Source organism: Ailuropoda melanoleuca, chromosome 5 (assembly GCF_002007445.2).
Source record: "Ailuropoda melanoleuca isolate Jingjing chromosome 5, ASM200744v2, whole genome shotgun sequence".
Lineage (NCBI taxonomy): Eukaryota > Metazoa > Chordata > Mammalia > Carnivora > Ursidae > Ailuropoda > Ailuropoda melanoleuca.
In genome coordinates this window covers 38,662,986-38,733,593 of record NC_048222.1, presented here as the reverse complement: position 1 = coordinate 38,733,593, position 70,608 = coordinate 38,662,986, and the positions used below count along the sequence as shown (strand labels likewise).

General features: G+C 45.0%; 3 protein-coding genes and 1 long non-coding RNA gene across 8 annotated transcripts in view; 3 read left to right on the top strand and 1 right to left on the bottom strand.

Annotated features, from left to right (window-relative positions):
- PAQR5 (progestin and adipoQ receptor family member 5) overlaps positions 1-12,421 on the top strand; it is a 41,053-nt gene extending 28,632 nt beyond the window's left edge. The window contains exons 5-7 of one of the 2 annotated variants that reach the window (XM_002920635.4): positions 4,038-4,134; positions 5,938-6,079; positions 9,193-12,421. In XM_002920635.4, coding sequence (XP_002920681.1) covers positions 4,038-4,134; positions 5,938-6,079; positions 9,193-9,434 — 481 coding nt within the window. In that variant the 3' untranslated portion in view covers positions 9,435-12,421. Of the gene's footprint in view, positions 1-4,037; positions 4,135-5,937; positions 6,080-6,345; positions 7,791-9,192 lie in introns of those variants that run through there. The other variant, XM_034660761.1, reaches the window with a different exon arrangement.
- Positions 12,422-17,369: 4,948 nt separating this feature from the next.
- KIF23 (kinesin family member 23) lies at positions 17,370-45,564 on the top strand. Of its 4 annotated transcripts, XM_034660759.1 has the most exons (25): positions 17,387-17,574; positions 19,011-19,080; positions 20,178-20,306; positions 23,784-23,889; positions 24,273-24,409; positions 24,618-24,727; positions 25,168-25,338; positions 26,611-26,652; positions 27,374-27,486; positions 27,639-27,760; positions 29,026-29,128; positions 33,109-33,188; positions 33,274-33,393; positions 33,615-33,741; positions 34,072-34,230; positions 35,172-35,329; positions 35,994-36,167; positions 36,459-36,638; positions 36,927-37,238; positions 40,209-40,439; positions 41,308-41,390; positions 41,572-41,650; positions 42,259-42,329; positions 43,096-44,223; positions 45,179-45,564. In XM_034660759.1, the coding sequence occupies exons 1-24, from the start codon at positions 17,564-17,566 to the stop codon at positions 43,109-43,111; spliced, it is 2,904 nt and encodes a 967-aa protein (XP_034516650.1). In that variant the 5' UTR covers positions 17,387-17,563; the 3' UTR covers positions 43,112-44,223; positions 45,179-45,564. The 4 variants fall into 4 exon arrangements, with proteins under 4 accessions (XP_034516649.1, XP_034516648.1, XP_034516647.1 ...); XM_034660758.1 differs by lacking the exon at positions 36,927-37,238 and having other exon boundaries at positions 17,370-17,574; positions 45,179-45,563; XM_034660757.1 differs by lacking the exon at positions 26,611-26,652 and having other exon boundaries at positions 17,370-17,574; positions 45,179-45,562.
- On the bottom strand, positions 40,916-58,434 carry LOC117802342. Its single transcript, XR_004625557.1, has 3 exons — positions 58,038-58,434; positions 44,030-44,138; positions 40,916-42,701 (listed from the first exon to the last, which is right to left on the bottom strand). It is a non-coding gene; the product is annotated as an uncharacterized LOC117802342 (long non-coding RNA).
- Positions 58,435-58,599: 165 nt separating this feature from the next.
- RPLP1 (ribosomal protein lateral stalk subunit P1) lies at positions 58,600-61,285 on the top strand. The gene is given in 4 exon segments (NM_001304844.1): positions 58,600-58,768; positions 59,714-59,788; positions 60,861-60,978; positions 61,200-61,285. Coding segments are annotated over 4 exon segments (345 nt in total). The 5' UTR covers positions 58,600-58,696; the 3' UTR covers positions 61,280-61,285.
- The last annotated feature ends 9,323 nt before the right edge of the window (positions 61,286-70,608 follow it).

Genomic DNA, 70,608 nt, shown 5'->3' with positions numbered 1-70,608 from the left:
GGCCAGAGGCAGAGTGGGATGTCCCATCTGAAGGCCCTTTGGGGTTCCTTCTCACCTGGTCCTCTTCTTTTCCCTGGTTTCATCCCCTTCTTCATCTTCGGGGTCTGAGGAGTGAGAAAGCTAGCTCCTGCACCCGAGTGACTTGGCCCCCGTTCGCTTCAGGAGATCCAGGTGGAGAGGAGGGCCAGGGCTCCCTGGGGTCCCAGATTTCACAGACTTCTGGCTTCACCTTAAACAAGGGCAGCTGAGAAGATGTCTTTGGGCGTTCTACCATGCCAGGGCTTCAGAGTCTTCTCCAAGATTTCTCTCCTGGCCTTCCTCCTCCCCCAAGCCCATGCTGCCTTGGCCCTGGGCTCCAGCAGTCCACGGTGTGGCCAGGAGTGGCAGAGAACCGTCATCTCCTTCCCTGAGCAAGAAGCAGACCACAGACCTCCGGAGTGGTTTTGAGTTACTCACCTGCCTACCAGAATATCACGGTCTCAATGGCGTTCATTCCTTTGTGGTATCTGTCCTTGAGGAAAATCTCCCCATAGAGTCCTGAGGACTCCCCTGAATCTAGTTCAAATGAATGTTCCAGAAACCTGCTTGCTGCTTCTGTAGCATTTGAGAAGGGAGAAGAGAGAATGCAGGACCTCTCTGTGGCTCTCAGAGCAAGATGGGGTGACGGAGACCTGGCCTGCCCCTCTGGCCGGACACCCGAAAGCCTAGGAGGGCGTCCTCACTCCCTTAGGGACATCAGTCACCCGGAGTTTGCTGTCCATCACAAGTCACCGCAGGCACTTTATTTGCCTCGTTTATCCGAGGTGTCCAAACGTTGTTTTGTTTTGACAAATAGTTGCCCAGGGCAATGCCCTGCGGTCAGTGCTGTGAGGGAGAGAGGAGACTTTTCATCCCTGGTGGAAAGTGCGCTGCACTGTGAGAGCCCTGCCGTGGCGGTGGCCGTTTAGAGTGGCCCGGAGCAGACCCGGGAGAGGGCTCGGAGGTCAGAGCTGGAGACAGGAGTCAGTGGTTCTCAGACACCTCCAGAGGTCGGAGGGCTCAGGCAGATGACAAAGTGCTACTAGGCCCAGGGGCCAGCATGTGGAAACGTCTGCATTCGCGATGTCACCCATGCTGTGGAACAGCCGTCATCACACGTGTGCGCGCGCACACACGCACACGTGCACACGCGCCCTCTGCAATAGAATGTTTCCAACGCCTACTGGTTTCAAGCCCTGGTTCCAGAATTTGCTGGCAAATCCCGCCGGCTTTGTTGCAACAAGATTTATCAGGTTTTAGAACAGACTGATACAGCATAGACCCTCTCCTGGTGGAGGCTTCTGCCAAAAATCTGGTGTTTCCTGCCAACCTGGTTCTAGGCAGAGGAGGGCTGACTTCCTTTAAACTGGTCTCTCCACTCTGTGCTGCAGGGACTGTCTTACCAGGTGGGGCTTTGGAGACTTGGGGGCATCTCCCAGAATCTCTGGCTGGGGCGACACCCTGTGGCTAACTGTGGAATTGCACCTTGGTCGTGGGAGCCCCCCCCCCCTCTGTGGCTGTTGGCCCTTCTGCCTTTTATTCTCTGTTGCTGTCTCTCTTCTGTTCTGCTTTTTCTTCTTTTTTTCCCTGTAGACTCGGCTTTGCAGATGGAGAGGCTGGTTCGTTTGCCCCTGGGGAAGCACTTTATCAGGCCGGGCGAAATGTTGTCTCAAGTCACAGGAAATCCATGGTTTGGGGGATGGCCCTCGCCAGCCAGAGCCAGCTTTCTTCCTGTGTAAGTGGTCACAGAAAGAGCGTGCTTTCCTAGTGAGCCTCTTCGAACCCAGGAAGGACAGACGGTGACCGTGCATGGGGAAGGAGGGAGTGGGCTTGCGGTTGGACTGGGTTGGACAGGGTAGGCTGTGAAGGCTGTTGAGACAGGCTCTGGTTGTGGGGGGGCAGGGGGAGTGTGTCCCATTTGCTCCCTGGGGCAGAGGGAGTATAGGCAAGGATCAAGGCTGGGTAGTGGTCTGAGGCCTGCTCAGCCTGCTGGAGGGATGGGGGTGTGATACTTGGAAGCCGGGCCTCGCTGGGTGTAAATCCTAGCTTCGCCTCTTATCAGTTCATCTGACTTTAGGCGAGTCACCCAGAACCTGTCTGTTCCCTCCTGTTCCTGTTTTCTGGCACAGCATAGCTGTAAGGTGGGGAAGGGAAGAGAATGAATCCCACTACACATCTTTTATTAAAAGCTGCCATTTAGCCAGCGTTCCTCTGTGACATGAGTAAGCCCCTTGCAAGTATGGTTTCATCAAATCCTTGCAACAAGCCCATGAGGGGGTACAGTTGTTGTCCCTGTGTTACATGCAAGGATTTTGAGGTGCACAGAGGTTATATAACCTGTTGGGGTCACGTGATCACAAAGGGCAGAGGCAGGGTTCGAACCCAGGCCATCCAGGCCAGACGCTGCATGTGAATCATGGCCCGGTGCCGCCCCACCTCTCCCAGGGTTGGTGGTTTACTCCAAGGCTGGGGGTCTTGTTTGGGGGGATGATACATTGAGGTCCCTTATTTCTCTTCCTCCTTTTCCTTCAGCTTCTCTTCCTTCTCTGCTCCATGACTGCCATGTGCTTCTCTGACTTAGGATGGGGTCAGGAAAGGAGAGACATGCAGACATAGGCTTGAGGGAAGTTGGTGCTTATCTCTGGAGGCTGGGGGCCTCCTCGGGGCCCACAGTGGCTGCCTCTTACTCTGGGGCAGGGAACCTCCTGCTTGGCTGCCCCGAGGGCTAAGCTTAACACACCGGCCTGGGAGACGGGAGTGTCCCCTGACTGCTCAGGAGGCGGACGAGGAAGTCTCTGCCATGTCCCACGCCACAGGACATGGGGGACAGAGGGGTTTGCAGTCAGGTGACTGCACCGGCTATGGGAACAGGGGCCAAGAGCCCAGGCTGGATGGAGCAGCAGACCGTGTTTGGTGGGGGAAAGGGCACGCTCTGGGCTGGGACAGGGAGTCTGGGGAACAGGGGCGGGAGCGGTGGTGGGACACAGACTCCATCCCTGCTGGAGCGCGTGCTGAGGGCAGGACCGTCAGGGAGGGCTGAGAGGGCCCAGGGGCCTCCCTTGTCTGACCGACGGCCCCGGAACAGCCACCCCACCAGCCCTGGCGCCCTGACTCTGCACACCACCTTTGTGGGGACCCCTGTGGGCACCGAGGGGGGACCTAGCTCTCCACAGTACACTGTGGTATTGGAGGGGGGACCTGGGCAGCCCAGCCTGGGGCCCGAGCACTCCTTCCCTGAGCCCCAGTGCAGGGCTGTGGTTTTGTGTGGAGATTCTCTCTGCTCCTCCAGTGTCCTCCCGGTGTCCAGCCTGCCGTCTGTGCTGCCCCACTCCCCACACCCTAGGCTGCAGGCCTGAGCCAGCTGAGGCCCTGTCTCGCTCTGTCGGGAGGCCCCACTGTCTCCGCCACAGTCAGCACCGCTCATTTTAACGTTGGCTTCATCTTTGGACTGGAGGCGGGTTGATGAAGAGGAGGGGGAGAGGCCACATTTACTCAGTTTCCCCAGGCCAGTATCCCTGGGTGTAGTAGGGATTCCAGAAAGTTCTCCCAAGTCATGAAACACTCCCCTGACCCGAGGCCTTCTGCACGGCGATCACCTGGGCAGTTCCGACTAGGCAGACATCTCATCCTGGAGCGCGTGCCGGGCGGCCACCCACATCCCACACGTCTCCCTGTCCTGTTGTTACTGGACTTCGAAAAGGCTCTTAGGCAGTTAGATAACTTGCCTCTTGAAGGGCCTTTCCAGCCGGGTACCTCCTCCCTGGCTTCGTTGGACACCATTGCTTCTTATGATGCGGCCCCAGGAGACGGTTTCCCCTGAGGCCTTTCCACATGCGGCCGTCGGGGCGGGAGAAACGGAAGAGGCCGTTGGAGAAGTGCTGGCCTCAGGAAGAGGCTGCACAAAATACTTGCCTTCTGTTGATGACTTGCCCTCAGTTACTGTAATGTGCATGCCTGCGTGTCATTTACTGAAACTGTTTTCATTCCAGTTTCTTCCCCCTTTTCCTTTCCTGATTTAGGTTTCTCGAAGTCCAGAAGCCCGGGCTCTGTAAGATGCTTCGCGTCCTCGCCTTTGCTTATCCCTACACCTGGGACTCCCTCCCCATCTTCTACAGGGTAAGGGCCCGGCTCCGTCTTTTCTCTGCCTGTTGGCAACACCAGGGAATCTGTTGCTTCCTGAGCTCCTGGGGGTCAGAGCACCAGGCTGGGAGTCAAGACCTTTCTTAATAGCACGTGCAGAGTAGTTAGAAGTCTTGACAAACCACAGGGGCTGCTTCAATGGCCAGCATTGACTGGCGGCTCAGAAGTAATCATGGAGGGCTGGGTGGAGGAGGCAGCCTGGGGTTCAGTGGAGGGACCAGGAGAACGGGCTCTGTAGCCAGATTTCTAATATGTACTCATGGCAAGACCTTGGGCAAATTATGTACCGTCTCTCTGCCTTCATTTCCCTCATCTGTAAAATGGGCATGGGAGTAACACCTCGGTCCATCAGGCGGTGGTTAAGATTACATGAGAGAACATGTAAAATGCTAGCTGGTGGCAAGTGTCCAATAAACCCATTAGTATGTATTCTCATCAGTTAACCTACCAGTAGCAAAGGAAAAAGGATGAATGAGGGTCTTAGGGACAGATGGGGATTAGTGAGAGAACACGAAGGAAGAGGGTGTAGGAGGGACACCAGAAGGGGGAGAGTCCAGGTACTAGCAAATCAGACGGACCTGAGTTCAAATCCCAGTCCCACTGCTTACTGGCTGTGTGACCTTAGGCAATGCACATAACCTCTCTGAGCCTCAGTTTCCTCATCTGTAAATGAGGCTAACAACTCCTCCTGCACAAGGGGGTGGCCAGGGTTCATCTAATCCTCACATGGCCTGCCTCCAGTGATTGAAGTTCCCCTCCCAGGGGCAGCCTGAGGCTTGTGCCTGAGGCAAGGATGGAAGGGGAGGGCCAGAGCTGGCTCCACCTGTGTGGGCCTGGGGGCGATGCCGTCCTTCCCGGAGGACACAGAACACACATAGGAAACCAGAGCAGAGAAGAAGCCGGTCCGCCCACCACCAAATCATGTGGTTATTAATAACCAGAGGTCTGGGGATTACGGACACTGTGCGTTCCTGGCGCGTGGCTGGAGCAGATGGTGGGCAGTGGGGAGGGGAGGTCTCAGCCTGAATGGTGGTGCTGATGAGAACGTAAGTTCTGGAATCAGCTTGCCTGGGATTCAGGTCCTGGCTTCACCGCTCATTAGTGGTTTGCACGTCACCCCCTGGCCTGGCTTCTTCATCTGCAAAATGGGAATCGGCTGGAGTCCGCCTCGTGGTAATTGTTGAGGCGAGGCTCTGATGAAACCACGCAGGAAGGGGGCAGGCCCGGCGCCCCAGGTTAGGGGCTGCAGCTGTCGCTATTCATAATGATAACACAAAAGCGATGCTTAACTCTCAAACAGCATAATGGCCGTAATTAATACATTCTGGTGACTCAGAAGGCCTTCCAGGGATTTCTGGGCCTTAAAGCCTTAATTAGGAACATGAAACCTGGTGATGCGCTGGAAAGAAGTGAGTTCAAGGGTGAATAGACCACTTTTTACTATACTTCCGTTTGACCCCAGACAGCAGAGTGGCAATAGATCTAACAGGATTTTTTTTCCCTTCACTTCTTGCCTTTTCTTTTCTAACTAAATAACCCAGAAGGCTTTATGAGCATTTGGAGGATTGAAAGACCGTGACCGTTGCCCTGGGTCTCAGGTGACCACAGCCAGGATGGGAATTCTGTCCACACAGGCCCTGAGAGCTCCCTTTCCCAGCCACAGCCCGAGGAGGTGAGGGCCTCAGCCAATGGCGTCCACACATGTGCAGAGACGTCTTCAGGCGATGAGAAGGGAGCGGGCCTCCCCCCAAGACCTGATGTTTCTCTAACTGCCTGCAGCTGTTCCTGCACCCCGGGGAGAGTGCGCAGAACGAAGCCATCTTGAGCCACCAGAAGCACATGGCCATGACCATCCTGGCCTCTTTCTTCTACTCCGCACACCTGCCAGAGCGCCTGGCACCTGGACGCTTCGACTACATCGGTGAGTGTGCAGGGGCCCTGTTGCCTGGTGTCCTCCAACCCAGAGAGGGGCTCCCCTGCCCCCGACACCAGTGTGTGCAGGGTGAAGGGGAAGCAGGGCCAGGGAGAGAAGCAAATCAGGCCAGGATGTATGCAGCCGGCAGATAGCCGGCGAGGGTGGGGGAGGATGGAGAGCAGGTGACTCTCAGATTCTTAAGCATTCCTATGGCTTATGGGGCCCGGGGAGCGCCATTATTACCCAGAACGTGAAATCCCATTAATAAACAGACATTGAGGACAGCCCCGGAGAGGAACGGGACAGGCAGAGTGCAGTTGGCTCTGAGGCGACCAGATGGCAGGGACCATGCTCAGGAGGGGAGAGTGTCTGTCTTGTTCAGGTGGGTGCAGTGGGGCCGGGGGGCTTGGTAGAGCAGTGGTTCTCAAGTCTGGCCCCCGGACCATCAGTTTCACCATCATTTGGCAACGTGCGGATTCTCAGGCCCCACCCCAGACATCCCGCACCAGAAGCCTGGGGCCCAGCCCTCACAAAGGCTGTGTGGCTCTCCATGGGAAACTGAGCTCACTACAGTGACAGAAGTGATGTGGTGGGGGAGGGGCCGTCTGAGCCTCGGGACCCCCACCTTCTGGGAGAGCGCCTTCCCTCCCTGTCTAGGGAAGTGGGGTGAGGCACCCTTGGGCCACTTCTGGTGAGGCCGATGAGTCCCGGGGACTAGCGCTCCTTAGATAAGCTATCGTGGGCCTCCGAGGGTCCGTCCCTGTCCTTAAATGGTGGGCAGGGACCTTGGTTCTCCCCAGGCCCATTTTGCCCAGTGATTTTCCATCTCCTCCCACCTGAGACGTGGCCAGATTTGCTTTGTTGACTGATTAGAGCTTCATCTCCCTCGCTTACTCTCTCCTACCAGGAGGGATTGCAAAGACCAAAATGCTTGGAGGGCAGGTTCCCCAAAAAAGGAGGGAGACCGGAGGGCCAGGGAACTGGAACCTGCCTGCAGGGGCCACGGCCAACCCCCAGCCCCGCCTAGATGAAGCAGGGGAGGCTGTAAATGAAATCTGGGGGCCCAGGAAGAGCAGCCCTAGGCCCTGTTTGGCCAACTCCCTGGTTTCTTAATAACGTTTCATTCATTCACCCTTAGTCCCATCCTCTTGGGCCTCAGGGTGCTGAGCAGAAAGACACCCCTGTGACGGGACATTCGCCAGACAGTTGTTAATGACCGATCAATAACAAGGGGTTATTTGGAAGATTCTCTGTCCTGCATTAATGCAGTCTGCCAGACGTGGGCCTCCCTCTCCAACGCAGGCCAACTTGCCGACTGGTGAGCGCTGGTCCAGAGGAAGCTCGGCCACATTCCTGTCGGGCTGGGGTGCTGAAATTGCTTTGCTTGCTGCAGTCACATTTCAGATGCAGCTCTTGCCCATGGCGTTTTCTGTCCTTTTTATCTCCTGCTCTGATGGAGACAGGTCTGAGCCTCGGTGAGCTCAGCTGCTCCCCTCTCTGTGCTCGGATATGTGGCCTTGGAGAGCCGGGCTCTCTGCTGGACAAGAAGCCACTTTGCTCCTCCCAAATGGATTTGGCCGTCCTACACAGCATAGCCGGAGCGAGGCAGGGGCGGCTCAGCCAGGCGCACCTTCTTCCCCGGGGACGCAGCCTGAGGGGGCCATGCAGCTGAGGGGGCTGTCTCCCCCACACTCCCATTCCCTACTCTGCTTCTGCTCCGGAGGACAGGTGCCCAGGCTGCTCCCTTCCCGGGACACGGTTATTGAATACTTACTCTAGGATGAGTCCTGGGGGTATAACCTATCTTTCCGTCTCTCGCTCTCTTTTTTACTGAAAGCATCCTGTTTTAACTCTTGTGTTGTGCTCGGGTGCTATAGGACTTCCATGACAAAGGTCACAGACTGGGGGGCTGACACAGCAGAAATGTACTTTCTCATGATTTTGGAGGCCGGGAGGCTGAGACCAAGGCGGGGGCGGGGTTGGGCTCTCCTGAGGCCTCTCTCCCTGGCTTGCAAACAGCCCTCTTCTCTGTTGCCTCTCACGTGGTCTTTCTTCTGTGTACGTGCCTGCCCAGGCCCTCACCTCCTCTTCTTAGAGGACCCACAGTCACTGTGGGTCCAATTTAGTGACCTCATTTTAACGTTGATTGTTTTTTTAAAAGATCGTTATCTCCAAATACAGTCATAATGCGAGGTACCAGGGGCTGGGAACTCAACCTTTGGAACTGGAGAGAGGGAGACACAAGTCAGTCCAGACACATGCAGTCTGTGCTGTCTTCTCATCTTCGGGTTTCTGAGGGTTGTCCCACACACAGTCCTTGTCCCTGGGCAATGGACTGATTTTCTCACCACTACCAACTCAGCTGGTCCCTGCCCACGCCCACCCCTGCCCCCTCTGCCGGCTTCTCCCCTCTGTGCCCGCAGAGCTGGCCAGCCGGGGTCCTACAGGTCATGGGGAGGAAGAGCTCTCGGTCATGTCCGGGATTAACCGGCAGTAGGGTGAGGACCACCTCGTAAGTGGCCAACAGAAAGTCTGGCTTGCTTCTCTGTTGGCCCCAAAGTCAGAATCGGAGCTGATGAGTGCTGGCCCTGAAGAGGTGAACTTTGGCAGGACGTGATTCCAGACCTCTTCACATGAAACGCAGGACTGGGTGGATAAGGTGTTTGGAGCGTGGACTTGGTTTGCGTGGATGGCTTTTTTAATTTTTCTTCACACCACATTTAAAAAATAAATTCATGGAGGCAAACTTTACATACCAAACAATTCCCTAATTTCAAGTATATAATTCAGCGAATCTTTGGGTGGACTTACCAGGTTGTACAACCATCCCCGTGAATGAGTTTTAGAACATGTTCATTGCCCCAGTACGATCCCTCATGCCCGGGTACTGTTAGTCCCGATTCCTGCCCCCGTCTGAAGCAACCACTAATCCACCTTGTGTCTGTGGATCTGCCTTTTCTGGACGTTTGATAAGGATGGAACCTGACACTCTGTGGTCCCTTGCGCCTGGCCTCTTTCCCCCAGCATAACGTGTCTGGCCTGCAGGCCCCGGTATACTATCAACAGTCCATCCCTTTTTTTATTGCTGATCTTGGTGGCCTTTTCTGTGTTTGCCATAGGTCACAGTCACCAGCTGTTCCATGTGTGTGTGATCCTGGCCACTCACATGCAGATGGAAGCCATACTTCTGGACAAGACCCTGAGGAAGGAATGGCTCCTGGCCCACTCCAGGCCCCTGTCTTTCCCTCAGATAGTTGCGGCCATACTCCTGTGCCTCGTCTTCAGCCTCAGCAACATAATTTATTTCTCAGCTGCTCTGTATCGGATTCCTGAGCCAGAATCACATAAAAAAGAAACATGATTCAGACCATAAGCTTTTCGTGCCAGGTGTCAGCCTTAAGCTACAACATTCTGACCGCCAGAAGCCAGCGGTCGGGTACCAGTATCCAAAGGTCTAAAGTATTCACAATGGCTGATGTCTTGGCATTTTTGAGTGGGTTCATGTCAATAAGGTATTGAACTGGGGAAATTTCTCTAGCTGTGCACTGATTCTATATTATGATTTTGAAAGGGGAAGATGGGTTCATGTAAGTCCTTGTTAGGGCAGATTCTTAATATTTCATTAAGTTTTAAATTTATTTACAATGGGTTTTTCAATTCTATTTAAACAGTTCGATTAAGCATACCGCCCTTGTAGCTTGACTATTAAACAGCTGAATTACCCTTTGCAAATGGAACTTGCTTCATTTGATGAGTTCCACATAGCACGGCCTCTGCCCAGAGGTCCGCAGTGGGAGGAGAATGAACCAGAAAGATCAGTGTAAGGAACCTGGGTAAGAGGAAGTTGGGTCTGTGGGAGCTCTGGGGACAGGGCAGGTGCTCCAGAATGAAGAGACCTGGTTTGGGGAGGGGTCTTCTTCCTTTTCCCACCTAGCGAAGGGAATGAATAGAATGAGTCCTCTTTTCCATAAGTCTGTTGTGCCTCAATGTGCCAATTCCCCTGTCATGTGGATCTGGATCTTCTGAAAAGTCTACATGGCTGGGTGTCCATGTTCTGTTGTTTTTGTTTTCTGTTTTCTTGTTGCCAGTTTGATGCTGTACAGGATTGTGTAGTACACAATGTGTTATGTGTGGGAGCTGGCCGACTTAGGCCCAGTTGGCTGTGTTCGTCTGTCACCTTTTAAACCAATGGCATCGCTATACCTGGGGATGTTATACATTTGATGTCGTGTCGGCATCTCAGATATACTGCAAATGTTAGGGTTCGTGTGCAGAGGTGCCGAGACCTTGCTAAAGGGTTGGTCAACTGTGGTGATTCTTAAGCTTTCCCGTCAATCAGAAACACCTGGTGGGGTTGTGACAAATGCAGATTTCCAGGCAAAATCAGAAGATTCTGCACTCGTAGTTTAAAATGTAGGTCTTTTTGTGGAGATTTGCCCTAAATCGGAGCAAGTCCCCAGGTGATTCTAATGCAGAAGGGCCCCAGGCCAAACTTGAACACATGCTCTCCTCGAGAATTCCAGAAGGCACTGGGCCTATCAGCATTGCTGCGATTGACCTAATTTTCAGCGACTTAGCATCTAAGGATGTCTCCCCTGCTTTCTCCTCTGCATGAGATAGAGCGTTTTCTCATCTTTTGCATTGGTAGTTAAAATTTAGTATTTCATGGTGTTTTTGGAGTACAGAAAATGCTGATACAAAACAGTTTTTAACAGAGGCCCTTCAACCCCTGATCTGCACTTGCACATGACTTAGGGGGCTGCCCATCACAAAGCAGGATCTTCTCTGCTGACTCAGGAACACCCCCATATCTTCGAATACTGCCTCTGTGGTTAACTGGCCTGGAAACTCGAATGGCCTTGTGAATAGCTCATCGTCCAATCCTCTAAGGACAAGTAAAAATTTATATTGGATGAGAGTGGTCAAGAAATATGATTTCATTAGTTTTATTATCTGTTTACTTCCTCTGGGGAATGTAGACTGATAAAATTATATGGGCTGATAAATTTTTGGTACATTAAATGCCAGCTGCATGACGAAATTTGGTTTTTGACAACAATCTGACATTGTTAGTGGAATTTTGCCCCAGCAGGGTCTGTGGGCTTCCATTTCATCTTGCTGTAACTGCAGTTTTATGCTGAGAAGTGCAAAGTTTAAATACCCTTTTCTAGCAATGCCAAAGACATGAAGCTTTTTAATATCTCCTGTTTAGAGAGAGTAAAATAATGTTCTTTGTTTAGCTCAGAAAGAGCTGGAAGATAGTAGCTGATTCATGTGAAGGACCTTTAGATTATTTAATTTTTGGTTATGTGGCTTTTTCATCATACTTCATGATGGAAAAGAAATGTTAAATCCACAAAGTAGGAGCTGTGTTTCAGTATGTTTTTAGATGTTTGGTAAACTTTGTCCCATGATATACTTTTGGACAGTGTTACAAGTTAAAATTTGAGAAGAGTTTCCAACGTACTGACTTGGAAACCTCTAGATATGGAGAATGGGTTCACATATATTAATTACCATTAGGTATTAAGAGTGATGGCAGTAGAGTTTTGCTTAAGCCATCCCAGAAAGTTAAAAAGTCTGGCATTGGGTGAGCTGAAGACTTCGCTGAGAAGATGTCTCTTCACGTAGCGGCTCTCAGGGTTTTTCGAGTGTCTCCGTTCGCCCGGAGATACGCCATACTCCCATTGGTAGCGACTGCTCCCCATGGCACTGCCTCGGAAGGGGTTGCGTGCGGGGTGACAGACTCCCAATGGGATGTCCTTGTTCTTCCTCCCCCTGCTTGAGAAGCACTGTTCCAAAATTTCCCTGATGCCACAGTTGTGATAAAACTTGAATTTGTTTGAATGAGGCCATGTAGTCAACTTCACCTTCCTCCACTCATCTTAAGAGCTTCACTTGCCACTGCTCAGTTTTTAGAGAGAAACGAATTTGTCAGTGTGGATTAAAATGAGAAGCGGGAGGTTTTAGAAATCATTTGAGTACAAGGTGGTCTAAATATTTGGTCTGCTGGAGTCTTTCTCAAAGTGCTTGATGTGGAACCCAGTTCTAAGGAAGGCAAGGTGGAGGAGAATGGTGTGGTCACGTGTGTTGGAGAGACACTTCCTTTGGCTCTATTGTGTCCCAAATTTGTTTTGGCTATGGCACTGTATGAAACACCTGTTAGCACTGTATGAAAACACTTTATAACATATTAGTTGAATGCCAGCCTCTGATTTTCTAGCCAAAAGCCATCACAGACGAAAAGGCAAAGACCCATTTCCAAACTCAGTTATAGCACTTAAAGCAATGTCTGGTTTTTGTAAACTGTGTGGGCAAAAGAAAATAAAATTTATTTATTACAATAAAGGCCTATTTCCTACTTGATTTGGTTATGTTTCACCTGTCACACAGCAACGTGTTCATTCATTGTAAGAAAGAGATTCCTGTGTGTGTGTATTGCTAAATCATTCTGTGAATATTTATTTTGTGCCTGATATATATAGAACGAATGCTGTTTTAGGGGCTGGGGACAAGAGAAGTGAGGAAAACCCATTTCACTCATGTGGAGGAAATGTGCTGATTGGAAGATAGATCAGTCCAGATAGGGGTGAGTGCTCTAAAGGAAATAAGCCTGGTGGAGAAATGGAGGTGGGAGGGACAGGCAGATGAGATTGGATGGCCACTTGGAGTAGCTGACATTTGAGGAGAGCCTTCATGGGCAAAAAAGGGCCGGCTTTGCCAGTATGTTACGGGGCGGGTGTTTTGGGTCGAGGTGGCATGTATGCACAGGCCCCAAGACCAGTAGGTACTTGTCCTGCTGGAAGGATGGAAATCAAGCTACTCATTCCTGAAATGTATAACTCTAGAAACTGTATGGATCATTTGACTTTTGAAGAATTCTGGAATTTCTCCTGGATATTCTCCCTGGGGGATTGTGCAAGGGGTTTTCCTCTGGCCTCTTGGTACTTGTATGAATGCCTCAACTCTGTAATACATATATTTCAGATAAAGAGAGAGTTGCCATGCCCATTCTCTTCACTCAGGGCAACAGATTTCTAAAATTGGCTTAATTCTTTCCTCTAGAGCGTGGAACAGGGAACCTCAAAGATAATTTAATCCCACTTTCAAAAAATGTGTTTGATGATGTAAAATGCACATTGTCAGACCCAAACGGACAGATGCAGAAAACCTCGGGAGGAAAAAGTAGTCCTGGAGTTTTAAATTTTTATCAAAAGCCCCAAGTGATTTTTAATATAAGGGAGTTTAAGAAACATTGGTGTAGTCCAGCCGTTCTTTTTTTTTTTTCCCTCACATTTGGAAAAATGTTGCCAGATAGTATGAAGAATTCCCAGGTGCTGGGGTATCTGGCTGGCTCAGTTGGTAGAGCATGATTCTTGATCTCGGGGTTGTAGTTTCGAGCCCCACGTTGGGGATAGAGATTACTTAAAAACAAAATCTTAAAAAAAGAAAAACACTTCTCAGGCACTTTTGCAATTTATGTAACTCTCTTCTCCAACAGTGAAAAATTTGGCTCCCATTATCCACAATGTTATTTGCTCAATCTTAGAATGTACAGAATGTCATTTCAGAATTACCAACCCATGTCTGCAAAAAGGCTTACTAATTAGAATTCAATATATGTTTCAAGTTCTTTTTGTCTTGAGCCTGAGGGCATATGGTCTCAATAGTCTAAATTACTTGGGTTAGTTATGGCCCATTTATGTGTATGTTATTCATTTGAAATATGGTTCAGATCATTTGTTTCTTTTTGTATCAATTTTACAACCTCCCCACCCCCCACTAAGCTTGCTGATTTTATTGTCTTTTGAGTCTGTAAGACATTAACATCCAGTCATTCCTTTTCAAATGGCCTGGGGAGAGTCATGTGGCCTGTGGATGTGAGACCATGTGGCCACAGCCACCGGGAGTGAACAGCAGGGCCAGGGAGAGAGCGCCCCAGTGTTGAGTGTGTTGGAAGTGCCACAGGCATTCTGTTTTCATTGTACCACCTTCCCTCAAACACTCTAGGCTTTGGCAGTTTCTGGTCACTAGTGGTTATACGGTTCCCAAGGCTGGACTCGCATGGCTGGGTATTGGAGTTCATTATGGTTTCCGTCCTGTGAAGTGTCAGCCTCTCCCCTGTGATTGGGATAGGACCCTCCAGTCCATTGGCAGTTTCTCATAAAGTCAAACTTATACTTACGATGAGACCAGCAATCCCACCCTATCTACTTAAAGACCTTTATGTAAATAACTAGACCATAGTTGCCAAAGGGTGGAAAGAACCTGAATGTCCATCTGCTAGTGGATGGATAAACTGTCATGTATTCATACAAGGGATTACTACTCAGCAGTGAAAAGGGAACACGTTCCTGATATGTGCAATGCATGCGTGAATCTCAAAAGCATTTTGCCCAGCTAGAGAAGAGGGCTTCTGGAAAAGAGAAAACTCTAAGGGAGGAAGTCCGGAAAGTGGTTGCCGAGGCTGGGGGTAGAGGAAGGTGATTGACCACAAAGGGGCGGCACAAAGAAAGTTTTGGAGTGGTGGGAGTAGTATACATCTGATAGCGGTGGCTTCAGGATGCTGTGTTTGTCAAATACATAACATACGGTACAACTGAAAAGGATGGATTTTACTGGACTTAAATTCTACTATATAACCTGACTTTAGTAGAAGCCTCCTGGTTCTACTACCTCCCTGTCTCCTACCATTATCGGTCTGGGTCTCTAATTCTAGGGGAAAGTGCAAATCTTCTACTGGCCATGGGGAGCCCTTTGGGGGAAGAGATAAGAATGTGTTAGGTGCGAGATACCTGTTTTTGCTTTTGCCTTTTTTTTTTTTTTAAAGAAAATAAGCCAGAGAGCTTTAGTATGGATAGAGGTGAGGAAGAAGAAACTGGCCAGAAGAAAAGCCGGGGTGGGGGCTTCATGTAACTGGGTTCTCAGCTGGAATGGGTTCATCCATTCCTTCCAAACATTGACAAGAGGGCCTCCATTCCTGGGCGCCGGGTGCAACAGCGCCACCTAGTGAGGCTGTGGGGATAAGGCTGTAGAGGACACAATAAGGAATATGGACCAAACTGGATGGGAGCTCTGAAGCAAAGAAGGAGCAGGGGACTGGGGGTACAGAGTAGGGGTCCAGCATCCAGTGCCAGGTCGTTGACGAAGATCTGCTGAGAACTGAGTGTAAGGAGGCAGTGTCAGAGGAAGGCCCGACTGCTACGTGAGCCCGGGGGGCTCTAAAGGGCCGCGTGGCTGGAGGGGTGGGGGGGTCCGGGGGGGGTGGCAATGATAAGTGATGGGCTTGGAGAGGAAGAGCCTCAGGGCCCTGTCGGGGTGGTCCAGCCCTGGGGAGCTACTGCGGTGTCACAGGCAGGAGGCTGACAGGACCAGATCTGTGGTTTACAAGTGAATTTGGAGGGTAGCAGCCGAGAAGACTGTTCGGTCACTGTTGCAGTCCTCCAGACAAGACATGGTAGTAGCTAAGGGGATGGAGAGAAGTGGATGGAAAGCTTCGAAGGCTATTTAATAGGAAGAACCGTCAAGATGTGGTGAGTGGATGTTGGAACAGAAGGAGAGGCAAAAGTCAAAGATGGTCGCTGGGACCCTGGCCTGGGTGGCTGGGTCCACTGAGGTGTAGCAGGTTCCGGGGAAGAGATTAGGGTGAGGTAGGCGTGAGGTGCCTGTGGGACACCCAAGTGGAGAATCCAGAGGGCAGTTAGACATACGGGTCTGGAGCTGAGAAGAACAAATTTGAATGGTATATGGAGCCATGGGAGTGACTGAGAGTGCCTGAGGAGAGGCCTCAGCTAGCGACCAGGTGAGACCCCTAAGCTACAGCATTTAAGGGACAAAAACAAAACAAGAAACCCAAAAAACAAACAATGCCCTTGCAAGTAAGTTCTGAGAAAGAGGGGCTTAGAGAGCTAGGAGGGGGAAAAAATGAGGGCATAGGAAAAGAGGAATAAGAAATAGTTTTAGTGCTGTTGAGAGGTCCAGTAAGATAGGGGTGGGGAGGGTCAATTAGGTTTAGCATCAAGGAGGTGGTGGTCTCGGTGAGAAGAGTTCCAATGGAGAGGCTGAGGCCAAAGCCAGACTGCAGGGTAATTAAGAGGTAAGTAGCCAGCAGTCACGCCCAATTCCTAAATAATACGAATCCCAACCTGCCATTTAACAACAAAGTTCCAATGGCTCAAAGACTCATGTATAAAAAACAAAGCAATAACAGCATTAGGAAAAAACATCTTTATGTAGAACAATATGGGGCAAGGATATGAAATTATGTCGTTTAACTGGTGCCTGGTTCAGGAGATGAGAGCACAGATGATACATGTTTGATAGCCCTCAGTTTAGGGGCAAACGTCCAAGTGGGATAGAACCTATTCATCTGAGAAGAGTGGTTCTGGACATTGCTCCTCAAGGACAAGGACCAAACTTTACTCATCTCTGTACGCTGTCAAACAAAAATTCACCTTAGTAATTTAAAAGATCAACTTGGCTTCATTAAGTGACGCCTGAATCGGCAGCATCCCGTCTAGCAAGCGGAGAGGTTTTCATAGGAAGGAGAGTGGAAAAAGGAAATCATTAGTGAAAGAAAAGATAGGATTGTTTCAGGCCAGGTCACCTTCCCTCAGGGTGAAGGGCAGGGGGTCTTACTTGGAGGATCCTCTCATCTTCCTCTAGTGGGGGGCAGAGGGAGAGGGGGGATGGAGGTGACGTCATGGGCGCTGTCCGGAAAGTTCCTGACTGGCAGGTACAGACGTTTCCGGGGGAGGTAGAAACTGCACTTAGGTTAGACAGTAAGGCCCGGTTTAGTGACTTGGCCTAGCATGAGGGACTCCATCTTGGGCTTGTGTTTTTCTTTTGAACAACACCCAGGATCAAACATTGTTAAGAATTTCGTAACACAATGTATATGTACGAAAGGGCTGGAGGAAGCACCCAGGAAGGTGAAGGAGAGGACGGAATCCAGCATGACGTGATGTGGAAGCCAAGGAGGGAGTGAGAGATGCAGGGCACAGCACAAGAACAGGACACTCCTGTGCGGGAACACCGTTGACCTCTGAGTCGACCCTGGACTTGCCCTTCCCTTGGACTTCTGGTGCTGTAGGAAAAGAAACCCTCAGTTTCCTCCTGGGAAAGTGGAAGGGGGTGGATTTTATTACGTATGAGGTCCGTATTCCAGCCCCGCAGCCCGGACACCCGGAAGCCGCGCGCTCCTGCCCGCCGGTCGCCTAGGAGACCAGCACCATTTCCGGCAGAGCAGTCACTTCCTCTGAGGCCCCGCCCTTTTCCCGGCGGGCGGGCTCTGATTGGCCCGTTTGAAATGCGCCGGGCGCGAGCTCACCTGGGCTCGCGGCGGCGTTTGCCGGCTTCCCGCAGCGCCGCGCCTCAGCCGCCGAGTCCCGCTTCCCGCGGCCCGTCCCTGTGGCCCGCCGCCCTCACCAGCCCGCCCGGATCGAGCCCGGAGCCCCGCGCGCGCGTCCCTGCAGCACGGAGCCCGCTGCCATGAAGCCAGCGTGAGTACCGGGCCGCGGGGCTGGGGCCGGCGTCTCCTCGGTCTGCACCGAGTCCCGTGCTGTCCGGGCCGCGGCCCCCAAAGTGGAAGCCCCCGCGTGGGCCGCTGAGGGGGAGGCCGGGTGGCGGAGACCGGTCCGCGGCGCGCCCTCCCCCACCCTCGCCTCCCCGCCGGAGTCCGGCGTCCCGCCCCGGGCCTCCCGAGGGCAGGAGGAGAGGCCGGCCCACGTCGGGGGGAACGGGGAGCCCTGGGCCGGGTGGGCTCCCGTCAGCCGGGGTGCCACCCGCGGGCTCCGGGACGGCCGCCGCCGCCAGCCCTTTCCGAAGGGCCCCTCTCCCGCCCGGCCGCCGGCGGGCCTAGGTTGCACTCTGCCGCGGCTGGTGCGGCCGGGGCTCGCCCCGTGGGCTGTGCCGCGGGTGTTGGGGGCGCCGGGCGGCCTCAGTCCCTGGAGGGCCCTGGCCCGCGTGCTCTTCCGAGCCCAGCCCTGGCCTGGAGGCCGAGACCCGGTACTGGGGCGGGGGCCGGGCGCCGGCTGACAGCCCCGCCCCGCCCCCAAGCGCCCAAGCCCGCATTCCTGCCCCAGACCCCGCGGCCGCGCAGCACCGCGTCCCGACCCCTCCTGGGGAAAGAGGCAGCTGGTTTTCTTAAGGGGCCAAAGTCAAAATCTATCATCTTAAAAAAAAAATACTGAGTTTAAGGAAACCCACCATAATATTTTGAACTGAAAACACTAATTTGCTTGTTTCATCTCGGGGCGTGTTGGGAAAATAGTTCAATAACCTGTAGTCCATGCCAATAACTAACTTTAGTGTTAAATGTTCATCTGCCCTATAGATAAATGTGGGTGCTGGCGGTGGAGGAAAGCCGCATGCTAGAGAAATTGGTGAAGTCAAAATATCTTTCTTTTGATTCTAAGAGAGCAAGAAGTTGCAGTTTGGAGACTAAAATTTGGGGACAAAGGATGATAGCTTGGAGAACTCAATAAACTTTCCTTAAAAGTACTGACAGACCTTGATGAAAGAATGAATTTCCCCATTTGCTTTTTTATCATTTGGTGAAGTTAATTGCTTGTCAGTCTGCGTTGGCAATGGCTGTTGCAGCTGTGTGTGTGCTTGGGCGCCTATATAAATGCCTTCAAGATAAGCGTGGTCAATTATCTGTAGATTTTTCAAATTTGTAGTGCTTCTGTAAAACTGTCCTTCAAGAAAAAATGCAAGCTAGTACTGAAAACGTTTCCTGAACCCAGTTTTCCTTACTTTTGCATTACGTGTGCCACAAACTTTCTTCTAATGCAGCTTAGTCTTAGTTATTTGAGGTGTAATGTTTTGGTACTAAGGGAGAACTTTATAACCCCTAGGAAGGTTGTCTCTGTATGAATTATAGGTGAGGTTTTTGTGTGTTATTTTGGAACTGAATTTTTTTTTAACCTATGACCAGGAGGACTAAGACGCCCAGGAAACTTCTAGTGAAGAAAGGATCCCAAACAAGTCTTAAAGACCCAGTTGGGGTAAGGTCTTCCTGTGTGTGTGTGTGTGTGTGTGTGTGTGTGTCTGTCTGTTCAGCCCTTTTCTGTCCTCTGGGTATGCTTGGAAGGGATGGAGATATGGAAGCAGACTTAGAGAACTTTTAGTGAAATAGGTAAGGCTGGTTCCAGCTTTAAAATTTTGTTTCTACGTGGGATTCATTAGTCTAGTAAAATGAAGTCTTTGGTTATCAACTGCATAACTCCTATAACTAATTATAATTTGAAAAGTGAGATAATGAAAAATAGTCTTCAACTGTCCCGGAGAATTCTTCCTGCTCTCCCGGAAGGCAGGGAAATTTCTGCTTGGATGGGCATCCTCCCCCATCTTCAGGGCTGTTAAATAGTAACTGATGGCCCGCTTCACAAAAACCCTGGTGTGGAACAGTTTAATTCAGTCTAATTGCATGTAAGTCACGAGTTTCAGGTTTGGGAACTTGCTTTTAAAGGCAAATGACAAATAAAAGAAGGTTGGTTTGCTCTGGGGTATTTTTCTCTACTTCACTGGCACTGAAATGTGTCTCTTGTTCTAAGTTGAGGGAACCAGATACTTTGCACATACAGCTGATAAGTTTTTCCTCAACCCTGTCACTGATTAAGAGGTCGTGCTTTGAATGTTGCAGTTATTTATTTGTGTATTTGTATATTATTATACTTATTTGTATATATGTTATATTGATTTGTATATCGTGTTAAGCTGCCAAGTTTTATTTGACATCCAATTTCAAAGAGTTCTAACAGCTTTTCAAATCTCATTGTGTGATGTCATTGATTTTAGAGATTTTTATATTAGTGGTAGTATATAGCTTTATTCAATTTGTGCTAGTGTAATAGTGAAGAGAAGCTGTGTGATTTGATGCTTTTGTTATCCAAATTTGTTTTAATTGTATGTGTATTTAAAATCCCTCGTAGCTGATATATCTGTTTACATCTGACAATTTCTGGGAGCAAGTTCTGGTTTTCATAGCTCTGAGTTCATATAAGTCTCTTATGTTGAGGGATCAACTGTTGGATGAATGAATGGGAAGCTTAAATGAAAAGTAGTCAGCCTTCGTTCTGGAAGCACCTTCCTGTAATTTCAGGTGTACTGCAGGGTGCGCCCACTGAGCCTTCCTGATCAAGAGTGCTGCATAGAAGTGATCAATAATACAACCGTTCAGCTGCATACCCCTGAGGGTTACAGACTCAACCGAAATGGAGACTATAAAGAGGTAATTCCCATGGGAACCAAGCTGTTTTTACTTGAGATGTTCTCTCCTGAAGGGCTTTTCCATTTTTTACATTTAACACAATTCATATTTCCACTGTTTTGGAAAACTTGTTTACTTCCCTAAAACCACCATATATAAAGTGTGGGTAGGCATACATTTGGTATACTTGAGTGAGAGGATTGCTTTTACGAGGAAACTCCTTGTACTGGATTATTTACTGTTTTTTTAGAGCATAGGTTAGGGATCGTTTAATGAATGATTGTGCTAGGTGGCTATACACACATACACACACACACACACACACACATACACAATTTCACATGCAGATTAAAATAGCAGTAGGCACTGTGTATTTGTATGAAGTGTTATTTTTAGTAAAATCTTGAGCAAAGTGAGTCAGCTCAGTTCAACAAACATTGCACTAAAGCTGCAGGGCAGAAGGAAATTTTAAAAAATGAGTAAGACCCAGTCCTTGCCTTTATGGGGCTTACAGCTGAGTTGGGGGTACAGATGGAAGACAGACTGGTGTGCTGAAAGAGAGGGACTATGGGAATGCAGGGGAAGCACTGATTCAGGCTGTTGTCTCTACTGTCGGGCAGCCTTTCACTCTCGTGCACCCTGCTCTTGTGAGATTGTCAGAAGCCTACCAGTGGCCTCTGGGCTGCTCATATCGGATGGACACCTCTTGTCCTCATAATCCGTTTTTCAGCAGGACTGTTCTTCCTGAAGCCCTCTCCCGTCTCCCTGTTCAAGTCTTCATGTTCCTGGCTGTCACTTGCCACCCTTTATGGGCTCCTCTTCCTTTTCCAACCTCTCAGTACTGGGGTGGGCTACACCCAGGGCTCCCTTCTCAGCACTTTCTCATGGCTTTAAATGTTGGTTATACAATAATAATAATTTCGGAGGTTTTTTTTATCTTCAGCCTAAACCTTTTCCCACTTCTAAATTCGAACATCCACTATTTGGATGTCACATAGGCATCTCAAAGTCTACATGTCCAAAAGAACTCTTGGTTTTTTACCCCCTCTAAATCATTTCCTTCCTTGCCTTCTCTCAATAAATGGTAGCACCATGTGTCCTCCCTCATATCCCATTCACCAGTACATGCTATCCGTTCTGCTCCAATGTGAAACTGTCCTTTTGTTTCTAACTCCACTGCCACTGCCCGTCTTAGTCTTGCTATTAATTACCAAGTCTAGTGCTTCTCAAATGATCTGTGCTGAAGAAGCAGCTTTTTAAAATTTTCAGTGCATCGTGACTGATACTTTCGTGCGGCTTTCTATCTGAGTTAGACCACAAGAGAAGTGACCTGATAATCTGTTCAACGAGATGAGCCTAGTGCTGGGATGTGGCAGCCATGTCAAATGGCTACAGAAGCTTCTAAACTTACTCCAGATTTCTCTCCTTCTCTCCTAGACAGGGAACAAAACAGTTCTCAGAGAGGCACTGGTATGCTGACCGTACTTTGAAATCTAACTGGATTGCTTGCTTCCGCTCTGAATGTTATTCTCCAATTCATTTTCCACAGAGCCACCAGAGAGATCTTTTAAAGTGTAAATCTGATCTGACCCTTTTCCTGTTTAAAATCTTTCAAGGCATAAAGTCTTTAAATGGGCAAAATCCTGCTTAATTTGTCCCCTATTTCTCCACGGTCATCCCTTGATAGTCATCCCGTCCTTTGAGTTCCTTGAATAAGCCCGAATCCTGCTTCAGGGAGGTTCTCTTGGCGTGGACTTTTCTTTCTCTTGGCTCTTAGCATGGATGGCTCCTCATCTGTGGATTTCAGCTTAAACATCACCTCGTCAGAGACAGTGTCCAGACTACCTGATCAGAAGGGGCACCCTTTCCTGCTTCTGTCCTGGTCTGCCCTTTGTGCTTCCTTGATAGCACTTAGCACATCAAGAGATTTGTTTATTGTCTCTCTCCCCTGCTATAATGTAAGCTTTGGGGGGATATGCCCCTTATCTGTCCTGTTCCCCATTCAATGAATACGGATGAAGCATGAATGAATAGTCTGGGAAAGCTTCACAGAGGAGTGGGCCTTCAAAGATGTCAAATAATTGAGAACTGACTTACTGTGAAGAACTTTGCTTCTCTGTTAGATTATTTTCAAGTATGTATAAGTAAACAGAAAGTTTGGCGGGGATTAGCAGTTCTCACTGCCTCGTCACAGAAGGCAGCGCTGGCCTGGAAATGGCTGGGACACCAGTTAGCACTGTAGGATTGGGCAAGTTCTTCCTCTGGGCCTCGGTTTTCTTTACTGGTAAGGAGGGGTTTGTTCACAAGAACTTGGAGGTCATCTGACTGATCTGTCAGCACTATTTATGTGTAACCTTTCCGTCCTAAGATTCTTTATTCTTCTTGTGAACTCTACAGCTGTTTTACGGGATTGGAATAAAACCTTCCATGAAGCAAGAGTTAGCCTAGCTGAAGTAGGTGTGTGATCTTTAGCAAGTTATAAAATGAGCATCATAATTAACAGGATGTAATCAAAGGTTAAGAGTGAAATGACTGACTACCAGGCTAAGGCAGTGCTCGGCGCATGTTGTATCAGTGTAGGTTTGAGCACTAATCTATACGTGTCTCCTTTCGTGGGGACAAAACTGCGAATTGTAAAAACATAAGGGTCATGATAGTGATATCCATACAGGTTGAATTTAAGGACAAGGGTATAAAACAGGAAAGGGGGTGCTGCTTAACAAAGGCTATAATCCATAATAAATCCTAGCGAATGCTCATGTGACAAATAACTTAGCACTGACCTTCTGTGAAGCAAAAACTGCAAAATTCAGGAAGGTCACAGAAACATGACAATGTCTGCAATACAAAAAAACTAAAAACTAACAAGAACAGAAATAATAGAACTCCAGCCTCTGGACAATTAGGACAATTTACTTTACATGAAAATATATTTATATTCCCCAGTCCCCAATCTAAGTTTCCAAGTAGGAGTTTGGTAATATTTTTGGTAATATAGTTATATAATCATTTTGATAGAGATTTGATAGTTGAAGTATTGATTTTTTTAAAGGTCACAATTAGTTTATTTCACAGAAAAACTCAGATGAGATTCTATTTACAGTTCGTTTGATTTTAAAACGGTACACCAAAACACTTGGTTTTATGCTGCTGTGGCATTTTAGAAGAGCAAGCAGTAAATGAGTATATGGAGTAGTGCTTAATGATTGTCACGAGTCTGTGCCTGAGTCATGATAATTCTGATCTTTGTTGTCTAAAATCAGCCTTGGTCTGTGAAGCATTAGTGGACTTAAGACTTCTACATTCTCCTTAAAAGGGGTATAATGGAGTTATAGCATGACTTTTTTAAGGGTTCCAAGTTTAAGACTTCATGTTTTTTCTTTGTGTGTTTAGATCTTAAATGTTCACTAAGAAACATCTGAATATATTTAAACAGATGTATTTCTAGCTTAGAGTGAAATTTCATTCATATGCTTTTTATTTTTTCCTTCTTCACAGACTCAGTATTCATTTAAACAAGTATTTGGCATTCATACCACCCAGAAGGAGCTCTTTGATGCTGTGGCTAATCCCTTGGTAGATGACCTCATTCATGGCAAAAATGGTACGATTACTAGAGTTTTTGTTATGTTTTCTTTCTTGTCCTCCTCTGAAAAATCTTTGACGCTTATATATTTGGTTATGTTTGGCTTTGAATTCAGATTTAATTTGTTAGAGTGGTATAAAACCTGCTTTTTAAAATTTTTATTTAAGTAGGCTCCACCCCGGGTGTGGAGCCCAGTGACGGCTTGAACTCACCACCCTGAGATCAAGAGTCGGATGCTTTACCGACTGAACCACCCAGGAGCCCCTAAAGCCTGCTTTTTCGAGCTGGCTAATTTTAAGTGTTTCTTAATACAACAAAGAAATACTAAAAGTGGAGGACTTTTAAGATGTAACCCAGTGTGACTTTCAATATATAACTACATGTGATTTGCTACCTTACAGGTCTCCTTTTCACGTATGGTGTGACAGGAAGCGGGAAAACGCACACAATGACTGGTTCTCCAGGGGAAGGAGGTCTGCTTCCTCGTTGTTTGGACATGATCTTTAACAGTATAGGGTCATTTCAAGCTAAACGATACGTAAGTGTAATTTTTTGTGTTGTGACTATTTCACTTGCAGGCATAGGGACCAAGAGACCTGTGGATACAGTAGTTTTAAAGGAAAACTAATACAAGGGATACATTTTGAAACCTTAAATATCAAATGCTTCTTCTTTTTTAACTATGTTTCTTGTTATTTAAGTCAAATTCTAAAAAATTCATGGTCTGATTTTTACCCCCACTTCAGGTTTTTAAATCTAATGACCGGAATAGCATGGATATACAGTGTGAAGTTGATGCCTTGTTAGAACGGCAGAAAAGAGAAGCCATGCCCAATCCAAAGACTCCCTCTAGCAAGTAAGTGATGACACTCATATGTGACATTGGCCTGACGGGAACCCTGTCTGGTGGTTTCCTCAGGCACAGGGAATGATAACATGAAGGGGAGTTGGTCTGACAGTTGACTGTAGTGAGGTCAAAGTTGAGGAATGTTCTTCATTAAGTTTATTTGCTCAGATGTTCTCTGGTTTTGAGCACATGGTCCTTGAATTACTGTTTAGAGAAGGTGCCGCTCTGGGTGGGAGAGGGTATAAAAGCCGGTGCTGTGTATCTAGGAGGACACGGGGTGGGCGGGGGTACCACTGGCCGACCATGAGTACGAATAGATTGCTTTGTGCGTTTCTGCTTGCAGTGACAGGTCATTTAACTTACATCTTTTACTTTCCCCTTGGGATCATTTACTTTTGATACTGACTCAATGTGTAAGAGCAGACTTTGTGGCTTTTTTCTTTTTCCAGACGACAAGTAGACCCAGAGTTTGCAGATATGATAAATGTACAAGAATTTTGCAAAGCAGAAGAGGTTGATGAAGATAGTGTCTATGGCGTATTTGTCTCTTATATTGAAATATATAATAATTACATATATGATCTATTGGAAGAGGTGCCGTTTGATCCCATAAAGCCTAAGTAAGTAGTGAAGAAAGTCTCATGTTAGCTGCTTAACCTTGGGGAAGCCACTTTACCTCAGTGAGCCTTAGTTTTCTCAGTGATAAATGGTGATAATGCTTTTGTTTTCACAATGAGATACAACTTGTATATCATGCAGTTGGTGTTGAATGCACAGTTTCATTCTTAACCAGATAGGCAGCTATATCAGGGAACCAGTGGGTTAAGGCATCTAAGGAGAAGACAGACCTGAATACTCATCTTAGACATTACTTTTGAGAACTCTTGGCCTTGGGGCTGTATTTTGAGAAGGACTGTAATTGTGTAAGGAAGTGTCCTATGCATGTGTGTTACCTGGGGTTATCCTTCAAGAGCCTACCACTTAGTGTTGGGAGTCTGTAGTCATATTAACCATCTATGGTTGGTGATCTCTACAGAGCGGAGCCCAAAGCTGTTGTTTATACAACTGATACAGATCTGTCATCACTGATTAATATAAAGTGACATCTGTATCCTCATTCCACCAGACTTAAAAGACAACTCCTTAGATTTCCTTGGGTTCTGTCTGGCTCAGACTGAAGAGCAATTACAGCCTGGCATCACAATCTGTGTTTGTGCCAGAGTGGACTCTGGAGTCTCATTTCATATTAGTATTTTGTTCTTGAGTTGACAGTTTTGTTCTTAAGCTAAATGCTTATCCTTAATGCTGTCTTTGTTAGGGTCTCTCAGAACATAAATAATATGAAGACTAACTGAACATTATTGGAGAAACAGCTGGATATTTAGAAAAACATGAGACTGAGAACAGGTTTAATAAATTACATTAAGCAATTTATAGATTACTTCCTTCTCCATTTGTTTCAGAGTATCAGTTATGTTACCCATTTTCTCACCTGTTGTGATGTCATCATTGCTACCAATCTGTTTCACTTTTTTGCGCATGTGCCAAGTTTCTGTTTGGTTTGTTCTAAATGAGATTATTTTCAAAAAAGCCTATCTTGGTTTTAGTTTTACAAAAGGAAGACTGACAAATGTGCCTTGCATGCCTTGTAACCTTTCTGGTAACTCCCTGAACGAACTCACTGCGTGCATATTTGGTACTAAATTTGGATTTAATTGGTTAGGGTAGTGGTTAACTTTTTTTGAGCTGGTTAACTTTAAAGTCTTTTTAAATACGGTGAAGAAATATTACAAGCAGAGGGTTTTTAAGAGCCGACTCATCGTGACCGTCACTACTGTGGACTGAGGCTGGCTGCTGTGGAAACAGTAACTTACACCTTATTCCTTTGGTAGGTGGAACAGTTGCAGCACGCCCATGAGGAACACAGATTTTGTGTATGTGAGGACGTTGACTCTTCTCTTGAGGAGAAAGGGTGCAGTTATACTAGTGGTTGGCGTCTGTGGCATGTTCGCATGTAGGTGGTTTTTCGCTGGCACTGGGCTGGCTGCTACCTCTGAGCCCCTCCCTGCTGCTTGGGAAGTCTGCCCTGTCCTGAGTGATGGTGGCTGGCACACATTTCCACCCCCACCGCTCCTGAGACTGAGGCCGAACAGGCGGCACCCTTTCCAGCCTTATCCTACTGTGCAGATCAAAACTTGACCAGCCACTTTGAAAAGACTGCCACTCCTGGTATATACCAAACTCTTTCTGAATTTGTCTTTTGCTGACTCTGATGTGAGAACCAGCTCTCTGTTGATCTTTTAAAATTAGAGAAATGCTAGATTGTGATGCTTAACCTGTGCATGTGATGTTGCTGTAATATTGTTTTGTCCTCTACTTGTTTAGTCAGTGTTCTGTGTGCTTATTAGAACAAATTAGAGCAAAGCTTCTAGAACAACATAGGTTCCTGTGACCCTGTTACGTAACTAATCCTGACTATATACCCTTATACTTACCCAAGTGTCCTGTTTTTGTTTTTTTGGGGGGGAGCTCTTGCCTAGGTCTATTCCCATCGTAAGAATCGATGTCATGTGGCCTGGCATTTTAGTCCTAGAATTAAGCTGAGATATTAGGATCTCACCATTTAGGAGACTGATGTCTTTTTCTTTCTCACAGACCGCCACAATCTAAATTGCTTCGTGAAGATAAGAACCACAACATGTATGTTGCAGGATGTACAGAAGTGGAAGTGAAATCTACTGAGGAGGCTTTTGAAGTTTTCTGGAGAGGTTAGAAACTGAGCTAAAATTAGGAAAATCTGAAAATAAATATAATCCTGAGAGTTGCTACTATAATTTGATGGCAGTACTTTTTAGTGGAAAGCATATAATACTGTAATGACGGAGTTCAGGTTTGATCAACAATGTCTCTGTCATCACAGGCCAGAAAAAGAGACGTATTGCTAACACACATTTGAATCGGGAGTCCAGCCGTTCCCATAGTGTGTTCAACATTAAATTAGTTCAGGCTCCCTTGGATGCGGATGGAGACAATGTCTTACAGGTAAATTTGTTGTAGTGTGTGGAGTTTTTCTTGTTTTAACTGAACCCTTAGTTTTTTGGAAGTAGGGTTAAATCAGGTAAGTTTGACTGCAATGAAGACTATTGCAGAATTTTTATATGTGGGTGATGACATTTAAAAAGTGTTCCATTAGAGAGTATAGCTTTGGGAAACTGGCTATTAAATCTGAGAACCTGGAATTTTGCTACAAAAAAGGTTTACAAATCTTTATTAATCTCTTTAATAGAGGAGATAAAATGAGTATGTATGAGTCATTATTTTATCTCTGAAGACTCATTTTGTATGTGGGAATTCAGTTAATGGTTTTAAAATGCCAGTGGTTAACTTTACAGGGTAGGTACAGTTTAGGAGATGACAATTCTAAATTGTTCTTCTCTTGGCTGATAGGCCAGTAGGGCTCCCATCTGCTGATCATCCTTTACTGCTGGGCCTGCCACACTACAGGGCTTATATCAATCAGTAAAAGCATTTGAACCGAACAGGAATCATTTAATAACTTTAAGCTATTAAAGTGTAATTCCATTTGAACCTTATCATGAAAGTTTCCACATGGCATGAGGAGATGGTACGGCAGCGTACTGAAGACCACCGGGATTCAAATTCTGAGTCCTATTAATTTGCTTGCTGTCTGACCTGTTACAAACTCTTTATATGTGAGGATTAAAGCAGGCAATGCATGTAGAGTTCTTAGGCCAGTGCCTTACATACAGTTAGCACTCATAAATGTTAGCTAGTAATGCTTTTAAGTCAAGCCTCCATCTACACTTGCTGTCCTTTGAACACATCTAATATTACAAATCAGTTATGTACCTCTTTTCATTTCTTATACAACTGGAGTATTATGGAATTTTTCAATTATAAAATTAATTACCTGGTTATAGAAAAATTTAGGATAGGTCTGTCCTAGACTCACCACTTGGCAGACACAGCCTGAGATCCTGTGCGTGAGGCACTGTGCAGGGTGCTGGAGATGAGAACATTGGTTGAGAGGCAGTCCCTGCTTTCATGGAGCTTAGAGTATAATGTGCAAGACCAGACAATGGGCAAGTCATCGGCACTACCATGAGTATACTGAGCATATGCTCTTAGCAGACTTTTCCCCAAAACCTGTATCCTCTGGCCCTACTGTTTTGTATTGTGCAAATGTGATACTCATAAGATTTAATAATTTGTTGACTGGGATATAGTTAAAGAACATTGTAAACCAGTTATACCTCATGTTATTGGCATTACGATCTTCCCTTTAGGAAAAGGAACAAATCACTATAAGCCAGTTGTCCCTGGTAGATCTTGCTGGAAGTGAAAGAACGAACCGGACAAAAGCAGAAGGGAACAGATTACGTGAGGCTGGTGAGCACAGCATAGTACTGATTTATTGCTACAACTTCCGAAAACTTGCAATGCCAGCCTGTCATCTGCTTATTGATAGGTGGTTTAAGCATAACTGTCTTCAATTTTGGTAATTTTGAGGCTAAGTTTAGTGGTCATTGCTGTTTTTTTAGTAATGCTGGTTTGGTATCAGTATGTTACAATACGCTGACTTATCACTGAGGGTAAGTGATTAAAATAAAGCAAGTTATATTCATATTTTATCTATTGCCAGTAAAGTACTAGATCCTTAAAATTAAGGGATTTAACAGTCATTCCAACATTCATACTGTTGAAAACTGGCTGCTGGAGGTGGGAAAAATCTTTGAACACAAAAGCAAATTGGAAGGAAATCTGAGTTTTTTTGTGTTTTGGGTTTTTTTAACTCTTTCATTAGTGTAGCCATTCATGTTATGTTTTACATAATAGCATTTATGGAGTACGTGCTGTGTGCCAGTATTTGAACACTCATTTAGTCTGGGGGTGTGTGAGGGAAAGTTTAGGGGTGAAATTCATTAAGTGGACACTTAAATTGTGTGAGCTAAGTGGAGGACAGGGTTAAAGTCATCCTTGGCAGAGGAGGGAGCCACTTGTAAACTAAGAGAGTATGGCAGGGTCAAGGTCACTGAGGTGGGAGCGTGTGGGTCGGTGACCCATGACAACTGAGGCAGCAGAGCAACACAAGGCCGTGATGACTCTTGTCAATCGTATTAACAAGTCTGAATTTTGTCCTGAAGGAGTAATGGTGGTTGCCAATTATTAAAGGACTGGTGTGTATCACCGTATTTACTATGCATGGGCTCAATTTCTTGATTCTGACCTTTCAGGATTGTGTCATACCCATTTTTCAGATGAGGAAATGGGTTGGGAGAGGTTATGTAATTTTCCCAAGATTGGAGCTTGGGTTTAAACCCAGGTTGGCCGGATTCTCAACACTTGTGTCTCTCTACTCTTCTATACAGCCTCCCCTTAAAGAAAATGAAAAATTAGTCTTTCAGAAAGATTGTTTTCCTGTGAAGAGAATTAATGTACCGAGGCACGTCCAGAGACATGAAAAGCAGCTGGGAGCCTTTTGCAGTAATTCGGAGGAGGAATCATGTGCCCCGGAGGCAGGGGTGGGAGAGAAGTGAGAGCTAGTTAGGAAGGAAGCCGACCTGCATGTGGAGAGGAGGAGGGGAGGGCAGATCCAAGCTCTGGGCTGAGGGGAGAGCCGCCGAGGTGCAGGTGTAGGCCGTTCAAGAGTTTGTGTTGGAGTGTTCAGCTCATTCCAGTGGAAGCGCCCAGTCACCGGATGTACACGCATTTGGAAGGAGCGAGATTTAACTTGAGGTATTTGGGTTTAGGTTTTGCCAACATGATGGAAGCGACAGGGGAGACTGTTCCTGGAGGACACATGGGAACAGGCTGAGGGCAGAGCCTCGAGGAACAGATGCTTGAGGTGGTTGATTTAAAGAGCCTGGGAAGGAGAAAGAAAGTGGTAGCCAAGTGAGATGACAAAAACCCTCCACATTATATATGTGTATATAAGATAGAGACTCTGGGATCCAGACCACAGAAGGAAGGATTCACCTTGATGGTTATCTCAGTGGAAGAAAGTAGAGACTCGAGAGTTGTGATGCTTTAGGAAAAAACCAGAAAGTACTAGCAGTGTTGATAACGAATGGGGAACAGGTGGGACAAAAATGAGGGCATGAGCATGGGAAGAAGAGATGGTGGTTGGGCCACAGGTTTCTAGAGGTGGTGTCGTTCCGAGTGATAAAGGTTCGGGGTGCGGGCATGGCTGTGCGGCTCCCGTGGTGAAGAGCGAGAGCCTGACTGAAGTTGAGGGAGTGGGCCCTCCGGCAGCATGCTGGAGTAGTCCTCGTGGACACCAGAATGACCCAGGAGCCGGCGTGTGGGGGAACATGCAAGGGCGGCAGCTAGGGACTAGGAGAATGTTGCTGGCCTCCTCTGCTCACCATCCCTATAAAAGGTCGGGCTTCAGAAAACAAGCAATCTGCACTCAGGCTGCAGGGGGAGCACTCTCCTGATAGTAGAGGGTAAGCTTACAGGGCTTTGCGGCACGGCTGCATGGACACTTCACGGAATATCCCTGAGTGAATGACATAAAATACATAGGATTGCAAAGGAAATGGATTAGATTGAAATGTGTGTGTTATTAGAAGTTTTTTATTTGAGGGAGAAAGAGCACATGAGCAGAGGGAGGCAGAGGAGAGGAAGAAACAGACTCCCCGCTGATGAGGGAGCCCGTTATGGGGCTCCATCCCAGGACCCTGAGATCATGACTTCAGCTGAAGTCAGACACTTAAGTGATTGATCCACCCAGGCACAACCCCCCCCCCCTTTTAAAGTAAGCTCCATGCCCAGGGTGGAGCCCAAGGCAGGGCTTGAACTCATGACCTTGAGATCAAGACCTGAGCTGCTATCAAGAGGTGGATGCCTGGGGTGCCTGGGTGGCTCAGTTGGTTCAGTGTCTGACTCTTGGTTTCAGCTCAGGTCATGATCTCCTGGTCATGAGATCGAGCCACATGTTGGGTCCCATACTCAGCAGGGGGTCTGCTTGAGATTCTCTCCCTCTCCCTTTGCCCCTCACCCTGCTTGTGCTCTAAAATAAATAAATCAATCTTAAAAAAAAAAAAAGTCTGGTGGCTGGCTGGCTGAGTCACCCAGGCACCCCCCCAAAAATATTCTTAAGGTGTTTGTCATTACAGTAATTTACATGCTTCTTTATTAATGCCTTAATTAAAGATGCACCAGTAGGTCTTATAACTACATAATTTCAAAGTAGTAATGAGCATAAATATCTTGATCAGCAATAAACCATAATGTGCTGTAAAATTACCTATGATTTGCACTGACAAAAATCACAGGTACCACTAATATTTTTGGTCTACATTCATAATTGAAAGGCACTGCTAAATTTCAGAAGTCAAGAAAAAATAAAGGTGTAATTTATTTCCCATCCAAGTATGCAGACTTCCTGAAATGTACCCATGGACACCATGGACCCCAGGTTTAGAAACCCTGGCACTTAGAGAGAGATGGGTAGAGCTCTCTGACAGGTGTGAGGATGTAGGGAAGTCTGTTCAGAGGAATGGGTTCCAGAGAGCACAGTGGAAGCAGGAAGGATACCAGGAGTAGGGGTCAAGGAAGAGGAATCATGAATCATGGGACATTATAGAGGCACAGATGAGCTCTGTGTTTCGAGAGATGACCAAAGATGAGAGCACGGTGGGAGTTAGCTGATACATTTGGAGGTCTCTGCAAGTGAGATCTCCTGCATTACTTGATGAATCTGTCAGACTTGCCTTGGCTCAGAAATCCAAACAGGAGTGGTCAGAAGTAACAGCTATGTTGCCTTAGTAATCCTTGTTTGGGGGTGCCTGTGACTCAGTAGAGCATGTGACTCTTGACCTCAGGGTTGTGAATTCGAGCCCCACACTGGGTGTAGAGATTACTTAAAAATAATAAAATCTTTAAAAAAAAAAAAATCCTTGTTTGGATGTGGAGGGGACAGACTCAGCTGGATCCTAACACACATGACAGTGGGAAACAGGAGCCCCTCTAGGTGCTGGGGGCACTTCAGTGCTGATGAAGCCTGAAATGGTCATGTTTTTGAGATAATATTTTAATAAGAGGATATTAAACATCTTCATCTAATATACTCTTTCATAGAATTTAAGATTTGGGAGAAACTTTATGGGCCGTCAAGTGTATAATGTTGCATTCCATGGACAGTCCTTTTGATAGAATCCCTGAAGGATGGTGTCCAACCCCCTCCTAAAACACTGTATTAAAATAGTCCTGAAATACTGCAAAGACAGCTCCTCAGATTGAGCCACTGAAACCTGTTATTTGTAATTTCCATACGGTGTTTCTATGCAGTGGGGATTTTATAGGCGGACAGACCATTGTAACTACTCTCTTGTTTCAAATGTCTTCTGTCTGTATTTTCCTGTCAGGTAACATTAATCAGTCATTAATGACGCTAAGAACATGTATGGAAGTCCTGAGAGAGAACCAAATGTACGGAACTAACAAGGTAAGCAACAGCCTGTCATCATTTGTAGAGCTTTCTTTGTGTGCATTTTTGTGCCTTACATATTTGGGTTTGAATGTATTTACAGATGGTTCCATACCGAGATTCAAAGTTAACCCATCTGTTCAAGAACTACTTTGATGGGGAAGGTAAAGTACGCATGATCGTGTGTGTGAATCCAAAGGCTGAAGATTATGAAGAGAGCCTGGTAATTCTGATGTATTTATCTTATAAAGTCTCAGAGTTTCTATGGGGAAAACAACTATTTGGATGTGAAGAATGACATTTTAAATATTTTTAAGACTGATACAGGACCATTAGTTACAGAAATGAATTAATGACCAATTTATTGTTTAAGTAATTTCTGAAGGACTTGAATATGCTGATTTGTAAAAACAAAAACCCCCTCCGATGTGTTTTGTATCTTAGCAAGTCATGAGATTTGCAGAAGTGACCCAAGAAGTTGAAGTGGCAAGACCAGTGGACAAGGCAATATGTGGTCTGACGCCTGGAAGGAGATACAGAAACCAGGCTCGGGGAGGTCCAGTTGGAGACGGTATGATTTGGTGTCACATCATGTGCACGCTGACGTCTCTCAGTCTCTCTTAAGATCGATTTCATATTAGAGAACTACTTACTCCCCTTCAAGAACCAAGTGCAAAAAAAAAAAAGAACCAAAGTATAAATGAGTTTTCTTTTGTTACATACTATAACTTTTTTTCTCCACTTTTCCTTTTTTTATAACTCATTTTTAAGGAAGTATGACTGGCAACTCAAGAAAGTACGTGGCTCACTGAACTGGGGGGTTTAATCACAAGTGTTCAACTTGTTTAAATAAGCTTTCTGTCTTGTGTAACTTCTTGTAATTTTTTATAATTCAACGCAGAACCACTGGTTACAGAAGTGGTTTTACAGAGTTTCCCACCTCTGCCGTCCTGTGAACTTCTGGATATCAACGACGAGCAGACTCTCCCCAGGCTGATCGAGGCGTTAGAGAAACGACACCACCTACGGCAGATGATGATCGATGAGTTCCACAAACAAGGTAAGGGCCGAACGCGGTCTGCGACCACTGCCCCTCCAGAAATTTGCAGTGAGTCGGAGTTCTGTGGTGGGGCAGATCTCTAAGGAAGGGTTAACTGTTTCTGGACTTTGTAGTGCTCAAGGCGTTGTTCAATTAGACTGACAAGGAACTTTCCCCACAGCTCGTAAAACAGAAGAAACAGGTGGGTGTGTATTCTCTCCCTTTTTTAAATCGACAGTGATGGACACGAAGGAATAATAGCTACCTTGGTTTTCGTTCCTACTGGTTACTTACTTGCAAGGCACTTCATAAATGTTACATTTTAATAACTGTCTTTGGGCAAATGACTTCATCTTCCATTTCTTGGTCTCCCTATCTGCAAAATGAGGATTTTAACTGTTCTTACCTCAGAGGGTGTTGTGGGAGTGAGGTAATATGTGAGGGTCACGTAGAACAATGAACAGCGTGGTACGTACAAGTGCCCAGTGAGCAGGTCTACGATTTTTATTCATCATCGATTCATTTGAATCTGCAGAGAAAGGTGTGAGATAAGTGGTAGCTATATCCCCATTTTAAAAGGAGGAAATGTGCTCAGAAAAATTAAGTAACTTGCCCAAGTGCCATAATTCGTAATTGCTATACCAGGGACTTCAAGTCGGATCCAGTGGATCCTAAATCTGTTATTTCTGTGTCTGCATTTGTTCTGAAGCAGTTCCTTACACGTACGGGCTGCCAAGGGAATGCCCTAGTGCCACATGAAAGACTTCGTGTTTTTCAGTAAAAACCAGCTTCTAGGACTCTCTGTCCTGTAGGTTTGGGAACCAGACCCCTGACTCCCTTCTCAACCTCTGCTGCAGACTAACCCTCACGACTTGCCGAGTAGCTAATACCGGTTCATGCAAGCCGGTTGCACTGGCTAATTTGGGATTGGAGTAAACTTGGCCCGCATGCTTCTGTTTCAGCTGTTACGTTTAAAGCATTGTTGCAAGAGTTCGACAGTGCCGTTTTAAATAAAGAAAACTACATTCAAGGAAAATTAAATGAAAAAGAAAAGGTGATCTCCGGACAGAAATTGGAAATAGAACGCCTGGAGAAGAAAAACAAAACTTTAGAGTATAAGGTTTGTCTTGGCATGATTCCGTGGATGTGCGTGCTGGCTGGTCGGCACTGCTCTCTGTCTGACCTGGCTCTTGGCCTCCTGGCCTTTCAGCGCTTACTGAGGGAGAAACACTGCCGGGTTCCTTACTAATCTCCACCTCACCCCAGAAGAGGAAATGTGAGTGAAGGGCTTTAGAGGGGTAATATACTCTTTAATTTTCTGAGTTAGACTTTGGCAATTGGGGAGAATGTTCTTGGACCAAACAAGTGAGTTTCTAGAGGCCTTTCATGAGTTTAGCTCTGGTTATGGCTTGCTTTTTGACTTAGGATGCTAGGTTTGTTGTCTTATTTGTAGAGTATCATTTAGGGGGTATCCATTCGTTCTAGACAGAAGCTCTCTCTTCTGAAAACAGCATAAAAAACAAAATTCAGGTCTAATTTTAGGGGAAAATCATTTTCACAAGAAGTCCCTGAAAGCTTTCTCTTTTCTGTGAGGATCTTGTTTAGAAGTTCTCACTTCTAGGCACAGAGGCAGGAATTCAGATGACGCTGTAGAGGGAACTGCTCTCTCCATGATTTTTCTTTCCACAACTATGCCTGCATGAGCACATCATGAGAGCGGTTAGTTCACAGCTACACGCAGTGTTCACAAGCTTTATCCTGAGCAGAACGGTCTGCCTTCCCAGATTGAGATTTTAGAGAAGACAACTACTATCTATGAAGAAGATAAGCGCACTCTGCAACAGGAACTCGAGACTCAGAACCAGAAACTTCAGCGGCAGTTTTCTGACAAACGCAGACTGGAAGCCAGGCTACAAGGCATGGTGACGGAAACGACCATGAAGTGGGAGAAAGAATGCGTGAGTGTCGCCCCTGCGGGGCTTACCTCCGGGACAGTGACCGACTTCCACCCGTGGTGTTCTGAATCCGTATTCAGAGGCCTAGGGTTTTGGCAGCAGCGGCAGCAGGAGCTAGTGTTCATTCCATCCCGTTTCCTTTCTCTGCCCTTAAAACACATGACCAGTGAGCCGGCACGACAATGTGTGCTTGCTCCGGGAGGACGGTCACTCTTAGGAAACAAGGTGGCTGGGTGGTCTGGGGTGTCCGTCTGGTGTGACTGAATTAGACGTGTGTCCCTGTTGCTAACCTAGGAGCGCCGGGTGGCAGCCAAGCAGCTGGAGATGCAAAATAAACTCTGGGTCAAAGATGAGAAGCTGAAACAACTGAAGGCTATTGTCACTGAACCCAAAGCTGAAAAGCCAGAGAGACCCTCTCGGGAGCGGGACCGGGAAAAAGTCCCTCAAAGAGCTATCTCCCCATCACCAGTACCTGTAAGTTTCTCGTCCGTCGTTGGGTTGTCACTTGCACTAGAGAACATTTGTTCAGATGAGGCAACTTTCTAGGGCGCTCCATTTGTTGTTTTATATTATTGTATTTCTCCAACTTCTCTATGTAAATAGTTCTAAATTCAGCAGAAACACAAATTTAGTGCAAATTCAGAATAAAACATTGAATAACTCTGTAAAAATAATTCTAACGTGCTAAAATGATAGAAAAGCAGTGAATTGTTTCTGTCGGTGTTTCAGTCTTGCTCATTAATTTCTCTTCCATTTTTTTAGCTTTCTAGTAACTATCTTGCTCAGCTTCCCGCCGGCCAGCAGCTCCTGAGCCAGCCGCAGCTACATAGGCGCTCTAACTCTTGCAGCAGCATTTCTGTAGCTTCCTGTATTTCGGAATGGGAGCAGAAAATTCCTCCGTACAACACTCCTGCCCATGTCACCTCTATTGCAAGGCGTAGGCAGCAGGAGCCAGGACAAAGTAAAACTTGTGTCGTGTCAGACAGAAGGCGAGGGACGTACTGGCCGGAAGGCAGGGAGGTGGTTCCCACACTCAGAAATGAGGTAGAGCTAGAAGAGGACCGCTGCTGCAGGGTCAGTGCTGGCGTTCTCTCAGCGTCGTAGCCCTAGCGTCGGGGGGTTTGGTGGGGGCTTTTGTGACTTGATTCGTTCAGAAAGTTCAACGGGAAGATGGGCGAGCGCCAAATATAAACAAGGTCTAATTTTTCTGTTATTTACTTTGAAAAAATCGCCCTGAAACTGAGGCCTAGCTCTTCGTCTGAAAAAGCCATTAACACATCTGGCCAGAGCAGACCACCTGCGACCGCAGGTCACTGGGGCACATCCCAGAGTAATCCGGGCTTCTCATTTGCATAAGCTAATGAGCAGCCGCAAAATCAGCCGAGTGTCTCAGAGCCCATCTTCCATTCTTTTCTGTTTTCCTTCCTCAAATTTTTTGCTGCTTTTGAACTTTTATTTTTAAAATTGTTTCCTCAAACTTATTTTGAAAAGTTTCACACTCAAAAGTTGAAAGAATGGTACAGACAATATCCCCCTTTCCCCTTACCTAGATTTACCAATTGTCATTTATATAATCATTTTTTCCTTGAACTTCTGAAAGAAAGTCCCTACACTTTGTGACATTCCATCCTACTAAGGACATTGTCCCGTATAAACAGTCTTTATCAAACCTAGAAAGTTAACATTAACTGAATAAATATCCTCTATTTTTTTTTAAAGATTTTATTTATTTATCTGACAGAGATAGAGACAGCCAGCGAGAGAGGGAACACAAACAGGGGGAGTGGGAGTGGAAGAAGCAGGCTCCCAGCAGAGGAGCCTGATGTGGGGCTCGATCCCATAACGCCGGGATCACGCCCTGAGCCGAAGGCAGATGCTTAACCGCTGTGCCACCCAGGCGCCCCAAATATCCTCTGTTTTTAATCTGTGATCCTAACAGAGTGAATGCCCGGCATGTGGTTGTTATGTGTCTTCAATCTCTTTTAATATAAAAGAGTCCCCCCCTGCCACACATTTTTTTTTTTTTAATTTTCATGACATTGACTGTTTTTGAATAGTCCAGGCCTGTTGTTTTGTAACTACTGAAGGTTTGCATGTCCAGTAAATTGCTTTTAATCTCAAGACCTTTATCTCAACTTATAAGGGCTCGGCCTCAGTCAAGGTGTTTAAAGAAATTCATGTTTAAGTCATCTTCTTAAGGATTAAGGTAAAGTTTTTCCTTTGAATAAACGGACCAAGTTAATATTGTGGATTTATATTTAGTAAAATCTTACTGTAGCTCTTTTAGAATTTGTTTTTTTTACAAATTAATCTAATACTATTTTGCTTTAGATTTTCTTGTATAATTTAGGATACAGATAAGCTTCATTTAGATGGCCTGCACTCCTGCTTATTAAGGGATAGTGATGAATTGCAAGGTATTTGCCAAGACAACAGATGATTCTAAAGCCTAAGATCTTTACTTTGCAAATTTTGCTTGAAACCTTTTTAGGGAGCAAATTATGGTGAATGGGCTTTCTGATCAACTCTAATAAATCCCCTTTATTTTTCATGAAAGTTTACAGAGTGAATACTACTCAAGGCCTGCTTATGCCTGGTCATCATTAATGTGGTATCTAATTTGGCTCTCAGATATTTAAGAGGATTTACTAGAGATCCTTTAACTTCTCACTTGAAATCAAATCTCTTTAGAAGTGCAGCAAAGTTAAGGCTAGTCTATGCATTGAGGTTTATTGGCCAAAAATTGTCAGGTGGGCTGAATTTATACTGCAGTGAGAAAGAAGTTGTAAATATCTTTGATTCCATAAATGATAGTAGACTGTAACAATTATCTTTCTGAAGCTAGTTTCTTAATGTATTTATTGCTAAATGTGTTCAGGAGAACGATCACCTTTGCTAAACGGTAGGTCATGAGAGCCTGACTTTCTTTGTTCAACATCAGGCCACTTTAAGAAGTGAAAGTTTCCTGGGTTGCTGGAGGCGTGGGTGTCTTTCATGGACAACTCTGTCACCCAGGTTCTGTAGGAGCAATGACTTACCACTAGCACTTCAGCTGTTGTTTGTGCTTACATAAGGGAAATGCTTCAGTTCTCCAGACGGGCATTTTAAAGTTGGGATCTTTGTACGTGACCAGCTTGGAAGGATTTGGCCTGTGACAGACTGTTTCATTAGCTTTCGGTTATACAAACAGGAGACTTTTGAAGCAATGAGTTGTCTTTGGAACTATGTCCTGTATGTGAAATACTTTTTCTTAGACTGAATGTGCTAAATTTTACTTTCCCAGATTTACATGATAGTTGACTGGAAGCAACTATTTTTTTATTGTATGATTGATTTGAGACTGATTTGATCCTACATTTTTAGTTTGGTTCTTGGAATCTTCATGAAATGTTTGAGAAAAAAAATAGTTGGTATGTTTTAGCCATTATTGTGTTTGAACTTGTCATGAAGTTCTATTTGAGATTTTAAGATCTCAAAGTAGTCAGAAGTACTTCACTTATGTTCTCAATCATTTGATACATATGGTTCTTATTATACCTATGTTAACATTTTGTCCATTAGTTTTTACTTATTTATTATCTTTGTATACAGAGTGTTTTCTCTTTTGTTTAGAGGCCTGTGGCATGTTTAGGGCTTTTATTGACCTTATTTGAAGTTTTTAACATAGTTGTGGACCTGACAGGTTCCCTAACAACAGCAGGCACAAACAGTGGCTTTGACAGAGAATGTAAAATGAATTCTCTTGAATACCACCTACACAGGAAAGCCTAGCGGCATAACCAGAACTTCCAGTTTTGTTGAAAGGGAAGCTCCCTGGTAGAATGTATAATAGACAAGTGGTATTCAAAGATGTTTATTGGTTTTGTGGTTAAATACAAAGACAACATTTACATTATCTGAATAACATATTTAGTTTTTGAAAAGGTTCGTGCGTTTGTTTTGATACTGTCATCAACTAATGTAGCCCAACCTGCTGCACTTCTAATACCCTTAAATTAATCCTGGGTTATGCTTGTTTCTTGATTCCTCTTTCAACCTGATCAGAACGCACCACCAGTTCGTCTCCGCCACAGACGATCTCGCTCTGCAGGGGACAGATGGGTAGATCATAAGCCTGCCTCTAACGTGCAAACTGAAACAGTCATGCAGCCACATGTCCCTCACGCCATCACAGTATCTGTTGCAAATGAAAAGGCACTAGCTAAGTGTGAGAAGTACATGCTGACCCACCAGGAACTAGCCTCCGATGGGGAGATTGAAACTAAACTAATCAAGGTAAAAACAAATTGACACAGGACGAAAAACATACAGAAAGTCAACTTCGCAAAAAACCACTAACTTTTCTGGTCCTTTGATGACACACAGGCAGTGTCAACGAAGATAAATGGGTGTTGGTACAACCTTTTCATTTGTTCGTTAGAAAACTAAAGGAACTGCTCAGGCTGTAAATCTGCTAAACTTAAGGACTAAATCAGCTGCTCTCTAGTGAGTGAGGCTCAGATTCTCGGGATTCTGTTCGAGCGACTCCAGATCTACCATGTGCTTGCACAGTTAGTTTTAACCACTTCAAAGTAAACCCAAAGAACTCCTGCCATTTGTCAGTTCCAGATAAAAAGCCCACGTTAAAATGTGACCTATCAAAATTTCTCATTATTGAGCTACCCACAGCCCTCTCCCTTCCCTCACCTGTAGAAAATTTGTCCTTTGATCAGAGAGTCAATGAATAATCACGGAAGTAAAAGCCAACCGGAAAAAGTTTAGAGGATGGTTTAATTACAGCCGGAGTCACCAATAAGACTATAACATGAAGGGGGTGGTATACCCAGAGGAAAGCATAATGCCTTAGAACACTTAGAAATTTCTGGTAGATTTCTTAATCCTTGGTGCAGTTTTTAAATTATAGATTGAACAAAAAGGAGTATTATTTTTTGCAATTTAAGAATGTTACTGATTATATTGCACTGGACTTTTGTTTAGTGAGAGAATTTCTGAAGTATTTTAATAGCACAGTCTGAAGCACCATCTGGTTTTGTGACTAGGACTTTATTTACTGTTTCATGGAGAATCTTAAGCTCAGTTTGAATTACATGTTCATCATTCAGGTACATCAAAGCATAACGCTGACCTTTTCTCTCGGCTTCAGGGTGATGTTTATAAAACAAGAGGTGGTGGACAGTCTGTTCAGTTTACGGATATCGAGACTTTAAAACAAGAATCGCCAACTGGGTGAGTGATCCTCGGATGTCTCTCTTTAGAGGGCCGTAGTTTTCTTAGCTGCTTATTCTTGCAGAACACATCCTCTAAGAGGTAGCATTATCAGAAGGAGTGCAGTGATACCCTATTTCTAGTATTTTTCCTCTTCTTAGATGCAAAAATAATTGTTGCGTCTTGTTGCCCCTTTTTCCAGTCGAAAGCGAAGGTCTTCCACAGCGGCGCCTGCTGCACCAGATGGCACAGAGTCTGAATGGACTGACGTAGAGACCAGGGTAGGCGTGAAAATCAAGTATTTGTCTGCTTCATAACAGTTAGGGGCGACCTATCTTAACCCCCCGGCTCCAGCTTCTCCCGCTCTCGGAAGCAGCTGAGGCCTGACCTCGCATCGCCTGTGCAGCCTGCAGGCCTGTTCTCCGCAAACCTGCCAAGGTTCTCACGTTTGTTTGGGTCTGCTCCTACTGGAGCTCTCTGGTTCTAGGTCCCTGTCTGCAGTGTAGAGGGATAGGGCCTGAGAATCGAGTCAGAGCGCATCACTGTAGAGTAACAACAATTCACATCAAATTGATGGGAATCCTCACAGGAGCACAAGTTCCCATGGAACTATTACTGTTACTCTGAAAGAGCACAGGAAGGGCAGGCGCTGGCCCTGGGTGCCAGCCTTCCCAAGAAAATTACCTGCATACTCCAGAGACCCTTCCAGCTCACCATCTTTGTGGCCTATGTCAAATAAACTGCACGTATCTGGTACTTTAACATAGGTGTCTGTGCTGCACTAGAAAGCAATGTGGGATTCCACCGCGGTTGAACCGTCTGAGCAGAACTGGGTTTGTAGACTGTAGAGAGAGGAGCTGATCTTTCCCTCTTCTGTAATTTTCCTCAGTGTTCTGTGGCTGTGGAGATGAGAGCAGGATCTCAGCTGGGACCGGGATATCAGCATCACGCGCAACCCAAGTGAGTCCTGACTAACTGGGCCTTTCTGTGTGTTCTCCCTCCTCCAGTATTTTCCACTATCACCCCTTCTCCATACTCTCCACTTTGAAGAGGACGTTTGTGGTTTTTGTTTACCCCTTGGAATATGTGGGCTCCCTAGCAGACTGCCGCCGCGGGGCTGAGAACCTCCGAGGGCTTGGTGGGAGCAGTAACAGCAGGTGACGGAAGACTGCTCACGCTCAGTCCTACTTTGCTGGCGCTCCTAAAGCTCTCCGAGGTGGGCTGAGAGCCCCTGGGAGGCGGGAGGCGGGAGGCTTTAGTCAGGGATGACAGCTCGTGTAATTCACTCTTTCCGAACTTGCCTGTTGGTCTCGTTAGAGCGGTAAGTGTTCACTAAAATAAAATGGAACAGTGGAATTTATGGTTGGGGAAGGAATCACACTTTTCCTTCTATGAAGCACATACCTAATAGTCTGGTCTATTCTTTTTCCATATTAGTAAAACCCCCTTTCAAATGTTTACCTATACAAGTCTTCGTGTCCATTCTTAACACACGTATTCCTTAGGCAAGTTGGAAAATCACTGCGATAGGATGAAGGCAGGAATCCTGCTTTTTAAACTTAACACTGGATACACATATCTTATAACTGTTACTTGCTTTCTCAGGATTTGAACTCTCCCAGGATAAAACCTGAGTTCTCGTGAAGCCTCTCCTAGGAGATCCAATTGCTATGAATGTGTCACTGATTGCAAAAGTCAATACTAAATGCTGGTTTTCACGTTTTAGGCGCAAGAAACCGTAACCTGACAGTCTTGGTGATGTCTCCAAAGCCATGCCAGGAACCTTCTCGCAGCTCTGTTGAGTATCACAGACCTCAGAGACCTCATACACTGGTGCAGATCAGAGATCCCCCTATGGCTCCAAAGATATCTAGGATTCAGCACACTCTTTATATCCTCTGCCTTGCCATATGAACTTTTTTATAATGCTATTGTTTTGTATATTTCTTGTATACTTAATAACTAATTCTCACAAGTGTTTTGTCTTGGGTGATTAAGGAAAAATATACGTAGATCACACTTTATTTGTGTGTGACTTTTCCTGCTCTTGTCTACTTCTTAAGGTTTTATAAACAAAACAAATGCTGCTATAGATTAGCTTGCAAGAATGCACTTTAGACATATTTGACAATTCAAACTTTCAAAATAAGGATGTCAGTAACTGGCCAATACTAAAGCCATTTTAGGAAGTTGTTTTGAATTTTGTATATATATATATATATATCCACTTTCTGACCTTTAGATATGTGAAAAGATTGAAATAAACACTGAGAAATACAAAGATGTGTGACAGTCATTTAACACATCCTCCTAGCACCTAGCGTCACGCCTTGCACTGAGCAGATGCTCTTTTGTTTCTCTCATGTTGGGGCTACCTGTTTTAATGCACACAAAGGAACAGCTTCAAAACAGGGTACTTCTCCTGCCCAGGGACCCATTTCTTCCCAGCAACACAGCTTTGAGGAGGGACCTCCTTGACTGGGGAGAGGGAAGGGGAACACGCAAGACCATCAAAAGACACTGAAGGATCCCTGCAGTCTGCTTTGGGATCTCAGCAGGAGGTCCACACGAGGCTCTGTGGGAGTACCCTGTTCCACGTTCGCCTACCAGCCTGTCGGCAACCGCAAAGCACGGTGCCTACACTTGCCCTCACCGCATACCTCTGTTGCCGTTTCAGGACTGGCTTCTTTTACATGCAGTCCCGAGAGTGCAGCTCCAGAACCAGCTCAGGTGAGGAGAAGCCAAAAACTTGAGCTATTGCACCACCTTCTGGGAAACAAAAGAAAGGTCTGCAATTGCCGATCCGTCGAACAAAGTAAACAACTAAGTGAGCTATTTCAACGCAATAGCAGAGGTACATTTAATCAAGCACGATAAAAAATCACGGTAATGCGGTATCACAAAAAAAATTCTCCAGCAATTGAACCCAAAGGTGCAAAATACTGTGATTTAACTGACAATTCAAAATAGCTATTATAAAGAAATTTGATGAGCTTATAAGAAAACTCACAGGATTCAATTTAGGAATAAAATTATTGAACAGGAGGTTTTTGTTTTTTGTTTTTTTTTTTTACCAAGGAGTCTGAAATTTTTAAAAAGAACCAGACAAAATTCTGGAGCTGACGAATTCAGTGAATGAGACAAAGAAATGCATTAGAGAGCCTAGGAAATAGGGCAGATCAGATTGAAGAAGGAATTAGTGACTTGGAGGATAGGAATTTAGAAATGACCCAGGAGAGGGCGCCCGGGTGGCACAGCGGTTAAGCGTCTGCCTTTGGCTCAGGGCGTGATCCCAGTGTTATGGGATCGAGCCCCATATCAGGCTCCTCCGCTGCTAGCCTGCTTCTTCCTCTCCCTCTCCCCCTGCTTGTGTTCCCTCTCTCGCTGGCTGTTTCTATCTCTGTCGAATAAATAAAAAATCTTTAAAANGCTAGCCTGCTTCTTCCTCTCCCTCTCCCCCTGCTTGTGTTCCCTCTCTCGCTGGCTGTTTCTATCTCTGTCGAATAAATAAATAAAATCTTTAAAAAAAAAAAAAAAAGAAATGTCCCAGGAGAGAAGAGCTAAGATTTAAAAAAAAGAAACTGAAGAAACCCTACAAGAGCTATCACATATGATGAGAAAATATAATAGTTTACCAGAAGGAGAAGGGGGAAAGGGAGCAGAGAGTGTATTTAGGGAAATAGAACAGAACTTCCCAAACTTGGGGAAGGAACTGGAGAAGTCCAAGAAGCTAACAGAATACTGTTGTTATCTCAATCCAAAAAGATGTTCTCCCAGACACGTTATAATGAATTTTTTTTTTTTTAAAGGCACCCAGGGACCAAAGAAAGTAACCTACAAAGGAACCTCCATTAGCTTATTGGCGGGTTTCTCAGAAATTCTACAGACCAGGAGGGAGTGGAATGACCCATTCAGAGTGCTGAAAAATAAAAACTGCTACCCCTGAACACTTTATCTGGCAAAGATATGCTTCAGATGTGAAGGAGAAATAAAGGCTTTCCCTACAAACACTGAGGGAGTTCACCACCAGACCCGCCTTGCAAGAAATACTGAAAGGAGTTCTCCAAGCTGAAATGGAAAGATGCTAATTAGTGACATAAAAGCATATGAAATAACTTACACTCCAGACAGGGGTGAAAAACTTTTAGAAAACTATATATTGGAATGATGTGTTAGCCACTTTATTATAATATAATAATATAATATAATATAATATAATATAATATAATAATATAAAGGAGTCCATAAAAAGGACTCCTTAGATGTTTTAGGTAAGCCACATGGTAATCACAGAACAAAAATCTAGAGAAAAGTTACAAAACATAAAAAATGGGAGACTGATGGGGCGCATGGGTGGCGCAGTCGTTAAATGTCTGCCTTCAGCTCAGGGCGTGATCCCAGCGATCTGGGATCGAGCCCCACATCAGGCTCCTCCACTAAGAGCCTGCTTCTTCCTCTCCCACTCCCCCTGCTTGTGTTCCCTCTCTCGCCTGGCTGTCTCTATCTCTGTCAAATAAATAAATAAAATCTTTTAAAAAAAAAAAAAAAGGGAGACTGAGCAAATCATGATGGAAAATCACGTTATAAAGGCAGACAGAAACATTGGGAAAAAGAAACAACCAGAAAGCTAAATATAAGAGGCAGTAGTATTAAGTCCTTCAGATCAATAATCACTCAATATAAATGGACTGAATTCATCAATCAAAAGGCACAGAGTAGCTTGATGGATAAAAACAAGACCCAACCATATGCTGCCTATAGGAAACTCATTTCAACTTTGACGATACAGGATGAAAGTGAAGGAATTACGAGAATATTCCAAGCAAGCAGAAACCAAATGAAAGCAGGACTAGCTTTACTTACATCAGACAAAATAAGAGTTCAAGCCTGAAAACAAAAGGAGACAAAGAAGGTCATAATGATAAAACAGTCAATACATTAGGAAGATATAACAATAGTATGTATGCACCCAACATTGCATCACCGAAATTTATTAAGCAAATCCTAACAGATCTAAAGGGAGAAACAGAAAACAATACAGTAATAGTAGGGGACTTCAGTACTCCACTGTCAGCAAGGAACAAATCATCCAGGTAGAAAATCAACAAAGAAACTAAACTAAACCACAGAACAAAAGAACTTAACAGACATATCAGAGCAGTCTATCCAACAGAGACAGAATACACATTCCTCTTCAGTGCACATGAAATCTTTTCCAGGACAGATCACATGATAGGGCACAAAACAAATCCCAGCAAATTTAAGATGACTGAAACCACATCAACGATCTTTTCTGACCATAATGGTATCAAACTAGGAATCAACAAGAGGGAGACTGGAAAACTTACGAATATGTGGAAACTATACAACATGCTTTTGAATAACCAATGTGTCAAAGAAGAAATCAAAAGGAAATAAAAAATGACCTTGAAACAAATGAAAAGTGGAAATACAGCATACCAAATCTTACAGGATGCTGTAAAAGCAGTTCTGAAAGTTTATAGTAATAAATGCACATGTTAAGGAATTAGAAAAATCACAGATAACCTTTCCCCCCGATGAACAGGAAACACAAGCCTAAAGTTAGCAGAAGGAAGGAAATTATAAAGATCAGAGTAGAAATAAATGAAACAGGGACCAGAAAAATGGAAAGGATCAACAAAACTAAAGGCCGGTTCTTTGAAACAGTAAACAAAATCTTTAGCCAGACTAAGAAAAAAAAGAAAGACTCAAGTAAGAAATGAAAAAGGACACATTACAGTCGACATTACAGAAATACACATGACCATAAGAGACTACTATGAACAACTGTATGTCAACAAATCAGACAACCTAGAGGAAATGAACAAATTTCTAGAAATACACAATCCACCAAACCTGAGTCAGGAAGAAAGGGAATATCTGAAAGGATGAATAATGAATAAAGAGATTGAATCAGTAATCAAAACCCTCCCAACACAGAAAACCCCAGGACCAGACGGCTTCACGGGCAAATTCTACCAAACCTTCAAAGAACAGCAGTCCTTCTCAAACTCTTGCCAAAAAAACAAACAAACAAACAAACAAAAAAAACGGAGGCAGGGATAGTTCCAAACTCATTCTATAAGGCCGGATACCACAGAGAGAGAAGGACACCACAAGAAAACTAGCTCAGTATCCCTGATGAATATAAATGCAAAAATTCTCAACAAAATCTTCGCAAACTGAATTTGAGGACACGTAGAAAGAAGTATACACCATGACCAAGTGGGATTTATCTCTGGGATACAAGGAGGGTTCAATATATGCCAATCAATGAATGTGATATATCACATTAATACAATGAAAGATAAAAACCACATGATCTTAAAAGACCCAGAAAAAGCAATTTGATAAAATACAACATTCACAGTAAAAACCTTTGCAGATGGGATATAAATGGAACATAATCAAGGCCATATACAACAAACCCACAGATAACATCATACTCAGTGGAAGAAAAAAACAAAAGCTTTTTCTCCAAGATCAGAAGAAAACTAACACGTCCACTCTCAGCACTCTTATCCAACAGTCCCTGCCCGAGCGATGAGGCAAGGCGAAGAACTAAAATCCATTCAAATCGAGAAGGACGAAGTAAAACTGTCACTATTTTCAGATGATAGGATTCTGCACGTTGAAAATCCCAAGGCTCAAACAAAAAACTGTTGGAGCTAATCAATGATTTCAATAACGCTGCAGGACACAGAACCAACACACTGAAATCAGTTGCATTTCTGTACACGAGGTGTGAAACATCTGCAAAAGGATAAACTTTTCCTGAGGGAATTTTGGAAGATGGCAGAGGAGAGTCCTGAGCTCACCCTGTCCCATGGACACGCTGAGACAACAGCTGCGTCTACACAACTCACTCCACAGATGACCTGAAGACCGACAGGACAGACCTTTCACAGCTAGTCATAGGGAAGGCCACATCAGAACGCGGAGGGGGGCGGAGACGTGGTTGGGAACCAGACCCCCAGTGCGCCTGGCCACAGACAGGAGGGACATCACAAACACGAAGAAGCAAGAGGATGAGAGCCCACACAAGGCATGCCCAGCACTGGGGACCCACACTGGGGAACAGGAGTCCCCATGACATCTGGCTTGGAAACCAACAGGCCTTCAGCCCAGGAGCTTTAAAATTCAGTGGGCGGGTGATGGGAAACTGAGTCCCCACCCTTAAAGAACCAATATACTAAATAACCTGGCTGGAGACACAGGACGGAAACAGCAGTTTGAAAAGCACCTAGGGTGTCCCTGAAAGACATATACTGACTAGTTTCTGAACACCTGTTGGAGAGGTGGGGATCTGCAGGAGATTTCTACAGGAACAAAAGTGCTGGCAGGCACCGTTTCTCTTGTCCCCCAGCTTAGACAGCTGATGCTCCCAGGAGCCAGCACGGAACCCTCCATGGAACCCTCCATCTACTTCGCTAGCATTGCGTGCCCCACCCCGGTGCTCTCCTGCAGATCTGCCCAATCCAACCGCCTGCCTCCCAGGTGTCCCTCTGAAGTGACTCCTGTCCTGAGGCGTGGTGGCAAGGAACCCCGCACCACCGTGCCGGCGGTTCTGCAGCTGAGCCTCTTAGCTGACTGCGCATGGGCCAAGCCCTGCCTGTTGGTGCGCCCACAGCGGTGGCAGAGACACTAGGTGCAGACAGCTGGACTGACTGCCGGCCCTGTCCGCTCAGGAAATCCGCCACTGCTGCAGAGGCCCCTCAACGGGGGGGGGGGGGNGAGGTGTGTAACTCCCAGGATGCCACAGCAGGGACACAGGCAAGTGCAGCTGGTGGGGCAGAAGGCAGGCACAGAACCCTCACGCACTGCTGCTGGGAATGCAGACTGGTGCAGCCACTGTGGAAAACATTATGAGGGTTCCTCAAAAAATTAAAAATAGAAATACCATATGATCCAGTAATTCCACTACTGCATATTTACCCCCCAAAAATGAACATTAATCTGAAAAGATCTATTTCCTCCTATGTTCACTGCAGGGTTGTTTACAATAGCCAAGATATGGAAGCAACCTGAATGTCCATCAGTGGATGAATAAAGAACATGGGGCGCACACGCACACACACACACACACGCAAGGGGACTGTTACTTGGCTATAAAAAAGAATGACATCTTGCCATTTGCAACAATCTGGAAGGACTGAGAGGGTATAATGCTAAGTGAAATAAGTTAGAGAAAGACAAAGACCATATGATTTCACTTATACATGGAATCTAAAAAACAGAACAGACTCTTAAGTACAGATAACAAACTGGTGGTTGCTAGAAGGGAGATGGGTGGAGGGATGGGCAAAATAAAGGGGACTGGAGGTACAAACTTCCAGTTGTAAAATAAGTAAGTCACAGAGATGAAAAGTACAGCTTAAGACAATATAGTCAATGATACTGCAATGTTGTGTAGTGACTGATAGTGACTATACTTATCACGGTGAGCAATGAATAACGTAGGAACCGTGGAATCAATCTGTTGTATACTTGAAACTAATAAAACATTGTATGTCAACTATGTTTCAATAAAAGGATTGTCAAGTCTAAGAAAAAGAATAAATGTAACAAAAAAAAAAAGAAAGCAAGCTTTTGCATTCACAGTAGCAACAAAAACAATAAAATACTTAGGAATAAATTTAATGTAGGAGGTGAAAGTTTTGTTTTTTTTTTTTAAAGATTTTATTTATTTATTTGAGAGAGAGAAAGAGCACAGGCCGGGGGTGGGGGAAACAGGGCAGAGGAATAAGGCGACACTCTGCGGAGCAGGGATCCCGACATGGGGCTCCATCCTAGGACCATAAGCTCATGACCTGAGCTGATGGCACACACCCAACCCACTGAGCCACCCAGGCGCCCTTGGAGGTGAAAGTTTTGTACAACAAAAACTACAAACCTGCTGAAAACAATAGAAAAAGACATAAACAAATGGAAAGACAGCCTATGTTCATGGACTGGAAGCATTAATATTGTCAAAATGTGTATACTACTCAAAGCAATCTATAGATCCAACACAATCCCCAACAAATACTAATGGCATTCTTCGCAGAAACAGAAAATAAACCATGAAGTTTGTACGGAACGACAAAGGACTCTGAGTAGCTAAAGCAATCCTGAGGAAAAAGAACAAAACTGCAGGTACTGCACTTCCTGATTTCAAACTACACTACAAAGCTATAGTCTTAAAAACTGTACGGTACTGGCACAAAAACAGACATGTTGACAAACAGAACAGAGAGCCCAACATTAACCTCTGCTTATACATTAAACTAATATTTGACGAGGGGGCCGATAGCACCAAATGGGGAAAAGACAGACTCTTCAACATATGATGTTGAGAAAACTGGATGAGCACACGCACAACACTGGAACTGGACACCTATCTTACACCACACACAAAAATTCAAGTGAAATGGATTACAGACTTGAAGGTAAGGACTCATACTATACAACTCCTAGAAGAAAACATAGGGAAGAAGCTCCTTGGGACTGGTTGTGGCAATGATTTTTGGGTACGACATCAAACAACAAAAGTAAAAATCAACAGAAGGGATTACATCAAACGTAAAAGCTTTTGGACAAAAGAATTAACAAAACGAAAGGCAACCTACAAAACGGGAGAAAGTTTTTGTAAATCATACATCAGATAAAGGGTTAATATCCAAAATACATAAAGATTTCATACAACTTGATAAGAGAAAAGCAACCTGATTTAAAAATGGGGAGAATAACTAAATAGACATTTTCCCAAAGAAGACATCCAGACGGCCACCAGGTCCATGAAAAGAGGCTCAACATCACACATCATCAGGAAAACGCAAATCAAAACTAAAAATGCTGTATCACCTCACAGGTGTTAGAACGGCTATCATCAAGAAGACAGAACAGTAAGTGCTGGCAGGGATGTGCAGTGAAGGAAACCCTCGTGCACTGTTGGTGGGAGTGTAAATTGGCACAGTCACAATGGAAAACAGTGTATTGAGGTTCCTCGAAAAATCAAAATTAGAACTACGATATGATTCCACTTCTGGGCATTTACCTGAAGAAAATCAAATCACTATCTTGAAAAAACAGCTGCACTCCCATGATCACTGCAGCACCATTTACAACAGTGGAGATACAGAAACAACCGGAGTGCCCATCAGTAGGTGAATGGATAACATAAAGCGGCGTGCGCACGCACACACACACACACACACACACACACACACACGAGTAGTATTCAGCCATGAGAAAGGAGGACGTGCTGCCACTGGCCACAACATGGACAGACCTTGAACACCTGATACTAAGTGCGGTCAGCCAGACAGAGAAAGATAAGTACTGTCTGATATCACTTACGTGGGGAATTTTAAAAAGCCAAACTTGTGAAAATAAAGAATAAAAGGGTGGTTATCATGGGATGGGGGGCGGGGAGACAAGACAGATTTTTTTAGGGGTACAAACTTAAACCAAGTAGTAAGTCCTAGAGATCTAATGCACAGTACATGGACTACAGACAGTAATACTGTATTACAAACATCAGACTTACTAAGAGACCAGAACTTAATTATTGTAAGTACTATAAAGAAAGGATAATTAAGTAGTGTGAGATGCTGATTACTGTCACAGTGGTAATCATATTACAAGATACAAATGTATCCAATTCTATACTAGAGGGTATTGTACACTGTAAGTTTATAAAATACTATGTCAAACACACTTCAATAGAAAAAATGAAAAGTAGAATTTTTGCAATTGTAAAAAAAAAGGCAGTAGAAAATATAAAGTAATTTGACATTAAATTGATAATGTCTTTTTTTTGTGTGTAACCACTGTTATATTTATGCATTTGCTCTTCTAGACATTTAATCAAAAAACCTGGTTGGGGGACAACTTAAATTAGAAAAAGTACTACTGAAAAACATGGTGAAAGAGACATTCTTAGCTAGGTAAACACACATTTTTCTCTGATTAAATTGGGGTTTCTTTGGAGGCTATTTTTTTTTAACCACAATGATAATCTGTTTTATTAATAGTGAAGGTGTGATATTAGTCCATCAAATCCACTTGTCACTAATAGTATAGTAGTAAGCAATGTCACAGCTGTGTTTCTAGAATGCTCCAGAGCACTAAAGTTTAATCCTGTTTCAGTAGATGTGACTGGATTTAATCTCTCCATTTCTTATTTTTAATTTTTTAAATGGCATATCGCTTAGTCTTTTGAAAATACATCTCAACAGGACATTTGTACTACGATAGGGGAATGAGGGGTAGCAGAATCTGTCTAAAGTAAAAGTACGATGTTGTATCCATTTTTAGTCCCTGAACTACACATAATAAAGGGAAATGCATGGGCAATGGATGTTTTCCTTAAATAGTTCTAAACATTTGCAAAGAACAGCTGTGGTTAACTGGGTGCTCAGTGTTTGACGCCCTGTACAGGTGTTATCTGTAATTTACAGGTGAAGAAACAGATCGAGAGGATTAATGACTTGCTCAGGGACCCCCAAAATCATAAATGGTGGAGTTGGTATTTAAGTCCAAGTCTGAGCCTGACATCAAAGTTTTTAACCACTTTGCTAATGATTGCGTCTCATTTTTACAGCTTAAATAAAAATTTCTTAACCCTAGATAGTTACTTTTAGTTGATAATTTTGTTTTGTTTTTTTAAGTAAGTTCTATGCCCAGTGTGGGGCTTGAACCCAGGACCCCAAGATCAAGAGTCACATGCTCTAGGGACTAAGCCAGCCAGGTTGGCCTTACTTGAAAACTTTTGATGTTTTGCAAAACAGGGCAGTTATGCTTTTTCCTACTGGTTTGTGGGACTTTATATAGCTTTTGGGTACTTTGGACCTCATATCTTCTCCCAAGCTGACATTTTTTCACTTTGGTTATGGTGTTTTTGTTAAAATAAACTTAATTTTTAGAATTATTTTAGTTCTACCAAAAAATTGTGAGGATAAAGAGTTCCCTTATAGTCACAACCAGTTGCCCCTATTATTAACATATCAGCATATGTTATAATTAATAAACCAATATTAATATATTGTTATTAACTAAAGTCTATATTTTATTTGGAATTCCTTAGTTTTCACCTAATGGCTTTTGTCCTTCCCCGGGTCCCATCTAGGAAACCACATCACATTCAGTCATTGTGTTTCCTTAGGTTCTCGGTTGTGACAGTTTTTCAGACGTTGCTTATGGTTTCTTTTAGCTTGTAGTTTTCAATTTTAATGTAATCAAACCTATGAATCTTTCCTTTATGTTTTGTGCCTTAAGAAATTTTTTATATACTCTTAATATTAACAAATTCCTGTTTTCCTCTAAAATTTTAGAGTTTTCCTCTTCACATTATATATGATGAGGATGGATTTAAAAATATTCTTTCCACATTTCCATATGGATAGAGAATCAATTATCCCAGTACTGTTTTTTTTTTGAGAAGGTACCCTTCCCCCTAACCACTCCACTTCCCCATTTTATAGAGCCATACCTCTGACTTACTAAGTTCCCTTATGTATGACAGTGCATTTCCAGCGTCTCTGTTTTATTGGTCTGTTTATCTACTTGTATGCCAACAACACAGTTTTAATTCATTCAGCAGGTATTTATTTGAGCGCCCCCTACGCGCCAGGCATTGTTTTAGGCAGTGCTAATGCAGTGGCAAATCAAAGCGTGTGCCCTCCACGGAACTGACATTTAAGTAAAGCGTCTATTCTTACTTTAAAACACTGCCTTCATTTTTATTCCTCCTTGATCCTTCCATGAAAACGTAAGGTCAACTGGTCAAATTCCATCAAAAACCCTAATGGAATATTGCCTGAAATTACATAATTTGAAGAGAATTATCCACTTTAAGATCTTTTCATCTGTGAATATGGTATACAACTCTATTTAGGTTGCCTCTGATATTGTTCCGTAAAGTTTTATAATTTTAAAAATAATGACCACGCACAAACTGTTAGGTATACTCCCAGAAACTATATGATTTTTGTTGCTATTGTATGAAGTGTATTTTTTAATACTACATTTTGTAACTGGCTTCTGCTGAACACAGAAACGCTGCTGGCTTTTGTGTATTAATCTTGAATCTCGCTACCTTGCTGAACTACTTATTAGGCTGATTTGTTTATGGGATCTCTTGTAACTTCTGGGTAAATAATCGTATTATTTATGAATAATGAGAGTTCACAACTTTCCAATTTAATACCATTTTCTTGTCTTATGGAGATGGCTAAACTCTGAAATAGTAATTGAAATAGAGGCAGAGAAAGGACACACCCTTGTTTGTTCCTGATTTTATTTTATTTATTTTTTTAATATTTTATTTATTTATGAGACAGAGATAGAGACAGCCAGCGAGAGAGGGAACACAAGCAGGGGGAGTGGGAGAGGAAGAAGCAGGCTCATAGCAGAGGAGCCTGATGTGGGGCTCGATCCCACGACGCCGGGATCACGCCCTGAGCCAAAGGCAGACGCTTTAACTGCCGTGCCACCCAGGCGCCCCTGTTCCTGATTTTAAAGAGTAGGTTTTAAGTTTCACCATTAAGTATGATGTTTGCTGTAGATTTTTAGTAGATATCTTATCAGGATATGGAAGTTAACTTTTCTCCCAATTTTCTAAGAGTCTATGTTAATAGTTAATTTTATCAAGTGGTTTTTCTGAATCTTTAAGAATTTCATCTAGGTTTTCCTCTTTGTTAATGGATTACTTTCAACAGAATTACGCTGAACTACCCTTAGTCATAATACACCATGTCTGATATACACTACTGCATTCAGTTCATTAATCTTTAAGTTTTTCCAGTTTTACTGATATAACTGACATTCACATTTTAGATTTTTGTGTTTATAAGTGAGAAGAACTTAAAATTTACCTTTCTAATACTCTAAGGTTCAGGTTTTGCTACTACAGTTATAAAACAATTTGGGGAACAAAACATTGATTTAAAAGGTTTCCTATTAGTATAGGTTAAGACAGGCAATATTTTGTTTTACTTTGTGTTGCTGTATCATATTTGCCAGATCGAGTTTTTGTTTTGTTTTGAAGTACACTGGGAGTGGGAAAGGGGGATGATTATGTTTTAGACTGATTCACTTTGGCTTTGGAAATGTTTGACTTGATAGCTTTACCTTTTTCCACTCAAATTCCACTATAATTGCTTCTAGATTTGGATGAAATTCAAAACAAGTTTTATGTTTAGAAAGCTTGGTAGTTTTTTAAAGCTTTTTAAAAATTTTGGGATATTAAGGGGTACCTGGGTGGCGCAGTTAACATCTGACACTTGGTTTCAGCTCAGGTCATCATCTCAGGGTCCTGGGATGGAGCCCTGTGTCAGGCTCCCCACTCAGCAGGGAGTCCGCTTGTCTCCCTCTCCCTCTGCCCCTCCTCTCTGCTCCCTCCATCCCCCCCCCAAACCACTCCCTTCCTGCTCAGGCACTCTCTCTCTCTCCCTCCGAGATAAATAAATAAATCTTAAAAAAACCAGATCAATGGCACAGACATAAACCCATTCACATATGGTTAATTAATTTATGACATAAGAATCAAAGACATCAGGAAAGGAAAGTCTCCTCAATGAATGGTGTTGGAAAACGACAGCAACATGCAAAAGAATGAAAATGGACCACTATCTTACACCACACACAAAAATTAATTCAAAATGGAATAAAGACTTGAATGTAAGATCTGAAATATAAAACGCTTAGAAGAAAACATAGGCGGTAAGCTCCTTGACATTGGTCTTGGCAAAGATTTTTTGGATCTGACTCCAAAAGCAAGGCAACAAAAACTAAACAAGTGGGACTACATCAAACTAAAAACTTTTTTTTTAAAAGATTTTATTTATTTATTTATTTGACAGAGAGAGACAGCCAGCGAGAGAGGGAACACAAGCNTATCAAACTAAAAACTTTTTTTTTTAAAGATTTTATTTATTTATTTATTTGACAGAGAGAGACAGCCAGCGAGAGAGGGAACACAAGCAGGGGGAGTGGGAGAGGAAGAAGCAGGCTCTTAGTGGAGGAGCCTGATGTGGGGCTCGATCCCAGAACGCCGGGATCACGCCCTGAGCCGAAGGCAGACGCTTAACCGCTGCACTACCCAGGCACCCCCAAACTAAAAACTTCTGCACAGCAAAGGAAATCATCAACAAAATGAAAAGGCAACCTACTGAATAGGAGAAAATTTTTGCAAATCATATATCTGATAAGGGGTTCACATCCAAAATGAATAAAGAACTCCTACAACTCAATATCAACAAAAATTCCACAAAAAATGGGCGAAAGATCTGAACATTTTTTCAAAGACATCCAGATGGCCAGCAGGCACATGAAAAAGATGCTCAACATCACCAATCATCAGGGAAATCAAAGTAAAACCACAGTGAGCTACTGCCTCACACCTGTCAGAACAGCTGTCATCAAGGTGACAAGATAACAAGTGATGGCAAAGATGTGAAGAAAAGGAAACATCTGTGTACTACTGGTAGGAATATAAATTGGTGCAGGCGCTGTGGAAAACAGTACAGAGGTTCCCCCCAAAATTAAAAGTAGAACTACCATATAATCAAGCAATCCCACTCTAAGGTATTTATCAGAAGAAAACAAAAGCACTGATTTGAAAAGATATATTCATTCCCATGTTCACTGCAGCATTATTTACAGTAGCCAAGACATGGAAACAACCCAAGTGTCCATCGATGGATGAATGGATGAAGAAAATGTGATACACACACACACACACACACACAGAATATTACTCAGCTGTGAATAAAAAAAAGTATAACACCTTTCCATTTGAGACAACATGGATGGACCTTGAAGGCATTATACTAAGCAAAAGAAGTCAGAGAAAGGCAAATACTGTATGATCTCACTTGTATGTGGAATCCAAACAACAAACAAAAATAAACAAACCAAACTCAGAGATACAGAGAACAGATTGGTGGTTGCCAGAGGGGAGGTGGAACGGGTGAAGGGGCTCAAAAAGTTACAAACCTGCAGTTGTAAGTCACTGGATGTAATGTACAACACAGTGACCATAGTTAATAATATTGTGTTTCATATTTAAAAGTTACTAAGAGTGTAAACTTTAAGGGCGCCTGGGTGGCACAGCGGTTAAGCGTCTGCCTTCGGCTCAGGGCGTGATCCCGGCGTTGTGGGATCGAGCCCCACATCAGGCTCTTCCGATGTGAGCCTGCTTCTTCCTCTCCCACTCCCCCTGCTTGTGTTCCCTCTCTCGCTGGCTGTCTCTACCTCTGTCGAATTAAAAAAAAAAAAAATCTTTAAAAAAAGAGTATAAACTTTAAAAATGGTTGACATATGTTTTGCAATGCACACAAACATCGAATCATNAAACATAGAATCATTACGCCATACACCAGAAATAAAAGTTATGTCAATTACACCTCAAAAAAAAAAAAAGCCCAACTCTCAATGTGAATCCAACACCAATTTTATTAAGCTTCAAAAGACACAAAATGGCAATGCAGCTTCTAGACAAGCAGCAGTTGCTTCAAGAAGTCTTGAACATCTTAAGGGCAGTTTCAAGGCACTTCCACCCAAACACGGAGTGCCTTAGTTACAAAAGAAAAAAAAAATGAAACTGACATGTTAAGTTCCCCTACATTCCCAATAGATTTTTAAACTGATAATAATAGTACTTACCTCTTACGCTGTGTGAGGATTGAATGAATCCTTGTAGAGTGTGGCTCAGTGCCTGGGCCCCAGCAAGCACTCCAATGCTACTGCTATCGTCACGCTGCAAGCTTCTCGTCTCCTCCTACGTCACTTAATTTATCCCAGACGCTGCGCTAAGCACCTGAGGCCCCCAGGCTGAAATTTAGCTCCTGCGCTCCAGGTGGTCACAGCCAACTAGGGGAGGCTGGCGACGTCATTAAATGTCCAAATAGTGTCACACGGGCTGCAGCAGATGGGGGTGAAACCCATTTACTTAGATAACTTTTTCCTAAAAATATCTTCACTCTTCACGAGCTCTGAGTTTTAGCCGAATCCAAGCAACTCGCAGCTGCACGAATGCACCAACTTTTTGAACTCTTTAACGAAAGAGTCGCGCTTTGTGCGCAGGCGCCAACAGTGGTCGACGCGAGCGGCTCTCGCTCCGCCTCTTCCGCCAGGCGCAGGCACCGATTGGTTCGCGTGATCAGTATAAGAAGTTGCGCGCAGGCGAGGGACCTCCTTTCCTCAGCTGCCGCTAAGGTGCTCGGTTCTTCCGAGGAAGCTAAGGCCGCGTTGGGGTGAGGCCCTCACTTCATCCGGCGACTAGCACCGCGCCCGGCAGCGTCCGCTCAGCTCTCGCCCGCACCATGGCCTCCGTCTCGGAGCTCGCTTGCATCTACTCGGCCCTCATCCTGCACGACGATGAGGTGACGGTCACGGTGAGTGCGGGCCCGGGCCGGCCGTGGAGTCGGCTTGCGGGCGGTCGTTTTTCTCCGCTTGCCGGGCGTTCCTGCCAGGCCTTTCCAGCCGGAGCCGCGGCCATCGACATCCCCGGCGGCGGCGGAGGTGGCGGGACGGGCGCCCGGCGGCGGGGCGGGCCCACGTGCGGGGTGGTCGGGGCCCTCGGCCACGTGCTCCAGCTTCCTGGGGGACTGGAGTACACTTGGGCTGCGCGCTGCGGCTTTGGAAGCTTGCTTTAGCGAAACTTCCGTGGCGTGTGGGTATCCTCACCCGCACCTAGGGACACTGTCCCTGTTTGGTGTGATGGCCTTGAATTCCTATAGTCCTCTTAGTAGGCCTTGCAGGGCCAGGCTGCGTGATGTGTGGCGCACGTTAGCTTGCTCCGCCTCCGGCCCTGACTTGTAACCTAAAATAGCGGCGTGACTTGGTCGAGTCCCAGCCCGCGAAATGGCAGGACGGGCTGGCCGCCTTGCAAGGTGCCTGGCACACGGGAGCCAGGTGCATTTCATTTGCTTCTGTTAATCGTAAGAGTGTAAGAAACGGTCGTTTTAAATGAGCATACATGAAGTACAGATAGAATATTTGAGGGGCGCCTGGGTGGCACAGCGGTTAAGCGTCTGCCTTCGGCTCAGGGCGTGATCCCGGCGTTGTGGGATCGAGCCCCACGTCAGGCTCCTCCTCTAGGAGCCTGCTTCTTCCTCTCCCACTCCCCCTGCTTGTGTTCCCTCTCTCGCTGGCTGTCTCTATCTCTGTCAAATAAATAAAAATAAAAAATCTTTAAAAAAAAAAAAAAAGATAGAATATTTGAAGTGGTTAAACATGGTTTTGTGCACACGTTTTGAGTGATTTTCAGTTGCAGTATTTTGGAGACGTTTACGAAAACTACACTTTGCTCTGATGGATTGCTGTTTTACCTTGTTTAGGAGGATAAGATCAATGCCCTCATTAAAGCAGCGGGTGTGAATGTTGAACCTTTCTGGCCTGGCTTGTTTGCAAAGGTAAGGTGATGGCAGCAAAGTGATTTGGAGAAGCAAATTTGGGGACGTTACTAATTTATTAAGTCAGGTATTCATGTAACATGAGAAACGCTGGAAGGTGCCGTATTATTTCACTGGACCTTTTGTAAGTTTAAGTGCTGTTTCCTCATAGTTCTATATCTAGCGCCTAATTAAAGTTTATCTTGTCTTTTCCTTCTTGATTTCAATCCAGTTTCTCTTTCCTTCTGTTCTGAAACCATGACACACACATATATACACGTGTGTGTGTGACATAAACATATGCACACATCAAATGACTTCTCCTTAAAAGGATCAATCGGGATGATACTGCCCATGCCGTTCCAAGCAGATTCTTGCTGCATGATAGTCTGGTTTCATGGAAATTGGGTGTGGTGGCCTTTCACTGACCATTTACTATTTGTTGGGATCTAAAAAGACGAAGGCAAGATTCCTACCCAAGGAACTTGGCACTGGCTACCTTTTCTATGTTACTTAAACTCTGGCAAGAGGCTGTTAGCTTCATATCTTCAGGTTGTGTCCAAAGAGTTTTGAATGATTGAAAACATTGTGCCTTTAGTAAAGATACTCTTCTTTAATAAAGTCCCTGGACTTAGCAGTCTGAAAAATTGAATTCACTGTTAAGAGGAGATTTGGAACTGCAGAAAGAATCCCGATTCGAGTGTTTAAGGAAGCTCGAGTTTTTTGCCAACAGCTTAAGTCAGCATTTTGGGGCCAGTGTTCTTATCTATAAAAGGAAGGAATTCAGTTAGTTATTCCATCTTGGTACTTAAATACAGCAATGCAATTGTAAGATTTAAAGCTTGAGTAGTTTCTTTTGTGACTAAATTTAAATATAGCTGTGTGGCCTTATCTAATCTCAGTCTTAGGGAATCTAAGTAGCAGACAAAATGTCACTGGCAGACTCCATCGAAGGAGAAGGAAGAACAATATAGTGTTGGGAATTGGTTGTTGTCAGTTCAGAAGCGGAGGGGGGTACCTTTGGAGGTGTGGGCGGGGTGCTATAACCGAAGGCCAGAACTGAGTGTGATCTGTGTATGCACGTGTGTCGCAGGCCCTGGCCAACATCAACATTGGGAGCCTCATCTGCAATGTAGGAGCTGGTGGACCCGCCCCAGCAGCTGGCGCTGCGCCAGCAGGAGGTCCTGCTCCTTCCACCACTGCTGCCCCAGGTAGACCATTTCTTTTGGTATTGGAGGGAGGAGTGTGGAGAAGAGCAGCGTTGCCTGTAATACTTAATTTGCTAAGAGTAAATGATGTGTAGAAATCTTAAAACCAGGGGCATGGTTGGAAGGAGGGCTAGGGTATTTTGGACCATGTAAGTTGAAGGGCCTGGAGCTCTTTGGAGTTTAAAATACGGAGCAGGCTTGTGATTGACTGTTTTGTTTTTTAGCTGAGGAGAAGAAAGTGGAAGCCAAGAAAGAAGAATCTGAGGAGTCTGATGATGACATGGGCTTTGGTCTTTTTGACTAAACCTCTCCTGTAAGCTGCTCAATAAAAAGCTGAACTCTTGGTTGCTGCTGGTTTTGCCAGTTGTTTGGGCGTGTGCTGCCTACGGATGATCTCCCTTCTGCAACACTGGTTTTCAGCCTTTTGTGGTATGACACCAGAGCTGGGGTTTTTCCCCCTGCCACCATCTCATGGTGAGAAATAGTACACCAGCCAGATGCTGTACCAAGAATGTACCTAATATTGCATCTAGAACTACATGGAGAAGTGCGAGAAGGATCAGAGTAGATGCCTTGTTGGGGTCACCTGTTTGAGTCCGTGACGACAGGGTTTGTCCCCTTGACAGGCGTAAGAGTCGGTGGTGGTGGTGTAAACAAGGCCTCTTAAAAATCCCAGGTACAATCCTGGCTACAAGTTTTTGAGCTGTGCTGAGACATCAGAGGTAGAATGCTCTGTATTCCTGCGCTTATAATTCAGCAGTACTGAAGGAGTGGTGAGAATTCAGGTTTGATGGGGCGCCTGGGTGGCTCAGTTGTTTAGCATCTGCCTTGGGCCCAGGTCTTGATTTTGGGGGTCCTGGGATCAAGCCCCACATCGGGCTCCCTGCTCAGCGGCGAGTCTGCTTCTCCCCCTCCCTCTGATCTCTCGCTCTCACTCAAAAGGAAAAAAAATTCAGGTTTGAGGCCCCATTTACACAAAGAAGCTAAAACCAAAATTCAAACCTGTATTTGACACACACTAATGAGGTAGGGTTTGGGGAAGGAGTGGCTGAGCCCTGGTGTGGAGACTGGTTCACTTCAAAATGGTGGGGGCTCCTAAAGATGTGGATTTCTAAAACACGATTACTTTGTCTTCAGAGCACCTATTAGGTGCCAGGCACGTGAACATCTTGCCCTTTCCTATCTCCATTTAATAGAGGAGATCAGGAATTGGTGAAAAGCAGGGTGTCATAGCCCCAACTGTCCAGTGTACAAGATCGTTAGTGTTAAAGTTTTAGACCAGATGGGTAAGTGGCTGGTGTACCTTACAGATTTGAACACAACCCAGCAATTCTGCTGCTGTGTATTACCCAAGAGAAACTACAAATGGACATCAGGATGCATCTTTGGCAATGTTTAAAGCAGTACTTAAAAGATTGCAAAAACCTCAAGGGTCCATCAACCAGAAAATAAATGATCCTAAATTATCAGCAGTGAAAATGAACTAGAGGAACTCTTAAAAGTAAGGTTAGATTAAGAACAAGTCTTGGTAAACTGCATACAGCACACTATCCTTTTCCTAAACTTCAAAAATAAGATGGATCAGACATAAGAAAGGTAAGGGATGGTCAACGTAAGACCTTGAAGTGCGATGAATAGTACGTGTATGTTACCGTCATTAACATTTTGGAGTTGAATCCTTTGTCATGTCACAGATGGGTCAGTGGGAGTTCAGAGGTTAACCTGAGGTCAAGACTAGTAAATGGGTGGAAGGGTTCAGACCAGTCTCTGCTAATCCTGCTTTCAGGGTCTTTCCACATGCCCCTGCACCTCTCTCCCCTCCTGCATCAGTACTCCACATCTATAGGACCTCCCTCATGGGGTTCTAGAGAGTTCCGAGATAATGAATTCCTTGCGCTCCCTGAGCACTTCAGTGTGAGGAGGGAATAGGGACACTGAGCTAAGGAAATACTTTGGATTAAAGAGAATACTTAAAGGAAAACAGCATCTAGAACAGCTGAAAATTAAGTGGTAAATTGGGATATAAATACCAAGTTCAGTTACCCAAACTACGCAATGACAAATGTTCACTATAGCAAGACTGAAATGTTAACGTGCCCTCATGGGTGGGCCCAGCTTTTGAAAAGAAATCTTGTAATGTAGTAAAAATTTACATAGGGCTAAAAACCTTTCCAAAGAATGATCTGTTAAAGTAGGAGACCCACTTACACGTTGTAGAAATGCTAACCTTTTATTAATTTGATACTGAGTTAAAAAGTCTGCCCAGTTCCACTCCCCTTTTTAGTTCTCCTGACCTTTAATTTCTTCTTAGCAAAATGGGAATAATAACTAGCCGATATTGGGGAACGAACTTGCCCATCAATGCATGCTGGTATGCACATGCTATTCCCCCTCTGGGTAACGTACAAAGAACACAGCTGGCATCCCTGGTTCTCAGAATCCCGAGGTCCAGAGGGGCGCCTGTGTGGCACAGTCGTTAAGCGTCTGCCTTCGGGTCAGGGCATGATCCCGGCGTTATGGATCAGGCTCCTCCACTATGAGCCTGCTTCTTCTCCCACTCCCCCTGCTTGTGTTCCCTCTCTCTCTGGCTGTCTCTATCTCTCAAATAAATAAAATTAAAAAAAAAGAAAAGAATCCCTAGGTCCAGCAAGCCTAAGCCTTGTGCTCTTCAAACCCCCTCCCTGCCAGTCCTTTGCAATCAGGCAATAGCTATGGTTTCTCATGACTGGTTTCGTGCCCTTGATTGTTCACCAAGTTTGCTCTACTTTGTTTAAAAAGTTCCATTGTTTGGGGCGCCTGGGTGGCACAGCGGTTAAGCGTCTGCCTTTGGCTCAGGGCATGATCCCAGTGTTCTGGGATCGAGCCCCACATCAGGCTCCTCCGCTATGAGCGCTTCTTCCTCTCCCACTCCCCCTGCTTGTGTTCCCTCTCTCGCTGGCTGTCTCTATCTCTGTAGAATAAATAAATAAAAAAAATCTTTAAAAAAAAATAAAAAATAAAAAGTTCCATTGTTCCTAAGATTCTGTTCAGCTCTCTCCACTGAAAGCATACCCAGGTCCATGNTTCTTTAAAAAAAAATAAAAAATAAAAAGTTCCATTGTTCCTAAGATTCTGTTCAGCTCTCTCCACTGAAAGCATACCCAGGTCCATGGCTGGCTCGCTCACCCGTTTTATAATCTCGCATCAGCAAGGAGCCAGGTTTAGGTGTAGGGGAGAATTCTAGGCACAGGTTTGTTCACTGACAAACCATCTAAGAACATTTTTTTAAAAAATCCATATGGTCACTGAATGTGTTGCACAATGGAATTAAAAAAAAATCCAAGCTCCTGTCAACTGTTGTACTCTTTTTTTTCCCCTTCTTTCTTCTAAAAATGATGAGAGAACCACACACGGAATTCTAAAACCACTTTTTGGAAAAGAGAAACACTCTAATTAAAATGAAAGAATTCAAAATATTGATGCAACAAAACAACTTGGTATATTGCTACAAATTCAAATAAAATGTGTCCAATCCTTTCTCCCCATAATTTGTAAGAGCATATACAGTAAAAATTCTGAGGGAACAATGTGAGCCAGGTGTTGGTGGGCTTGGTCGCATAGTGCTTTATAGTTCAGAAATAACTTTCACGGGTTTTCCCATTCTGAAATTGACCACATCGCGAGCACTTAATTCGCCCTGTCCATACACCAGACCGTTGCTCAGAGAGTCTGAGTACTTGCCAGGTTCGCACAGCTAATGTCAGGCAACGCTGGGCCTGTCCCCCACTGTCTCTAGTAGTTACACCAGGACACAGCGTCCCCTCCACACGTGCGCTTTTGTAACCGATGGTGAGGAGCCTTTGATTTTTTTCCATCACGGTGCAAGCCTCTTCTCCATCTTCTTATCTTTGCAAACAAGCCTGGATAATTCAGCTCGAGGGAGACATGGGCCACTTTCAAGAGAGCATTGGTATTTTTGGTCCTCCTGAAGCAGCCAGGAGATGCCCCTCAGGGTCAGATCATAGGCACCCCACAGCCTGCATCATGAAACCTGAACTGGTCAAGTCTGATTCAACAATCTTCCAGAACACTTCTATTAGGACATGGGGGTCAGGGGCCATTGCATATTTTCACAGGATTGCTCAAAGAGTTAGGGGCTTCCAAAGAACCCTCCAACTTCCACTCAATTTAACTCACTTGAGCTTCCACTCCTCTGACTTGTATACTTTGAGGGTTATTAGGACATCCAATTACAATGAAAAAATAATGTGTGTGTTTCACTTTCCCTATCTTCGCACTTGCTCTTTCCCACCCTTGCCAAGCCACCGCCTACCTACCCCAGTTAATCCTGTTCCTTCAAGCCTTCGGAAGCCCACCCCAGGCTGTGTTAAACCCTCTGCTGAAAGTTCCCTGCCTTTCCGCTTCTTAGAGTAGAGGTGTACTTATACGTTTGTGATCGTTTGTTCAGTATCTTCCTCCTCCATACAGTAAGCTTGGGGATCGGGGCTGTCTGTGCTGCTCACCTGTACCCCCAGTACTTATCACAATGTCTGGCTCACTGTTGGTGTTCAGTATGCATTCATTACATCTTCCAACCCTATCCGCGGGGTGCAGACGAGAGGAGGACCTTGCTCAGCAGCAGTGAATGGGACAGCCAGAACTGGAACCCAAGTCTCTGGACCAGCGAATGCTCTTATCCTTGTAGCAGGCCATACAGGGGCACAAAACCAGGCCTGCCCCCCACCGCAAGCTTCATTCATTCATTCATTCATTCATTCATTCATTCATTCATTCCCCACTTAGTACGGAACTTCCAGGTTGCCAGGTAAGGTGTGGGCCGTCAGGGACCCGCGGGACCCGGCTCCGTGAACGGAAGACAGGGACGTCCGGAGATTTCCCCAGGTGAGGCCTGAGCCAGGCTTCTGTGCTGAACCGGGAATTCTCAGCCGGTGAGGCAGCAGAAGCAAAGATGTGGCGCCCCGGAGCCCGCAAACTGCCTTCCGGACGTGGTGACCTGTCACCCTCCCTGACACGTCCACGTCATCTAGGAGGACGGAGAAAGTGCACGAGCTTGGAGACGGAGAGCAGACGGCGGGATGAAGGTTCCTCTGCCCGCCTCGGCTCCACGTACCAGAAAAGTCTTCAACCAGCCCAGGTGCCTGAGAATCTAGCGCCCGACGCTCGAGCTTTTATAGCCCGCCGCTCGCCAATCAACGTCCGTGCTGGGAGGGCGGGACGAGAGGCGGGGCTAAAAGCCGAAGGTGGCCGAGCAAAGCCGAACTTTCGATTGCACCGAGGCCTACTGACCACTAGGGGCGTGCGCGGGTCCGGGAGCCTTTTGCGCATGCTCATTAACACGGTCCCGCAAGCAATAGCTTTTAAGCCTAGCTTAGTGGAGGCTTCGCGGGTCAAGGGGCTGGTGAGTGAACTAAAGCACCTAGCCCGTTGTGAAACCCCTCTGCCGGGAGATTCCAGCAATTTCGCTAACCAGCAGGCTTGGGCTGGGGCGTATTTGTAAACTGGGAATAATGACCCATTCCTGCCCCAGGGCTGGTTTTCGAGAGAAGGGGCGGTTGGACGTTGATAGAGAATATCACCCCAACTAGTTCCCTGTTTTACTTTAGGGAAGTGGGTTCTAACTCTTCGTTTCCAGAAAGCCTTTCCGCCCAGATTAAGAAGTGAGGTTTGCTCTGCTTTTGGCTGCTCACCCTCCAGCTGAGTCACCTGGGAAGCTGTTACACAAAACAGAACAAAACAAAACACCCGAAAGAAACAAGCAGCAACTACCCAGTTTCCTGGGCCCCTGCACACTGCGCAGTCCGCAGGCCGAGGAACGGAAACCTGGAGGGAGGCGATGGGGGGCAGGAAATCTGCATTTTCACCAGCCCTCCAGAAAAGTCTGATGGTTAGCGTTGGGAACCCAGCTGCTCACGCGGTGTCTGACAAGTACAAGGTGCATAATAAACACGGTCTGAAAGAACGACTGAATTAATAACTGTCTTTAAATATTGAAGGACGGGGTAACAGTTGGATAATAAACCACGGTGACCACACTTGGAAAATGGGCTGTTGGTTGGAGTGTAAATTACTACCACTTTTTAAGGAGTGTGATTGGGTTTCATCTCTCAGAATCTAAAGTGCTCTTTCATCCAGGAATTTCACTTGTAGAAATCCATCCAAAAATATATGTGCAATTTCAATGAAGCAATTTTTGTAAGAGAGAAGAAAATTGCGTGAGAGGAGGCTTTCATGTGGCTATTAACAGGAGTGCTGCTATTGAACGATATCTAGAATACCTTGTTAAGGGAAACAAGCAAGTTGAAGACCAGTATGTGTAATATGACCCTGAAAGATTCACATGCATGTGTTTGTATGTGTAAAGGAAATTCTGGAAGGGTTAAAGAAAAAAAAAAAGTAAAAGGTAAAAGATTGCCTCTGAGGAGAAGAGTTGGAGAGGATGGCAGTGAGATTTTCCATTTCAGTTTATCCATTCCATATTGCTTAGATTTTTAAAATCCACGACTTTTAATAGCCTTTAAGTCTGGTTTGGTAATGGCATTGTTGCCTCGGGTACTGGTTAGCCAATGAAAGTAACTCATCTATTGTTAAACCTCTGCGGGAAATTCTAACACTTGCTGTTAGCCAGCAGGAATGGAATGGGGCACATTTGTAAATCAGGTATAATGACCCGTTCCTGCCACAGGGCTATTTTTTCTCGGGGGGGGGGGGGGGTTGGGGAGCAACAGTTAACACTATCGTTAATTTTTTTTTAAAAAGCAAAGGGGCTTTAATATAGAAGAAAAACTGAACTTGGGGCACCTGGTTGTCTCAGTCGGTGAAGCACCTGCCTTCAGCTCAGGTCCCTGGGATCGAGCCCCGCATCGGGCTCCCTGCTCAGTGGAGAGCCTACTTCTCCCTCTCCCTCTGCCTGCTGTTCCCCCTGCTTGTGCTCCCTCTCTCTGTCAAGTCAATCAATCCATCAATCAATCTTTAAAAAAAAAAAAGGGAAGGAAAACCTGAACATATTTTATATAGTTCTGGAGGGAAGAATTCTGACCAATTGGGAGACAATTTTAGCTCAAAATAAGGAAAGTAAAGAAAAACTTTGCTGGCCATTAGCCTGAGGCTGTGATGGGGAATACAATGTCTGCTCCTGGGAGGGGTGTGGACTAGACAAGTCTTGCAGCTCTGAGATACCACAGGTCTTCAAGGAGGGAGGTGAAATGTTCTCTGTCACACTGCCTGGGTTAACTCAAATCCCACTCTGCCACTGAATAGGGCTGTGTGACTTTAGGCTAGTCGTCTAAACTCCGTGTGCCTCAGTTTCTTCACTTACACGATAGGGATAGCGATGACACCTACCTCATGGGGTTCTTGTAGAATTACATGCTATGGTACACGTAAGACACTCAGCACAGAATCACAGAAAACATTTCTACTATTGGAGGGGCTATTTTATTTTTCCACCCTTAAATATTTATGGGACCAGCCAAATAGGGGATTGTCAGGTTTAATGGATTTAGTGGATTGGTACAATTGCATATACACTGGGTGGTTCTGCTTACAAAGGGAATTTTTTGGCAGTGTGTTTCCCAGTTGCTGGCTCAGTGCTGCCCCACAGTGGCCAATCATCGGACTGGCTACTTAGATAAGTTGGCCTTTTCTTGCCAGAGCGCACGGAGGCTGGGCGGGGTGTGAGTCAGGCGAGCTGGGGTGGTGGGCTGTTGGCCCAGGAGTGAGCAAGTCAGTCCACACCTCAGGAAAGGAGAGGCACGTTTGTATGCCCACGAGTGACTCCGCCAAGAGGAAATCAAGTGCACTTTATTTAATATGGTCGTGCCTCCTGTGTAATTTACTTAGAGCCTCTGACTTTTCCTCTTAACATGCTCAAGTTCATGTCTTGTCAAAAAACAAAAGAAGCCCGTTACTGAGCTGCTGTGCTCTCTGGCGTGCCCTTGGCTTTCCTCCAAGGTTGTTGGAAGAAACAGCCACATGAAAACCACTTCTGCTTTTGCCATAAAACTTGTGGAGGCTGTTTTGTTGTTACAAGGTCTCATGTGAAAATTCTTTTAAAATTTAGGGCCAAGAGAAAGTTCGTATCCTCTGACGAATTGGCAGCCATGCCTCTTTTATCCTAATAAGAGCTCCGTGACTTATCCTGCTCGCCTCTCGGCCTCAGCTACTTGGAAAGAGTGCCAGGCCGGATGCCTATTCTCAGCAGCTAAATTGACCCAAGATGGGTAATGTTTCCCTTTGTTTTCTTGGTACTAATTAAAAAATTTTTTGTGTGTGGCTCTTTTAATGCTTTCACTGCATATTTGTACTTTGATCTACGCTCTCATATTCTTTGAGGAAAGAGGCGAGGCATCCATAAATTAAATGAAAAGTGGAATATTTGAGGTTTTTTTTTTTTTGGTGAAAAGATAGTTGAGATGACTTGAAGTCAGTGATTGCACTTGGGTTTTTGAGACTAACAAGTTTATGGGTCAAAGATTTCAGACCGTATTGTGTCTTTACTTGGGAAAATGAGAAGCTCATGTAAATAAGGCCATGAAGGAAGTGGTAAGTTGTGGGCAAAAGATCAGCAGCTATAAAGGTTCATTTCCTTATTCACTGCCACCAAGGATAATATTGAATCAGTGTGGACAATAAGACATAAAAAGCTGGTAGCCTATTTTTTCCCACTGCCACCATTAGGGCTCCATTTCATTGTAATCGTGTTTAAAAATAAAAGTGATCCTGGGAAGGTTCAGACATTCGTTCCTTGACAACTCGGAGCAAAGGGGCTGCATCTCTGTGTTCTCCTTTCATTCTTGGTTTCTGCCTCCTTCCCAAGACAGTGACTCCTTGAAGGATCAGAGGCAGTTGGGGAGAGAGGTCTGTTCTGCTTGAAGGGGCTGTGTGACATTAGATAAGCCCCCTGACCTCGTGGCCCCCCTCGAAGATGTCTGTACAGCCTCTGCCAGCAGAGTCACCTACCAGCCCTCCTGGCGCGCCCAGCTCCGCGCTCTGTTTACTCTCAAGTAAAGCCTTCCTTCTGTTTACTCAGCAAAGATTCTTTTAAGACAGGCTAAGCACACGGTTTACTCTGCTAACAAGCTTTGGCATTTATTGTGAGGACCTGTGTTGACTTATTCTTGAGTCTTCATTGACATTCACTGGGAAATGTCAACGCAAACACAAGGAGACATCCTGGGAGCCTGCAGGCCTGACAAAGTGCTCTGGAAAGGGCCATCCTTCCTGTTTTGGTTAGAACCACCTTGAGAGTTAAAAATCACAATAATATACCCACCACCAGAGATTCTAATGATCTCCTTTTAGTTTTTAGATTCGATATCTGAACGCTTTTGCTAAAGGTCTCTAGAAAGCTAGTGTTGATTCTGGACAAGATTCTGTCTGGGCCAGCCACTCGGTCGGCCTCCTGCCAAGAGCCCAGCCCTGAGCGTGCTGGGGACCATGGCACGGCGGCAGAACGCCTTCGGCTGTGGATTCAAGGGCAGCACGGCCTCCATGGGGTTGCGTGATCTTGGGACAGTCATTTCTTCCCTCTGGCTCTCCGTTTTCTTATCTGTAAGGTGAGGGGAAGTGGTCTGCAGACGCATTTCCGCAGCGAGCCTGGGCCCCAGGCCTGAGCGCAGGCCCTGGCATGCGCCC

Bases quoted from the DNA above. Each gene is read 5' to 3' on its own strand.
- KIF23 (XM_034660759.1), top strand. The intron at 29,129-33,108 runs GTGAGCACAGCA...TTTTCCTGTCAG, and splicing joins GAACAGATTACGTGAGGCTG to GTAACATTAATCAGTCATTA. The intron at 41,391-41,571 runs GTGAGTGATCCT...CCCTTTTTCCAG, and splicing joins AAACAAGAATCGCCAACTGG to TCGAAAGCGAAGGTCTTCCA.